This window comes from Falco peregrinus, chromosome 13 (assembly GCF_023634155.1).
Source record: "Falco peregrinus isolate bFalPer1 chromosome 13, bFalPer1.pri, whole genome shotgun sequence".
Classification (NCBI taxonomy): Eukaryota; Metazoa; Chordata; class Aves; order Falconiformes; family Falconidae; genus Falco; species Falco peregrinus.
In genome coordinates, this window is record NC_073733.1 from 9624519 (window position 1) to 9685466 (window position 60948).

General features: G+C 51.0%; 1 protein-coding gene and 1 long non-coding RNA gene across 8 annotated transcripts; one reads left to right on the forward strand and one right to left on the reverse strand.

Moving 5' to 3' along the window:
- Positions 1-7888: 7888 nt before the first annotated feature.
- LOC114012430 (uncharacterized) lies at positions 7889-11813 on the reverse strand. Its single transcript, XR_003554859.2, has 2 exons — positions 11702-11813; positions 7889-11072 (listed from the first exon to the last, which is right to left on the reverse strand). It is a non-coding gene; the product is annotated as an uncharacterized LOC114012430 (long non-coding RNA).
- A 15094-nt stretch (positions 11814-26907) lies between these two features.
- CD99L2 (CD99 molecule like 2) lies at positions 26908-59743 on the forward strand. 7 transcript variants are annotated; one of them, XM_055818218.1, is made up of 11 exons: positions 26908-27020; positions 44111-44176; positions 46474-46512; positions 47903-47998; positions 48866-48946; positions 49187-49279; positions 51470-51532; positions 52621-52656; positions 52754-52873; positions 55403-55468; positions 55903-59743. In XM_055818218.1, exons 1-11 carry the CDS (start codon positions 26963-26965, stop codon positions 55965-55967), a joined length of 783 nt encoding a protein of 260 aa, XP_055674193.1. In that variant the 5' UTR covers positions 26908-26962; the 3' UTR covers positions 55968-59743. The 7 variants fall into 7 exon arrangements, with proteins under 7 accessions (XP_055674193.1, XP_055674194.1, XP_055674195.1 ...); XM_055818219.1 differs by having other exon boundaries at positions 55915-59743; XM_055818220.1 differs by having other exon boundaries at positions 55933-59743.
- Positions 59744-60948: the final 1205 nt, after the last annotated feature.

Sequence of the window (60948 nt, forward strand, 5' to 3'; positions counted from 1 at the left end):
AATAAAAAAACGTCGAGGGCTGTGCGTTGGCCCCTGGTCTGTCAGCTCTCTGTGCAGGAAGGGGATCCAGGCTCCCTTTCCCAGGCACGCATAAAATGCCGGGTGATATACGGCTCTGCTCCATGCGGAGCGCGGCTGCAGCGAGAGCCAGAGGAACTCGGGCTGCTGGTCCTAAGGAAACCTTCTCCGCAAGCCCGGGCTGGGAGGGCCGAGGCAGAAATCACCCGTGTTCTCTGGCAGCCTGCTTTCCCAGGGACACTTCGGCATCTTTTCCAGGTTTGGCACTGCACCGCGTCCCAGGTATAAGGCAGCATGGAGTTGAATCCCTGATTAATTCGGTGCACGGTGCCCCTACCATATTGAACAAAGGCTGGCAACTGTCAGATGTGGCGAGTATCGTCTGAATTATTTTTTCCATGAGGAGCACAGACCTTGAGAAGGTTTTTAAACTATCTCCAGAGACTAAAGGCGGCTGTGCTGTTCTGATTTAGACTGCAGGGAAGACAGGTCTTCACTTGTGAGATTTTAATTTCAGTAGCTGCATGAGTAACTTTAGAAAATACACCTTGGGTCTGATCCTGACTCTTGCTGAAGTTAAAGGCCAAGATCCTGTGCAAGTGAACAAGAAAGAAAGGTGTCATTCCACGACACAAAGCCAAGCGTCTGGGGGATGCTCAGCCCCATCCTGCTGCGAAGTTCATCGCTCCTGGGTGCAAACACCAAGGTGCCTGCTCCTCCGTGCCGCTCCCTGCTGAAGCCACCCTGGCTGGCTGCAGGCCCCCTTCTGCCCCTCTCCATGAGACCCCACACCACAGCCTCAGAGGGAAGAACAGCCAGTACAAGTCACACTGTCCCCAAGCCACTGCATAGGTGGAAGGCTTTGGAAGCACTGATCAGTGAGAACCACCCACGGCTGCTCCCCTTGGACCAGATCCGAGAAGGGTCTTGCAGCTGAGTCAATGAGCACAGGCACCAGAGGGGTCTACATCACCTTTACACTCCCGACATCGCCTTCACTTTGCCTGCACTTTTATGCTACCCACACCTTCCTCCCTTGCCACACACCTGCCATCTCCGCTCCTGGGGAGGAAGGCACATCCTACAGCTTCTCACACCTTCGTCAAGCTGTTTCTCCAATGGCACTCAACACACTGCCACCGTGTCTTGGCCAAGGGCACTTCCCAACGGGCTCCACCTCCTGAACTGGTCACAGCTGCTGGGTGGGATGTCTCAGAAACTGTCCCTACATGGTCCCCAGCCACGGGGATGCACTCAGCAGAGCCCCCAGCCCACATGGGAGCTCAGGAGCAGGTCAGCAAATAGTGGGATCAGCCAAGGAGAACTTGCTTGTTGTCATCAGGGAAGGCAATTCTCCCCCGCAAGACATCCCATGCGATCACAGAGTGGCACGTGGGCCTACAAGGGCTGGCTCGGCAACAAGGAGCCAGAGGTGGGTCAAGGATTCCACAAGCACTGGCTGGGAGAGAGAACTGGCATGTCTGGCCCCAGGAAGCTGCTTTTCCACTAGTTTAGTGACTGCAATAGGTCCCAAACCCCTTGCTTTTGTCAGAAGCTGCTCCTGACCACGGCAGATCAGGGGAGATGCCAAGCTCTCCTTCCTCCCTTCACCATATCTCTGAGATGGTGCAACCAAGAGGACTAAGGGCTATCACCCACCGCAGGGTGCTCACCACAGGGCTGGGGTTACCCCAGGCTCTGCTGCAGCCCTCCCGGGATGGCCTGCACCAGGAGTACACACCACTGGATGCCACCGCATTGCTGTGGCACAAGTCATTCCATCCAACAGTACACAAACTAATGAAGAGGAAAGAGTCTCCCCATCCGTTTCCTCCTTAAAACAAATAAAGGAACAGATGCACTGCTGGCTGAGCCTCGACCCTACACAGCCCATATTGCTCACAGGCCCCTCTCCCCCGGAGCTGTCAGACACAGCCCACGCTGACCTGCCTCCCTAACCCTGGTGCAGCCTTTGTCCTCGCACACCCACACAAGGGGACGTTGCCTGTCCCCTAATTTGCTGGGATTTCACAGCAAGAAATGAATGCCAGTGTTTCTATGAAAGGGAGAGAGAGTCACCAGCCGTGCAACATCCAGTGACAGATCCCAGCTCCTGGCGTAGCCAGCCGTGGCTGGCGTCTGCCTGACAATCACTTTGTTAACGCATTTCAAGACTCACCCCATACTTTGAGAAATCCTCCCCTCCCTACAAGAGGACACAAAGCAGAACCAGCCAGTTTGCATCTCCCAAGGCGTACCAGGGGGTCACTGGTGAATCCGAGCGCAGGAAGGGGTCTGCAAAACTGCAATTTGTAAATGCCTCAGTGGGAGAAGTTTCAGTCCCCCCTCCCCCTGCTTAGAGGATCTGTAGCGTCAGGGGCTTTGCACTCCAGTGGCCTGCTCCCAGTGTGCCTTGCACATCTGCTGAACTAAGGTAAAACCGGTCACTGCAGAGCTGTGATTTATATCACCAGGGTAAGGCGCTGCCGGAGAGGTCCCTCCCTGCTGCAGGAGGAACACGCGCTCACTCCTCTCTCCTCATGCATCCTGCCCTTGCAATCACTGCACGGTTGCAGAGGGGAAGCCTGTTGTGAGATTGCCACAGCTCCTCCTCCTCTTGCAGCATCCAGACACCCCAAGGCGTGCAGCTACTGTGCTACCCTGCAAAGGTGCTGGGCAGAATGGGCCAGGCATCTCTGCTGCAGTCCCTGCCACACGGTACCCCCTGACCTCAGTGCTCTGGAGCATCATAGGCAGCTTCACCTCGCACACATGCTAGCTGGGTGCTTGGGGTGCTCCACCAGAGCTGGCCAGCTAGCTGGGCTGCAAGAAGAGTTAACTTGGTTGAAGGCAGCAGAGGAATAAAAGGCCTTCCTTTCTCTGTTTGTCAGGCAACAGGTCACACGTGCTTGCAGACAGATCCCGAAGCCTGTCTCTGCTCTCACATTTCCTTTCTTCCTTTCCCTGACGCTTTTCTGACACATCTTCTTGTGCTCTTTGCTCAGCTTTCAAAGTAACACTCCTCCCCGCTTGTTCTCCTTCCCACTCCTTGTCACTGGAGTCCTGCTGCTGTCATCACACTCCCATCAGACTTCTCCTTTCAACTGTGCGTTTCCACGCTGTCTCTCCCAACTGTCACATACGCTTCTGGTTCAAACATCTGTTCCTCCCCCTCCCTGGGAAGTTACTCCAAAACATGCTGCGTTCTGTCTGAATGGCAGGAAGGATAGATTTGGTTGTACACGTGGTTGTACACAACCATCCACGCTGCCAAGTGAACGGTTCCTCTTCTGCGATTTGGTCTCAACAATTCCCAGGGCTACAGGCTCCGTCCCTCCTTATTCTGCCAGGATGAAGAGCAAGAAGCCCGTTTCTCACATCCTACAGCCCGGTTGCTCACGGCTAACAGCCTCTGCTGCGCAGGGAAGCAAAGGAGAGGGACCGTCGCTACCCCACACAGAAGGGAGGTCTGCACGATCATTTTCTGTAACAGGGTAAATAGATGGCCCTGCAAGAACTACTCAGCCCTGTGGTGGTACGGGGAGTCCACGTGCTTCGCAGCACCAGCAAGGGACTGCCTATTTACAGGAGCACTGCGGCTACCCAGTGCCTAATAGCTAGTGTTGGCCAATGGTCTCAAAGGGCTCACGCCGCTGCATGACGAGACCCAGACCAGTGCTGAAGAGCTGCAGGGGTTGACCCAGGCAGTATGCCCAGCAAGATGTCACGCACAGTCTGTGAGCATCTTGGGGCTCGGTGGTGGGAGACATTTCTGGGTCTCTGCAGCTGGCCACAGGAGTCCTGCTGCCTGCACACCCAGCTCTGCTGGCAGCCCTCGAACCGCCCAGCCTCACTGACACCACGGGGAGGCACGGAGCGATCGTGGGGGGACAAACAGCTGGTCTCTGGCCTCCTCCTTGCTCTGTTCCCAGGCAGCGGCTGGTGGCAAGGTTGTGGTGCAGAAGCAGCACGCCTCAGCAGTATTACTGTCTCCATGCTTGGACAGACAGAAACCCAAAATCTAGCTCTGTGCAAAACCTCAGGGTAAAAAATTATATTCCAGTCCTTTGGTCCTTCCATCTTTCTCCAAAGCATTTGGTGTCACTTAGCAGAGACAGTGACTGGAGCTGCGTGGGGTCTCTGGTCACACTTCACCTGGTCATCTTCTGCTTCTAGGCAGAGGGAGGGCTGCAAGCCCACACCATACCTCCACCATCACACCAGCAGCAGCTCCTTCGACACCTCAGCTCAGCCATCCCCGCTGGCTGGGTACTGGTGGCCAGCATGCTCTCATTCACCAGGCACACCACATGCAAGCACCCGAGTCTGCTCCATACCCACAGCAAACCTCTTAACAAATGGTGCAGCTGGTCACAGACCACCTGAGTTAACACAGGTGAAGTTGTCGGTTCCTTTATTAGTGCAGTCACTGAGCGTCCCTCCTTTCATAGGGAAAATTGGTCTTTCATGGGCTTCGGGCATATCCCCAAACCAGGTGTCAGAACTTAGAGAAGAAGGTTCAGAGGGTTTTTGTTGCTGGTGGTAAGTTCTGCCCATAGCTGCAACCCCAGTAAAGAAACTAAAATGTAGTTTTTATTCTATTCCCTTTTCAGCTGCTTCTAAGTTTCTCAAACAGATTCCTATTCAGGGTGAAATGTTCAGTGCTTGGTCTCAGCTCAGAGATGATTTCTTTTATTTCCCCCTGCAGGAACTGTGAGCAAAATACTAAATGCAGTAGATTTGGAGTTTGGGGAGTGCAAGCAATCAGATATTTCCCCCTCGTTCCCTCTGATACCATATGTTCCAATTGGAAATTTTACACTTGCATACTGGTAACTCGTAAATGGTGGAGATGATAGACTTCAAATGTTCTCATTGAGAGGCAGAAAACAAACCCAGATTTAACCAAATAATTGGTTCAATACTGTTAAGATGAGTTTAAAGAATTCTGATAATGCTTTTCCCTTCCCTGCTGTCCCAGGAGGGACAAGTACACAAGTTTTATTTTAATCTATGTGTTATAATTTTAAGGATAGCTGACACAAGGTGGTCTTTGTTAAGATGTATCTATTTGCTTTGAAATCCAAAGAAGTTCAGCGCTTACTGGCTGCCAGAAATCACAGACCTATTATTCAAGGAACTTTTGAGCTCTGCTGTCAAAACCGTCAGAAGCCTGTAAGCTGAACAGCTCCCATTCAATGCATTTTTGTGCTCATTTGCAAACTGCAGTGGGATTGCTTGCAGCTTGATTCCCTTCAGCCCCAAACTCACTTAAAACTAAAGGCAGAGAACCCCAGTGTTCTTGTAACAGTGTGTTTGGGATCCCAGACTCCCAGAAGCAATGGCACCCTCATGGCATCCTCACCCACAATGTCAGCTAGGTCACCTTACATGTCACACACTTGGGTTTTTTTTACTTCAAAGTCACTCCTGCAAACTCCGTGCAAGCTTTGTGTAACCTGTTCATACTCCACATGTTGGTACAAATACAAAAGTTATAAGACACAGTCAAGGAACTTCAAGCACAGGACTTCCCAATCACGAGTGCTCAATCATTGTCAAGTCCCTGTACACACATGGATGGTTATACACATGACCTTTTCCAGGGGCAGGTTTACTAAGGGGATGTAGGGAGGCAATATCCCTCCATCCCTTCTCCCATTACCACTGCACAGCACAGAAGTCCTGCACGTGGCTGAGGAGCTACTGAGCAGCTGCCCAGCCCACCTTGCTCCCCCTGCTCCATCCATGGTCCTGTTTACAGCCAGGAGAGTCGCTACTGACAGCTCGCGTGCATTTAGCAACTCGGGCAGCGGATCACTACCAAAACAGACTAGCACATCGTAGCACAAAAAAAACCCCCAGCATACAAAATTACCCTGTTTGGACAAGGAAGTCTCATGACCTGAAGCTCACCAAACACAAGGGCTGGCAGACCGTTAAGGAAGCAGATGATGGCTCTCTTCCAATCCCGCTGACCAAAGTGACCCAGCAGCCACCTGGAACACAGCAAGAGATGAAACCTCTTTGGCAAGCAGCTCCCAGCCTGTCCTCTGCCTCCACAGCATCTGGCACAAGCTAGTTTCACATCTAGAGCTCTTGATCGCTTTCATCTCCCCGATAGTTATGTACCTTAATGATTCATGATTGTTACTCAAGTCCCACCTGCAAGCAATGAAGCCTCCACACCAGCCTGCTAACATTATGGGATAGCTGTGGGTTCACCTCCCCAGCCTCCTGGGAGCTACTTCGTGATGCCAGCCCCAGAGCACGGTGATTCTATTAAGTGCTATGGAATTAATATTGATTTATGCCAGTGGGAGGGAGAGAATAATCAAGTCCTGTGTCCTCACCTTCTGAGCTACTGGTGCTGCTCTGATGTTCTTCATACTTTGAAGTGCTTTATTCTGGTCAGGTTGGTAGAACTACTTTGCTTCTGTATCCTCAAGCTTCGGTCATTCTTTGCTGTAATTCCTTGCAGTGGCTTCTGGAAAGGTGTTTTTCTCCCTCCACTCCCCACAATAAATGAGTTTGTCACTTGAAATATACTGCCAATGTGTTACATGTCCCACAGTGTTTGTGGTTATATCAGAAGTGTTTGTTTATAGCACCATAATTCAGCAATATCTTGATTACAGGGGAGATGGTGTTGTAACTCACTGTGGCTAGAGAGAATATTATTTTTCTTTTCCTTTAATATAAAATGTTGATTTTCAGTCAATACACTGAAAGAAAAAAATGCAGTTGTTGCCCTAGTAACCAGCTGCCTTGTAAACCATAAGATGTTAGGAGCACAAGGTGTTAATTGTTCCAAGTGCTGCTTGTGGTCAGGGATAAAAGCTAGAATGGAAAGGATCATAAGAAACATCTGGGAAGATAACGACAGCTGGTCTCTGCTTGGAGAAAGCCTAGGCAACAGCAAGTAGAGAGGCAAGGTGAGGAGAAGTAACTGCCACCAGAAGAGCAGAATGAGCTGAACTGGGGCCACGGGTGAAAGCATCCCTGAGTGAAGCCTCCAAGAGCAGAATGCTTTGGGAACCTGGCAGGTTTGTGCCAGGTGTGCTCAGAGTTCAGCACCTCCACACCAGGCATAGCAGCTTCTCCTGTCACTGCTTGTTCCCTCCTGCAGACCAGACCCACCTTTGCTTCCCCTTCTGCTCCGTGCCATGGGGCTTCCATGCACTGTGCTCCAAGAGGCTCCTTCCCATGTGTTATTCAGCATGAATCGAGGCCTGTCCTGCAGAAGGTGACTCTCTGCAGAGCATTTCCCCCACTGCAGCAAGCCAGGACAGAGACCCTCCCTGTCACATTACCACCCGTGTTGCAAGGCAGCTTCTTGCCCTGCTGAGCAGCTCTTGCTTTCAGGCTCCCGGCACAGCACCCAACACCCCCCTGGCCGCTCCTACCACGAGCGCCCTGGCCACGCTGCCTGCTGGCAGGTGGGAGCAGTGGATTGCCCAGAGGGCAGGCAGAACTCCACAAGGCATCTGTGTTGCTGCCCCAGCCTCATAGGAGAGGGAGCCCCTCAGCTCCAGCATGCTGGGGCTGGGAAAGCAGCAGCAGAAGGGCTCCTTCTGCAGGAGGCCTTTAAGGGAGAAAAGGCTGCATGAGGGCTTCTCCCCCATGTCTCTCCTTTCTCTAAGATGAAAGCAAGCTGGCAAGACAGCAGCCTCATGCTCTGCAGCATCTGCCACCTCTCCCTTCCCTCCCCCCCCCCGCTCCCAGCCCCTGCAAACCAGAGAGCAAACATGCATACTGCCAGATCTGGAGAAAAGTTTTCTACTTCAGTCCTCTTTAGCCATTTACCTGCTCTGGATGCCCACTGAACCTGCCAGTATCTCATTCCCGTAGGAAATAGAGGCAAGGAGCATAGAAAAAGCAGCATATTTATAAGCTAAGCCCCTCCCAGGGGCAGGGTTATGCTAATCAGGGAGCATCTGTCCCAGCATGGTACATGGATTACATATACACTACAGCAACATACGGAGAGGAGGGCTGACATCCAGCATGCCCTGCCCTCACCGGCACGCATGGCTGGGGGCGTCCCACCACAGGTTGGCCACGGGCATTCGAGGGCAGAGGGGTAAGGCCAAGCTTCTGCTTTCTCCTGAAGAGTTTAAAAGGATGGAACACCAGGACTGGTGCCTCCTTGGGCTCCAGTGTCCACATTCCTGATGTCTCCTTAACTTCTGGGGGGAGCTTTTTCCCCCCGTTGTTTTTATTTACTCTTGATGTTTATCCTTGGTGACAAAGCCATATATCTCGGTGAGCCACACCACAAAGCTCTGTATGCAATCTGATGGTGTGTCATGCTGGTGATGAAGACTACATCGGGCTACACAGCCTTCATATAAAATTAGAGGGTTTTTTCTCTTGCTTCCCCTGCCACAGTTGCCTGTGATAATGCAGCCATGTCCATCTCAGCACAGCCTAACATAGACCTCTGCCACTGACCAGGGCTGGGATTTCTGCCATGCGTCCTTTACACTAAGAAAACACAGTCTGAGCAAATAAAGCTGAGAAATTGTGAGTTTTTCCAAGTGGAGAGTGCCTGGGCAGCACTTCACATAGCAGAGCTGCATTTAAACTGGGGTCTGTGGGTAAGACTGGAACATAAAGATGAATGACTTCGGTTGGGTAATTAGATAATAAAATTGAAGGCTCTGGAGTTTAGCCCAGGAATATAATCTAGTATACGTGGCTGCCTAGCCTTCTCTGTCTCCTGCTGCTAGCAGCACCACCTTAACCTGGCAAGGAGATCTACCCTTCGCATGGAGTCCAAAGACAGAAATGTGTTTGGGTAGCACAGCCTGTGTACTAGCACAAGATCGGAGGCACAGGACTGACCCTGCCCTCTGGCAGCCTCTCAGCAGCTCCAGGAGGGTTTGCAGGAGGTTCTGTGTTTGGTAGGAGCACAGGGCAGGTGTTTAGGGGCCGGCAACCCCGCTGGCAGCTCAGCTGAACACAGTGCAAGTCATCCCATGGACGGGTGCAAGGGGGAACCTCTGCGCAGGGGCCACCAGGCTCATGGTGGCTCAGAGATTCGTTTGGGCAGAGCCAGAGCTAACCCTCATGCATGCCTTGTTGTGCCAGTAAATATTAATGTGGCTGTGTAGGGGGTAGTGTTTAAGGATGGAAAGGGCATCACAGCCAACCTGAAAGCAAAACTGAGGTTTTTTTTCTGGAGCGACTGCTTTCCTACATTCAGCTTTCAAGTTGTTGCAGAACTGAAAAGGAAAGCAGAGGCCAGTTCTCTCTGACTTGGGAAATCCTTCAAAAATAAAGCAAACCCATTTTGAAAGGCAGACTTTGTCAGCTGCCCTATTTTTAGGATTGACTCCTACAGGTCCTTCCTTCAATGATAGCAGTTTTGCCTGAGCAATGACTAGGGACTGCAGGATTTAGGCTTTTAATAAAGCAATTGTGTAATTAAAAATAAATGGGTCTCTAGTGTCACTATTTAAAAGAAAAGAAAACTTAGATCAAATAAGGCATTTCTTTCTTTTTGGTTTAGTCTGCTTGGATCATGCAGAGCTTTAATGACGCAGTCACAAATGTTGTATTTAAAAGGCCTCTTAGTTGCTGAGAGGAGCCCCAGGAGAGGGCTATTAACTGGCCAAATTAGGCTATTTATTTTTGTGAGTTTTGCAAGTTTGAAAAAGAGAGGCACATTTTCACTTAGGAGAGTGATATTTCAAATAGGTCACAGGAAACTCTGGCAGGCGGGGAGCAAAGCAGAGCGTCAGTAGGAAAACATTAACCAGAGACATTTTGCAAGTGCAAGTCGACATTTGGGTTCCTAATGGCTTCTGAAGTCCATTCAAAAATCTTTCAGTGGATGTAAAATAGGGGCAAGGCACCGCAGCTGTGCAGGAGCCCTGGCCTAATCCCGAAAGCCTTTAAAACGGCAGAGCTGTGCCTGCGGGTGCTGCTGCAAGAGAACCCAGCGCTGTCAGCACAGCCGACAAGCTTGGCAGAAAGCGTTTGAAGGAGATGGACTCTGCCTGTTGGTTAGGAGGTAGCTGATGCTTGCACAGATGGCTGGTCAGTCTTGAAATTTCACTGCACCTTTCCTTCCTCCAGCTTTGATTTTGATTCTTCAGACAATCGATGGGCTTCGTTTTCCTCTCACATAATCACCGCCAGAGCAAATTGGGAACGACTTCGGTTAATCCCACGGTGCAAGCTGCACTCACACCTTAAGAATCAGGCCCAATACTTCTGCATGCCCGACGCTGGTTGGCAAAGGTCCCTCTGCACCACCTCAGTGGGCATGGCACGTGCTCAACAATGACGCACCATTTCCTCCCTTTCACATTTGCAAACAGAATCAATTAATTTAAAGTCTGCTCAGGAATGATTCGTGTGAAGTTACTCTGAAGGACTGGCTCACCTCCCATTGACTTCAGCAGCTCAGGACGATGCTGCTCAGGAGCCAGAGAAGCCCCTGGGGCAACGCTGGGCTGCCACTGGGTCCTGTCCTTGCTCCAGCAGGGCTGGGGTCCCTTGAGCTGCTGCCACACAAGCCACAGGAGCACCACTGCATCTACACGTGATGGAAAGGCTTTACAGGATCAGGATCAAGATGAGAAAATAAATGATATAATAAAATAATAAAAAGCAGCGTTCCTAGAAAGTGATGTCCGATGGGTTCCTCTGGATGGATTGTAAATCCACCAGTCATAAGAGTCATGAAACAAAAACAAAATTAAGGAAAAGATAACCACACACCTATTAGAGCGAACTTTCTCTTCCTCAAGGTTTTTTTTCCTATATAAACTGGCTAATTGAGGACTCAGAGGACCAGTAAGTCTGAGGCTATGACTGTTTGTCACATCAGTGTTTTGGGCAGTGACTAACACCTCTACCATAACTCCTTTCCTTGGCTGCGGCGGGCTGAGCTCTCAGTACCACGTTCTCCTCCTCTGAGTGACCGTGTGGAGTTGCAGGTGCTTTGTGCCCAGCATTTCCACGGGACTGCAAGTTTTTATGGCACAGACAAACCAGCATTTTATTGGACCAGAATGAAGGAGCTGGCACTGGAGTGAAGGGAGCTGAAAGGGAAATATGGAGCATGCAACTTTACCGAAAACCTTGTCAGCCAATACACAAAACATCCAACGGACTCGACCTGCTTTACTCTTCCTGTAATTGCTGTACTCTGTCCTACTGAGATAAACCAACCCATCCCACCCCACACAAACCCCAACCAAAACCAGGAGGGATTTCTGGCGTGGTGAGGCCATGGGGCGGACTGGGAACACCACTGCAGGCTCAGCCAGAGAAAACTGGGATAGAGTCAGTCCCGCCGGCTGTGCCACAGAGGAAACCCCTGCTCCGACCCATGTCACCGGTGGCATGTGACAGGGCAGGCATTAAAGCACACACTGTTTTGCAGAGGTGAGGAGGGAATTTATAGGGACAGGGAAAGGACAAACGTGTCACTTGTCCATTTAGCATGAAAGGAGCTATAAATATTGTGATAATTGTCTCCAGGAACCCAGGACAACCTCTGCCCTGACTCGCAACCACACACTGTCCCTTTGGACTTTACTGAAGCTATTCAGGTTGCAAGTCACCATCTCAGATGGCTCAACTGGCTTGTTATTCCCATTAAAAATATCCTAGCAAAGGCAGCCCTTTCCAAGGAGGTACAGAAGCTGGCTCTCTGTCTCAGACAAACCTGCTGAAGCTCCAGTTTCACTTGTCACCCAGTTGTACAGCGCTGTTCTCCAGCTGGACCTTGTGTCTGCTCCAGTGTGGTAATGCCTCCAGATCTACTCTGTGTATTCGCTTAGCCTGGCAATATTTATTTAGCAGATAAAACTCCGAAGCTGCTCCTGTAGAGATAGTTTGCAATATATTAACAAGGCCATAATATTAGTTAAAAGCATTCCTTATGTGCCCCCAAATTTTTGGTGTAAAAGAAGCAGCAGATGCCAAAGGTCACAAGGCAAATCGAGTCCTTATGAGAAGTTAACCATTAGATAAAGAAAAAGGATGAGGGTGATCTGAGGGCACTGTAAACCACTCTTTCCCCCAGGACCTTGCAGCTCACAGCATGCTGTGTATAATAACGCTTAAAACAACTAAATAGGGGTCCAAGTCTGTCAAGACACAAAGAAATTATTCACCCTTTTCCCACAGATGGGCGCAAAGCAAACATCATAGTGCAGCCCCAGGACAAACAAACGTTTCTCGATCGATGCACTGTATAAATGCTTGGCCCAGACGGGGCTCTCTGGAAGACCTGCAGGGATTTTGGGTCACTCTTGCTTTACCTGAAGCACCGGGTCCCCACCAAGGCACCTTGTCCTGCCGCTCCCCTCCTGGGCACAGCGCCGGGCAGCATCCTCCTCCCACAGCATCCCCCCAATGGCACCTCCTGGCCCCGCCGAGCCATGGGGCGAGGGGGGATGCCCATGGCCGCCGGGCTGCCTTCCCCAGGGAAGGGCAAAGACGTTCCCTGTGGCGGTGGGGGGCTGGCAATGCCCACTGCAGGAACCTCTCCTTGGCCTGTTTTCTTTTTGTCTCTGTTTCCCCATTCAGGAAAAAGCTTCTGTCACAACAGCTGCTGATTCATTTTCTGACTTGGTGCCGAGCATGCCAGACATAACATTCGTTTGCTGCCAAAGTGGTAAAAACAATGACTTACCAGCTCATTTTTCTTCAGTTGATTATGTTGGGGTGGGGGGGAGGGGAGAAAGAAGCTTTAATTAAAATTAGATAAGAAGGAGAATAAATCCACTAAGATGCAAAGAGCAATGCTCTGCAAGGCAGGAAAGGGGAGAGCATCCGAGGCTGTGTGGGCATACCCATCACCAAACAAAGAAAACCAGAGGGGTCCACGGTCAGTGGCGAGGGACTCTGTGGTCACTTGCTGCCCTTCACTGACTTCTCCTCCTTTCTATGCTTTCCACCTTTTAGGCGTCAACAGCTCCCCAGACCAGTAACTCTCAGATCTGACGGATGCCTTCGGAATGAGAGGAGAGAAGCTACCTGAAGATGTCTCCCATGAGGGCAGACAAGTATACTGGTCTTTGATCCTTCCCATCTTTCTTTCCTGACTTCTTCCTAGGATGAAGGAGTCCCACCATCAACATTTATTTGCTTCCTAAAACACTGACTAACAATTTGCCCAGTAGACAGAATCCACATCCAACCCATGTTTTGGAGGTCCTGAGAAAGCCTGAGATTTTGGCTTGCCCGTTAGACATTAGAGTCAAAAGAGCCAAGTCTGGACCTGATGAGTGAATCCTGACCTGTTAGACTCTCCCGTCTTTTTTTCCTCAGTATTTGACAGGGTGCTTTGGACACATGGGAATTAAGCTGATCCATATTTCCTGACCTCAGTCATACACCACAGGTCATATTTGGAAATAGCTCACCGGGTCGCTAACTCTCATGGCAAACATCCAAGTGAAGCTTAGATGCTAAGAAAACAATGACACACTTATCCTGACCACAGTACCGTCCTACCAATGTTTAGCAACAAATGAATTTCCTAACAGGCTGGCACATCTGCAAGCTACAGAGAAGAAACAGCACCCTGGCCCAGTTCTGCTGGCCAAAATGGATGCAGAACCATACTAACTCCTGCATTTAAGTTCTCTAATCTTTCCATGATGAGCTAGTGTAGAACACAGCACAGAGAAGTGCTGATCCCCCACCTGAAGGCTTTGGCTCCACTGTCTTCAAATAACAGCCAAACCAAACTTCTGTCCTCCTCCAAGTGATTCATTCCCATGGGGCTTTTTCAGTTCTTATTTGGAGAGGAATGGGAATCAATCAGCTATGGTAGAACCATTGAAAGCCATTATCCCAACACTACCATTATCATCGAGTCCGATGATAAAGAAGAGACTAAGGCATTCAGAGCACCAGAGGCTACAAAAGAGATTTTTTAAAGCAGCTGAAAAACAGTCATTCCGCAGGTCTCTGGCTAACTGTGTGGTGAGATAATATGATTCAAACCAAGGACTCATCAAGGACTACTTATCTAATGCCTGGTAACCACTCCAAACACATGAGGAGGAAAAGTCTTACTTTTATACTTAGGAAGCTCTTGCATTCTTTTCTTTAAATGGTTATTTGCTCTCTTTACTTGAGGGCAATACAAAGAATGGCTATTTGGGAATGCAAAACCCAAGATCAAGAAGTCACTCTTGTTCACCAGAGAAAATGAAATAGACACTACAGAGCTTCTTAAGCGGGAATGAAGGATTTTCAAGAATATCAAATGAGGCACCTAGTCACCACCAAGAAGTCACCGAGAAAGCTGTCTACCTTCTTGGAATATTTTTGGAAATCCGCCTCATTATGTCAACCTCTACTCAGAACCAGAAGGGAATATTTTCACCACCGTCCTCTCACAGAATGGTGAAGAAGGAATCTAAGAGATCTCCTACGTGCTCCACTCTTCTCTCTGCTACACAACTAAACTACTTTTTGCTTAACTTGATCTACCCACATCATTTCACAAGGGCTTGTACACACTGTCCCTTGGATGACATTGCTAAATTACTTCACTATAGCAAAATATAAGTATTTAAGAAAATCTCTAACTCAACCAACCATGTTATGAGAACACCCACCATGAAAGATTTCTCCCTCCCATTACCTTTTGCTGATTCAGGTGCTACAGAATGCAATGCTGCACTGCAGAGCAATGCTCGTGTTGTGGATCAACATATCCGACCGTCCAGAGACAGCCTGCTCTTCTTGGCTTCAGCTGGACCTGTAGTTTCTCCGCACCTTTGCAAATTAAGCCTAGAAACTAACACATTAAATTGTATTGCTGCATAAGGACCTTCATTTCCAGGCTTTTATCTGCAGGAATGATATTGCCATTCTATACACTAGACCTGTTTTTGTAATACTATGGTTCATCAGAACTTTTTATGTTAATACCAAATCAGAAATAATACACATGTGATTCATAATAATCTAACTGAATGGTTGCACTGAATATATTGTAAGAAATTCTGGTTAGGAAAGAAACTCATTAAAGAAATAGTGACTACTATTATCCCACTGCATATATTGTTCTACTGGAAAGTTTCCTTGAGAAGTTTCTTTAATTAGCAATTTGATATTTTGAAATAGTGTGGTCTCCACCACACACAATTTGTAGAACAGACTTGGCTGGCAATACAGAGGAAAACAAGCAATCTTTTCAGAGTTTGCATCTCTAGGGCATATCTTGTCATTTTCTAGCTATTCAGCTGCTGTATATATGTGTATAACACGGTGACACTGTTCTTGTGGGATTTTGATTCTTAAAAGTTACATAGATAAAGAGCTTTTTATTGGAACAGAATATATTGTCTTTTTTTTTTTTTTTTTTTTTTTTTTGCAAATCCACATAAAAATATTTGCATAACTTTGGGCTATTCAAATAGAAGGTGTTGACCCCAGCTGTGTTCTATTGAATGAATCATTTGTGCAGGAGCTCATTGCACAGAACGTATGGTATTTTATCTTTGTTGGTTTTCTGCCAAATACAGTCTGCAACAATTTTTCCCCTTTGCCACATTTGCCGCTTGATATCCTTTAAAATATACCAGCTCCAAGTGTGAGAAAGCAAAACAGATTCTGGGCCCGCTCTGGCTGAGAGCTCTTTGCATGGATACTCCTGCGCTGGCACCAGGGCACCCTTCCTTTTGGAGAACATCCATTCCCCAGATCTGGACTCTTCTTGTGCTGAATACTCTTAATCAGTGATGATTTAAAGTTAATTTAAAACTGCAGGGAACTGCAAAAGCTTGGGAGCAAGCACAGGAACAGGGATCCTCTTCATATACAAAACCAGGAGCTGGCCTGAAGCAGAGCAACAAACTTACAAGACTTCGAACATCCTAAGCTTGGCACCTGCAGGGAAGGCCTGGAGGAAGGGAGGGATGCTTCTGCCATAGCTCTGCTCCGACTGTCCTCCGGGTATCACTTAAGTGGTGTGTTGGCAAGACACATTTCTGCCCACAAGGGCAGGAAACAAGATTATTTCATTAAGTGACGGAGGCATTGCGTGGCCAAAGCCACTGTTACACAAGGTTTGATTTGAAACAGTAAGCAAGAGGTCAAACTCTCTCAACACTGATCTCCCGAGGGAGAAGAGATAAGGAGGAGTGCTAAGATTTCCATGCTCCCACATGAGTAGATAAGGTCTGAATGAGCAGCCTCATCCATAGGCTGCTTCCCTAGGCATATTTTATAGCTTACACTGGAAACCCTCATACTTCTCTACACTGAATCACTTAATTATGGTTTCCACAAGAAATTCAGAGCAGGATCTCTTCCCACAAAATTTCCTCTCACCTGCACTCCTTTTATCACTGAAGATGACTGTTTGTCAGCACTACCTCTACCGATGAGAGAGTTCACATGCAGCTCAATTTAGCAGCCGATGAAGGCAAGACTATTCTCCTATGTGCAAGCTTCCAAAATGCTCGCCTGTGACTGTGTGGGGCATAAACATCTCCAGGAGGAACCATTCATTCAGGACATGCTTGTGGCCTTGGTACGTCCTTTCTGCTAGGCAAGGAACCGCTTTTACAACAGCCAGCCTCCATCATTGGGGGCCACCTTCCAGTTTCCCAGGAAAGCCTTGCTCAGGTGGAGATATTGCAGATGGGATGCAGCCCCATTAATCTCTGCCATCCCGGCTTCCTCATGCCTGAGCTGTTCTCCATCATAGGAGGCTCCCTCTTTACTACGCCCTTCCTCCCATGTGCAACAGAAACGTAACAGCCCAGCTAAGCCTGACCCTGGGCAAACACTGAACACAGACAAGACGCTGTTTTGAAAGCCACCAGTTAATTCATCTTGCAGAAGCAGGTTATTTCTGATGTGAAACGCTTGCTCCCATCCCCTCAAATCAGCAAGCTGGCGTTCACATGCAGCTCTGTGAGAAGGCTCTTCCTCAGTCACCCAAGGACTTACATTGACACATGTGCCAATATTATAGGCAGAGTTGAAAGCATCACTGTAATTACAGTTCACTATTGTATAACTCCAGTTTTGGTTGCTCATAACTTCATCTATAATTAATTGTTTGGGCCGAAAATTTCCCCACTTGGGTTTGGCCTCAGGCTAAACTTCTTCATTTCAGCTGAAAAGGCTCAAGACTTTCCCAAGAATATGTTTAAGGAAAAAGACTCCGTTTTGCCCCTGTTGAAAGGGTCTTTTTGTCATTTACTGAAATGCTCTCATATCTCCATGTTTCTAAAAGCAGTACCTTGAAATACTGGCAGACTACTGCTGTGAACTACGTCTCTTTTTGCGTTCTCAGGGGGAAAAAGGGATCATAATTTGGCTGTTTTCAGCCTCTGAATTAATATATACATATATTTGCTGTTTACACATGTGCAGCAGAGATCCAGTGGCTACTTTGCCTGTGCTCAGTGCTGAGCAAGCTCGCTGCCCGGCTGTGCCAGACACACCGGTGAGGCAACACATGCAGCCTCCAGCTGTGACCAGGGACGCTCCTGCAGCTGCAGGTTTGGTAGGGCTTTCATTGCAAATGTGCCTTTGGTCGCAGAGAGCTGGGAGACAGCTCAAGCGGAGCGAGGAGATGGACATTACACCTCAGTCAACACTGGGGAAACAGCTACTAAAAAGAACCTGTGGTCAGCCTATTTCCAGAGGAATGTCTGACCTGCAGACAACAAAGATGACCCTGGGTGTACATGGAGCGGTGAAGACAAGCCAAAATACTCAAGAGTTGTTCAGTAAACAGCTGCTGTCTACTCTGGTTACCCAAAGAGACAGAGGTGGAGAAAATGTGTATGTGATTCCCCATTAAAAAGAGCACAGCACAGCTCCACACGCCTGAACGCAATCTGCATGAGCAACCTTCACCTAGCATTTCTGCAATATCTGAATTTGGAATCTTACGACAAACTAAAGATGTTACACCCACTTTCAGAGGGGGGACACACTCAGTGACTTCTGGTCATGCAGAAAACAGAAAGCACATCTCACTAGAGAGAAGAAACCCCGCAAAGGAAGGGAAGTCTTGAAAAATTCGAACGAAGAAATGCAAACTACTTCATTAAATTCTATACCAACCCAACAGAGTTCAGAAATGTCATTAAGAAAAAAAGAAAACCCAGCACTCAACCACCTAGAAGCTAACTAGAAAAGCAAAATGGGCCCACTCTAACATAGGAATTAAAACACTTAGAGACAGTTCTTACTACTCTGTGAACATGAGTCAGTACAAGTGAAAATGGTGCACAGATGGGCCAGCACAGAAGCAACAGAAGTGCCGTGATATTTACAAGGGGGAAAAAAAAAGATCTTCCCTTACAAGTGTAAATATACCAGAGAAATCATCCGCTCGCAGCACAAACCAGGGCTTTGATGTAGCAAACACTCCCACCAGGGACAGCACTGGCTCCGCCGGGAGGAGTCGGGCTGGTAGACGTTGCATCTGGAAGGCAGTAGGCTCACAGCGCTGAGCTTTCCCAAGGAGTCACAACATGCACAAACACGCCAGATGACACGGACCATTTTATAACCTTGATGCAACCGGCAGCAAGGGGCCAAGCACCATCCCAGGCCACAGAGAGATGCTAAGAAGGGAAGAACCATCATGAGCACTGGCTCTACCACCTGGCAGGCAGGAGAGCCCCACCAGCCCGGGCTCCAGCCGCACGCAGCCTGCGCGCCTCAGCTCTGGGCAACCCGCAGCCACCCCTGCCACCAGCGATACAGCAGCTTAAAGACATGGGAAGCAAAGCTGGTGGTGCTCTGCACAGAGCCAAGCATGTCGGGGTTCCCCAGCCCCTCCTGGAGCAGGGATAATGCAGGGGGCTCTCCCTCCAGCCTCTCCCAGGTCACCCCGCTCGGTTCACAGCGCGGCCACCGGGCTGAGCTCTCCAGGCAAATCACATTTCTCCCCACCCGTCTTCCCCTCACCTGTAAAACAGCAGTAACAATATTTACACTTCTGCAGTTGGCTCAAGATGGGGGAATAAAAACTTAATGATCACCAGCGCTATTCGCCAAGCGACAGCTGAGGGCTTGACTGTGGCAGGAGCGGCACCGGAGTCCAAAGAGCAGGCTGAGCTCTCAGAGCAGGGCTGCAGGAGATAGCACAAACCTCACCGCAGCGGTAAAAACGTCTTGACAGCCTAAACCGGGAAGGGAACAGCTTCCCCATCGCTTACGAACTTGTTTGCAGTGAATTATCACAACATTTTATAATGGGTTTCCAAGTAGGTCAACCCAACTCCCCCTTCGGCTACTCTGACCACTGACTGCAGTGACACACGCACTTGTGTTCTACAGGAAAAACATTTTTAAACAATAAAACCAGATTTCAGAACCTCTCACCTCCCTCAGGGACCCTCTAACAACTTTTGCGGGTTCGTGCTACATTGTCTCACTTGCAAAGACTTTTTTTTTCTTCCCGGTGTTGTGCGAAAGACCGGAGCACAGCAGGAGACATTAATTTACGGAGCAGACAGCAATTCTGCCATCAAATGAACAAAATGAAAGAGTAACAGAGACTTACACTTAGAGTCACCCCTAAGTGTTTCACATGACAACAGCAGGGAAAACACAGTCCAGACTGTTGTTTTAATGTTGATAATATTCCAAAATCTGCAGCGCTTGCTAATTTCTCAGAGGAAATAAAATCTTTGACATCAGTGGGAATTCTGTCTGGGCATGGAAGTTGGTGGTTACATTAAGGTCTAGCTGTAAGAGTCTGTTTGGATGGCAAGATCTTTAGCACAAAGTTCCTTTCCATGCCTGCCCAGAGCACCTGGACTGCCAAGCAGAGGGCAAAACTTCAGTCGAATTGCGCTAGACCTGAATACCTCCGTGCATGCACCGTGCTTTCTGCCAACGCCCGTGCTAGAGGAAAAGCTGTTCTGGTCTTTGCTACAGGCAGGGCTGACCCTTCGCCACCCCCTGCCAGCAGCCGGAGGGCTGCCCGGCGTGCCAGCCTGCTCTGCCGGAGCGCGGTTGCTCCTTGCATCTCAGTGGGCTGGTTATCGCTGTGCGCATCCCGCTCCAACGTGGGCCATGGCTGGAAAAAACAAGGCTGTTAAATTTCCCCCAAAATCAGGAAGATGGGAAAAAATACAGGAGGGGAGGGGGGAGGGAAGAGGGGAAGAAAAGCGTTATGATCACGGCAGCAGGGAGAAGGAAAGAAAAAGAGTTAAGACAGGAAAAAAATTCAATGTAGTACGAGCATAAATCAGGATCACTTCAGGCATATGTCAAAATAGTGTCAGATCTTTTTCTGTTCATTAAGTCAGCAGTTAAACACCCACCAGCTCCACTTCTTGCTAGCCCTGGAGTTTTGCTACACCTGGAGATCCACACTATGGCATCAGCAGTAGAAAAAACTGGATTTGTAGGCAAATGACCTCATTTAAGAGCACTTTGGGTGAACTCCTGTACCCTGACCCGTGTTACCACGAGGTCCACCAGCAGGGCTCAGGTCACATACTCCCTACGGTGGCGACCAGCCCAAGAGCCAGGACCAGAGCACAACAAAACAACATGGAAAAAGGACCTGAATTTTGCAGACCAAGACCTGAATTTTGCAGAACAAGACCAAGATCAGAGCACAACAAAACAACATGGAAAACGGGCCTGAATTTTGCATATTTTTTCCCCCTATTTTTAAGTCACATGTAACAGCACTTAACATATGTCCTTAGGGTCTGATAAAAAGGAAATTACCCCCATCATACCAAGTTAAAAAGATCAAATTCATATCTATCCAGCTAATGTGGCAGAGATTACCAGCCTGAACAGTCCCAACAAGGGAACAACTGTGCTTCAGTCTGAGAAGAACTTATCCATCTCTGCCACTTCGAGTTTTTAACTCTCTCTCACGTTTACAGAAGAGTCACAGAGAAAATACCAGACACATGAGCATTTTTCAATATGGTTTTGAACATGCAACAAAATGTAATATAAAATCACTGCCCAATTACAAAATTTTATAGCATGGTTTTAAAAAAAAATAAACTCAAAACCCAACCCACACACAGTAACTTAAGAACAACCCCAAACTTTCTGGGTTTTATAAACGTTAGTTTCCTTTTTCGTACATAACTTCTGTTACACTTGACGGAACTTTTCCATTACAGGTAGAACGATGAGTAAACAAGCAAACCCCCACTTACAACAGAGGGATAACACAAGACAGAGTGCATATTAGATTGAGACCACGGTAATTTCCTAGGACTGTATTTAGATGAAAGAGTCTGGATTTTTTAGTGGTTTTGGCCTTAAAACCCTTCCCAAGGGACATGTACAATTTAGCTGTGCTAAAAGTCTCCTTTAGGTTCAACAGCCAAGAAGATAGTGTCATCTCGCTTCTCCAACAGCCAGCATCCAGGATTTGGCAACAAAACTGCTTTCCCCCCAAGCAGTATCAGCCCTGAGCCGTAGCTCCTCTTTACCGGTGCCCACCTCACCATTAGATTAACCCAGCCACACTGATCACGCCTGTCCGGTGCAAGGTAAAGCAAACCAAGCAGACACCTTGATCGCCTGACACTACCTGCTCTGCACTCAAATTTCCACCATTCTCAGCCTGAATAAGGCTGCTTTATGCAACATTTTATTACTGCAGGTAATACTGCACACTCTCAGCAACAGGAACAAAGATTTTGGTGAAAGCCAGTTTGTTTGTTTGAGGGTTTGGGGTTTTTTTTCCCCCCTTAAAAAAAAAAATAAATCTCCCCGTTTGTAACTATGAACATTCCCCGCCAGTCCTCAGTCAGCCAAAAAACACATGAGGTCTTTCTGAAAAACCAAGTTCTGTGCAACGAAGTTATTAACTGCTGGGAAAGGCAGGAAAGCTCTTTTACAGCTGTTCATTGATCCACTGAACGTCACCTTACACTCTGTAGCCCCTTTTGGATTCTGCAGACTTCTGGAGTAGGCTGAGAAGAAAATAAAAAACTTGGCCAGGGCAGTTATGCTCCTTCTTGAGACATGTTTTTTTTGGGTTCAGGCCTCAGATTCTCAGCCAACGACTTCTGTCCCTGGTGGAAAATCTAAAAAAAAACCAAAAAAAACCCCAAAACAACAAAAAAAAAACCCACGCCATTTTTTTCTGCTTTTCAGGAATCTAGAGAACAAACATGAGATTCTAATGTGTTTGTGAAAGATGGGAATTGACCCCAATGCCCCGGTGTCCTTTCATTTGAGGTAATTTCTCAGTTATTCTGAGAAAATAAAGTCCGGAACATCTCTGCCCACAAGTCCTGCTGTCAAAAGAGCAGTGCAGCATGCAGTGCTGGACCCGTGTGCTGCCGGCAGCCTCATGCTGGGAAGCAGGAGAGGAGGCAGCCTGGCCGCACCGGCTGCCGCTCAGCACCAGGCACCTCCAGGCACCCTGCAAGGCACAGTGCTGCGCACACTCTGGTCCTGCTCCCACGGAAGGGGACAGCCTGGTCTACCCAATGCCGAAGTCACCATCACCAACGCTCCAGCATATCCACACGGTGACTTTAATGACTCTCGGAAACCCTTTACATCGGTACCATGGCTTGTGTCAGTTACTCTGGTTTCAAACAGGTGCATGTAAGCCTTGTTTTAAGCAATTGGCTATCGTCCCGGCGTAGACGAGGCCAGAATTAATTTTCTCTATTTAATTTACGATTCAACATTTTTATTCTAAAACTGTACGCTGATACTTGGGGACCAGCAGGTGCATTTAATCAGTACATAAACCATACTGAAGCAGTCCTGCTTCTTCTCATTCCTGTGCTCTCTAGCACGAGCACACCATTCCTCACACCCAGCCTGCTGCTTAGCTTTCTCTCCTCTTTCCCTTTTAAATGGCACAGACAGCTGATGAAGAGCCAGGCACTCACCTTGACCCAGACTCGAAGCTCCATCACACTTTCTCAGCAGGAACAGCCAGGCTTGAAATGAGAGGTAATGCTTGGCAGGTGCTCCCAGGGGACTGGCCAAAAATAAATGCACTCTCCAGTTAATTTCCATCCTCGTACTACCAACGTTTCTCCTTTAAAAGAGCAGCTAAAGCATTTGATTTACACAAGGCAAGGAGGTTCTGCACGTGTTTGCACTAGCAGTGGCAGACCCAGCACACAATGAGGAACATTCAGACCCATTTTAAGCACCTACGTAAGGTGCCCATGTTCCCCATATGGACAAGAGATCTTTTAGGGTTTGATTCAGAGGACTGTAATTAGGAACCTGCCTCTCACCTTTGATTACAGCAGGAGTCTAGACATCCAATGTAGGCAGAGAAATGGCATGCTTAAAATTAGCTTGTGCAAATATGCCCCAATGCATGCGTTGTGCAAGGCAGCAGCCTGGATGCTCTTTGGGAAGATGGTTACGGCGAGTAGTACCCGGCACTTGGCACGCGGTGAGAAGTGGAGGAAGTCTGTTTGCAGGGAGCTCTACTCAGCCGTGACTTCCACCACAAGCCACTGCAGCCAGCCACAGAATGCCACAGGCTGGGGGGGGGAACTGAGCCCCAAAGACCCCCAGCTGCTTCCCTCAGCTCAGCTGCTGGCATTGAAGGAGGAAAGTCTGCTGGATCCCAGCTCTGGCACAGGACCAGAGCCAGCAGCACAGCAACTGGCCAGCCCATTGCCCAGGGAAACCTACTCCTTCCTTCTCCACGTGATGTAGCTGTGACAGAAGAGACTGGGAATATCCCTGAGCCTTTTAACCGCAGGGCTGCTGGGGTGGTGCAGGCTAGGGGCCGTTTGTAGGGTTGCCATCTCATACTACTGCTTGCCTTTTTTTTTTTTGCCTTTTGTTTTTTTTAAAGGAACCACTTAGATCATATCTTTAATCAAGGCTTTAGAAAACAAGGCATGTAGCAAATCTGAACAGACAATAAAATAGTAATATTAATTAATAATAATAAAAATAAGAAAAACAATACCTCAGGCAGGAGACTGACACAGGTGGAAATGTACTTCGGCCTCTGAAATTGCTCATTTTCAACTGTGTATTTTCATTTTCCATCAGAGATAACTGTGTGGTAAGGCTATGTGTTGCTACATGACAGCTCACTCTGCTTTTAAAACAGCAGCACTTCAGTAGCAGCTAAATAGATGCTTTTTATGTGTCCATCACTTATCAAGGGTAATTGATTAGTGCCTGCGAGGGACTCTGAGATCTAACGGATTATGTATTCTGAGCCTGCTAAATTATTTGAATAGGTTTAGGAAGAAAAAGGTTCTAAATCAGATTTTCGTGTGACCCAGCATTACCTTTCCTGATCAGCGTTTCCCCTGCCCTTCAAACATATTTTTGCTCGGATAGACAAACACATGCTAAGCCAGGCAGCAGGTTTTCAAAGGCAGCAAGAAAGAGTTAAGCGTTATACCTGGTAAAACATAACGGGAAGCATGTATCTTTTCCCACTGAAAGTTTCTCCGATGGCTGTTTATTCTGCTGTTTAAAGATTACAGCTTTAACCTAGCTCAAGAGAAGAAAATGAAAAGGTCGTAGCTCCCCTGAGCTCAGAGGAAAGCAATCCAACGGGAAGACGGCACTGCAGCCCTGGACAACATAACGTGTGTGAGGCTCGGCATGGACACGGACATGGACACATCCTCGGCGGAGCAACTGGAAGTGTTTAAGCCTCGGCTGCCTGCCTTAAACACACCCCGAACCAAGAATAGCCTGGACTCCTGGGCACAGGTCAGGCGATGCTGAGTCACTTGCTGGCCGATCCCCAGGCTTTCCAGCTGCCTCGGGCTCGGCCTCCCTTAAAGACACAACTTGCACCCATCACACACAACCCCGGCTCTGGCTGGCCATGCCAGGCCAAGGACGGCACCCTCGGGTGTCAGGGGGTTTAGCCAGATGGGTGGCTCCAACATGAACTCCCCGTTCCCCTCCAGCTCTGGAGCGCAGCGCTGCTGCTGCCTTCCTGCCAATTAAACGCTACATTCATACATTTCTTTGTAATTATGAATCAACTCACAAGCATCGGTGCGCACCCCAGGCTCACACAGAACAGCAAACAATATACTGTCACGGGTTGCATCAGCTGCTGCGATGCTCTCTCATGCCTTCAGGCTTGCTAAAGCTGATCTAACTCTAATATAATAGCCTTTTTACCCGCCTCCTCCCTCAACAATTACCAGAGGCTTGGAAAGGCATTGAAATGCAAATAGCTGATGGAGAGGTTATTGGAGAACCAGACTGGGAAGGTACAAACATGGTCCTGCTAGTTCCCTTCAGTTTGATTCTAACAGGACCGTAACCCTGAATTTATTTTTGTATAAATAGGAAGACAGGCATTATTGTCAACGCGACAGGCATTATTGTCAATGCACGGACTGCCCTGTATAGCAGCTGAGCTGCATCTTCTCCAGCTCAGCTCCTCTGTAATCTGGGACCCCTGTTACTCCCGCTAGCAGCTGCAGCAGCAGAGAGGATTGCACAGTACAGAAGCTTCTGCAACTCCGATGGCATGATATGAGCACACTGAACCATGCTAACCTACCAAAACCCGCTCCGGTGCAGGCTTCAGAGCTCTTTCCCCCTGAAGCTTACTGGAAGGCAAGGCACTGGGTGCCACACAGCCTGCGATCTTCTGTGTGGCCACAGATGAAAATCAACAACAGAGCATCCCTCACTCTGCTATCCCAACACATCCTTCACCCCAGGCACTGCTAAAGAAGGTTATAACTCCCCCACGGTCTGTTTACACACTATCTGTTCCAGTTATGTTCCCAGCAAGGACAAAAAGCACTGTTTGGACCCAAGGCAGTCCCGACAGCCGGCTGGAACAGCCAGGGTCAGCATTATCTCCCAGCTGCTAGGAGGTGGGGGGGACAAGGACAACCCCGACACTTCTTCAGCCTTTCAGTCCCCGCTAAGGCTTTAGGAATTCCTCCTAAATATAGGCTGCATCCTCACCCCCATTTCTGTAGTGAAACAACCTACAAATACCAACGCAGAAGATACTGCAGCATTAACAATTCCCTCCCCCGGTTTAAAAAGGGATGTAGGGTCCGGCACACGAGCTACAGGGGGCCAGCTCCTCTGCTTTGGCAAGGACGTGGCCTGAGGGCAGATCTAATCGCGGTTTACAGCTACTTAAGGGCAGTTATTAAGGTTACAGACCCAAACGCTTCTTGGCAAAGCCAGGCAACGCAACAGGGGGCAACGGCCAAAGAAGCGGCCAGGGGCGGGGCGGGGGGTCAGACTGGACCCAGTAGAGTCTCCGTCACTGGGCAGTGGGGCAGCACTGCCCTGGGTCATCCCGGAGGTGGGGGAAGCTCCATCCCAGGAGCTTTCCAGCGCCCCACCAAAGCCACGCCGATGTGACCGGCTGCCCGTGTGTCCCGCTCCGAGGGGGCGTTCGGGCTAGAGACCTCCAGAGGTCGCTTCCAGCCAACGTTTCCACGGCTCCGCACCCTCCACGTCAAAAACCGTGGCACTAAAGGGGGAAATCGCAGCAGCTCCCTGCCCTTCTGCCGAGCCCCTCCCGGGAGCGGGGCTGAGCACCCCCGCGCCACCCGGCACCGCGGCCCCCGCAGCCCCAGCCCCCCCCCCCGCCGCATCCGCCCCCGGCAGCGGCGACCCCGGCCCCGCACAGGCCTCCCGCCAGCTCCCGGCCCTGCCGCCAGCACGGGTTCCCCCCGCTTCGGCGAGCAGCGGCGGGGGGCTGCGCCCGGCGGCCCCCGCCGCACAGGCCGGGAGGGGCGCACCGCGGCCGGGCCGCAGCAACGCGCCTTCTCGGCGCCGGCAAGAGGCGGGCAGGGCACGGAGCCGTCGGGACCCCGCCAGCCCCGCGGCTGCCGCCGGGGCTCCGCCGCCCCCCGGGCGCGCCCCCCTCCCCGCCGGGGCCTCGGGGCCGGGCGGCGGCACCAACGGGGGCCGGCAGCGCCGTGAGCCCGCCCCGCCCCGCCCCGTCCCGCCCCGGCGGAGGCAGGCGGCCGTGCCCGCGGCAGACGCGCAGCCCCGCCGCGACATGGCCGGCCGCCGCCTCCTGGGGCTCCTCCTCGCCTTCGCCGCGCTGCTGGGCGCAGGTAGGGCGGCCTGGCCGCTGGCGGCGCGGGGCGGCGGCGGGAGGGGGCGGCCCGGGGGGGTCCCGTTGGGCGGCGGCGGGAGGGGGCGGCCCGCGGACCGGGGAAGGGGGGGGGGGGGTCCCGCGGGGCGCGGCGCGGCGCCGTTTGCGCATGATCGCGGCGCCGGGCCCGGCCCAGGCACGGAGGAAACCCCCTCCCGACCGGCCGGGGTCGCCCCGCAGGGTGCACCCCCGGGGGGACACCGTGCAGCGGCTGCAGCCCCCCGCCCCCGCCGCGGGTTGGATGCATCCCCCCAGCAGCGCGCAGCCCGGCCCGAGGGGTGGGTGTGGGGGAGGCTCACGGGGCCGCGGAGATGCACCCCGGGGAGGGTCCCTAGGAGGGTGCATCGCCCGGGGGATCGTCACTGGGGGGGTTGCACCCCCGGGGCCCCACCCAGCGCAGAGCACCCTTGTACCGCAGCGGGTGGCGGGACGCCAGGCTGTGCACCAGGGCCGGGCCCCGCCAGAGCCCTTCCCGGGGCGCCCCCTCTGCCCCCCGCCCCTGTCTGGGCTCTTCTCGTCCCCCGACAGCGCCTGTCCCTTGTGGGTCCGTTCCCGTCCCCCGTCCGTCCCCCCCAGCAGCTGCTCCTGCACAGGTGCCGGACAGATAGGATGCGCCAGCCCGTCGGTGGGTGACAATACTGGCCATTACAGCAGCTCGGAGGGCAGCCTCTGCCTCTGCCTGAGAAAGTGGTGCACCGAGGTTTGCACAAAATGTGCGATGCTGCAGGTATGAGGCTCTGTAGCAGCCTGTGTCGTGGGTAATCCCAGACCGAGAGAGTCACAGAGCTGTCAGGGACGGAGTTTGGGTTTTGGATCTCTGCTGACAGAGCTACGGGATTAGCAGATTCTCCGGGTGACCCAAATTTCTCAGGCTGCTGGCTATATTCTCAATCTTTTTCAGTCCCACCGCTGTTTCTGCAGATTGGAATAGTCTAACCCAGAAACCAGTCCCAGCTGGACAGTAACTGGGAAGATAGAGGGGGAAAAAGCACACTGGGTTGTTTTGGGGGGTGAGGGTAGGTAATTAAAATCAGGGCAAAGCTTACCACAGCTCTTTGTTAGTTTCCTTTAAAAAAACAGCTGTTTGCTTATTTGAATAGGAAAAAAGTCCCCTGAAAGGTTGGACAGAGGAAACAGACGGCAATTATGTAAAAGGCCTTGGGAAAGTTTTTCTAAAAAAAAATCTATTAGCAAGGAGGCACGTATCAAACACCGGTTGGTTAGACGATATTAGCATCAAAATGAAGAGTGAACTGGGCCAGGACCAGCTTTTGCTGTTGGAAGAGATGAGGTTTCCCATTGAGTCAGCCTGGAATTAGTCTCCGTTTGCATGAGGTGCGTACATGCTGGTGCACCTCGAAGGGTAGCACCATGGTCCAGAGTTGCTTATGCTCACCAATTTAGCAGCTACATTTTTAATTTAGATATCTGTTTGATAGGCTGAGCCAAGAGACTATGCATAAAGTTTTAGATTAACATTTTAAAAAAATCTGTTTAGTCGGCAGTAAAGCTATTTGCATTCTGCGCTTGCAACGTGGGCAAAGAAACATGCAGTTCTGTTTCATTTTGGAGCTCTGGGCTGCAGACTCCAGCTCTTAAATATCCTTGGCTGTGTTTGTATCAAAATGAATTTCACTGAAACGTTCATAAATCATTCCCGCCAGCGCAAGGTTTCACAGGTAATTGAACAACATTAAGTTCAGCTCCTGTCTGAGCTGCTTTAAATGGCCTCTCCGTGGAAGTAACTGTATAAAGGTAGGCAGGGTCTGCACTTGCAAGCTCTCCTGCACAGCGTCCTGGTCCTGCTGACACTGGGCACGTAAGGTGCCGGTGCTCCAGCCTTCCCAGGTGGCCTCCGGTTCCTCCCCTGAGGGGTGGTGGCTCTCCCAGCCCATGGCTGGGTGCCTGCTCCTCCATCTGTCTCTCTCCCAAACTCTTGGGAGCAGCTTTGCAGCACCCTGACAGAGGCGCGGAGAGCCCTTCCCCACCTGAGCGCTCAGCTGGCCTTCTGGGCAGCGAGGTGGCCTCCCCACCACCATCCCGTGCCCACAGGAGAACATCAGGGGGTGGTAAGCAAACGGGTTTGCAAGGCAGGGCGTTCCACCCCCCCTCCTCAGGACAGCGGCAGCAGAAATCAGATTTCTTCATTGCCTCTGTTTGCTGGCTCCTTTTTTAGCTTTTTGTTCTGAAACGGTCTTTCCAGTGCTGCCAACAGTGGGTCACAGGCAGCCCAGTCTGTTGCAGGCTGGGAGGTTTACAAATGGCCAAGGATAGCAAACTAGACAACAAAACCGGTACTTAGCATGACTCCTGCAGCTCATGTCTGGATCCACCGTTGACACAAGAATAATGTGCCTCTTGGCTGTGGCTGTCCATTAAAGCAGGAATGAAATCCTGCTTATTAATTGAAAAAATATGGTAGGTTTTGGGTTTCTTTTTGGTCAAATTCCACTGTGTTTTCCTCTGTATGTGACTGTGCACTCCAGTGTCTGGTGGGCTGTCGGACACAGCCGTGCCACATCCCTCCGCACCTCTGAGCTGCTGTGCTCCCTCCGCCCTCACCAGTCTGGCTGTGGGTGCAGGGCTGGAAACAGGAATCACTCACAGGGCTTCAAGCCTTTTTCCAGTGCTGCTAAACTCCAGCATATTCCCGCAGCGCGGTGAGGGGCAGAAGCATTAAAGTATTTTGAGGCAGTGGAGGAACCCAAATGCCGTGCAAAGCCTTCTTGCTGAGAGCCAGAGGCCAGTGTTCCCTATGCTAGCATGTTGCACGATGTTTTAAATGCATAGATCCATGGCTTTTCCAGAAAGTAGTTATGTTTGAGTAACTCCAGGTTAGCCACATGTTTGTGCAAAATGATAAGGGAAACAGCCAAACAAGAAACTTTCCAGTCATTTTTTTCCCCTCTCGTGGTAAGCCAGTACAGAAACGCACTGATGTGCGTTCATGGAAAGGTGGTGTATTTGGCTCCCGAGGTCAGTGTTCTTGCAGGGAGCGCAAGTTTACCTCTTACAGGCCTGGCAGGAAGGGCACGTCCAGATTTTATGCTACACTTTGTCTAAGAAAAGCTTGACGAAAAACTTAGTGACCACAACCCAGCGATAAGAATAGTTGTGCGTGTCCTCCAGAGTCGCAGTATCAGCAGTGACGGGCGACTCTTTGTGTTGACATCCCGTGTCTTAATAAACAGTGTTGCACAGATCACCTCTCCTCTCGAGTGTGACTACAATATCCCACCAGCAATTACAATAATTACTTAAATGTGAAAGTAATATTAGACAGTATAATTAGCTATTTATAACTGTTGCACAGATGGTTGCAGCCACTGCAGGCAGCTCCTTGGCACAGTCTCTGCACAACGGTGCCCAGCCGAGAGCGCAGAGGAAGCAGAGAGGAGCCAGCTCTTTTCCAGATGTTTTGCCAGGTGTCCGGGCTGTGCTTTGCGGTGGGCAGCGGTGGGCGCAGCTGGCAGAGAAGGGGCTGCCAGTGCCAGGTGACCCACCAGCTCCGTGCCGGTTGCTTGCCCGGGTTGCTCGCCATGGCTGTGCTGGGAGTTTTGCAGGGAGGAATCGTTTGGAGGAGAAGCAAAAGCCGTGGCTTGGCTTTGCTGTCAAAGCTGGAGATAGCGGTGCTGTGTAAGGTGTTTACCTGCGCTAAAAATCTTTGTTATAATACATTATTATGTTATTAAATTTATAATTACTAGGTATCAGCAGTGAGCTAAAGTAATACATTTAAAGAATAATTTTTACTTTGATAGAGTCTTTAGTACATATGACAAAGCAAGAGAAGCTAAATTAGTTTTCTTACAAATTATCTCTGATCTTTGAACAAATATGCATTAATTAAATGTGCTATGCCCAGATATTTATGTACGTAGCTTTGGAAATAATTAATTTCCATACTTCTGCTTATATTTTGGAACTTTTTCTTCTACCAGCCCAGTGAAATCTATGCTTGGAAATGGCCATTTAACTCTTTGGGGTTTTTTTTCCCCTGTTACAAAAATGCAATTTTTTCCTTAACATCTGTTGCAACTGTTTCAGCCCTTAAAGCACATAAACCAGAAGAGTCTATTGATCTCCAGTGCTGGCTAGAATAAACTTTTAGGACTGCTTGCTTTAAAAATAAATTTGTTTTCCCTTCGAAAAATATCTCTTGGAGTTTTAAGGCATTGACTTTACAATTAACTAAAGGAAAAACTGGGGTTTTATTACACAGTGCTTCTGAAGCCACTCATAACAAAATGTATGTTTAATAAACTACATAACTGATGGCAAAGAGAAAACCTTTGCAATAATTCCTTTGTAATCTGGTTGATATAATTCACTGTTGCTGGAAGAACTTGAATATAGGGCAACGGAAGATGAACATGGCATATCAAAACGCAGAACATAAAAGGGCTTTTTTTGAAAAGGAAACTTCAAAGTTGGGGATCCAGATGCTGGAGTCACTAGCTGTGATTTGGGATGTGAGCACAAGAACACATTCGCTGAGCAAAGGATGCTTTTGTGAAGAAAACAGAGAGCCCCCGTACAAGCCCGTTAGTTGTCGCAAAGCGAGGGGTGAACGCGTTCTGTGCACGTGAAGGGCTTTCGGTGGAGCTGCATAGGGTCAGGTTTGGCTTTGATCCTCTGAAAGCTCAGCCTGCTGGTGCCATGCGGATAGAGTTAATGATAATACATATTTACCAAACTGTCCTGTAGTCACTCCAAAAATCCTTGTCCATTGCCTTCCAACCTTGTCTAGGAAACAGACGATTACTGCAGTGGGAATGCTGGGGCCACAGGTGGAAAGCTGGTGCCGAGTACAAGCTCCTCTTCCCCCGAACACCCAAGCACACGAGCAGCAGCAGCAGGGAGGGAGCGGGCCAGCTCTGCTGTAGGGACTCAGTGCTGGTATGGCATATACACCTATAAAAGCCAGTGAAAGCAAAACCAGAGGCATTGGTAAGATCTTGGAGGTGGCAGCTGAGGCAGGGAGGAGGGATGCTGCACACAGCATCATTCTGCTGTTGGAAGGCTCTGCAGGCTGGCACAGGGTTGTCTCCAGCAAAGAAGGTGCTGGGAAAAGAGAATTGCTCAGCATTCTCCTTTCATTGCCCCATGAAATGCTTTTTTTCCCCATGCACAAAGAAATGCGGATGGAAAGAACCGGTCACGGTTGGAAGAACCTTACTGAAATCCTGCTTCAGACGGAGGCGCTCCTGGCCGGGTGTTCAGGGGTAGCTGCAGCGCCGGCTCCTGGAGCATGGGAGGCAAAGGTTGAACGAGCAGAAGAGGTTTCCAGCCCCAGCCATGGGTGACAGAGGGGGTGCTTGTGCTGCCGAAGGCACGTTAGATCTGTGGTAAGATTTTGAACAGCACATTAATCTGTGACCATAAAGCGTTAACTGCTGACAAACACGTCCTTTTAGGGGTAGGAGCTTAGTGAAAAGACTCACTCTCTGTATCAGAGCTGCGTATAACCTATCTGGGAATAAAGCAAGCAGTTTGGTGGAGCAAGCATCTCTGTGATGACCAGCCACCTCCATTCAGGTATCTCCTGCTGCTGCAAGACCTGGGTCATTTTTCCAGATGATATGATCTGAGCAGAGCTAATGCCAGACCCCATCTACCTTATCTGGAGCAAAAACATGCCCAGGTCCCATCCTGCCATCTGGTATATAGCGTTCCCCTTGGAGATCTGCATAATTTCTACTGCAGGGCCTGAGCGTACCCTGGGGTATGCTCTCACGCTGTGAAGAGGTAGAAGGACCAAGAACTGGAAAAGCTTCCCCCTTGCCCAACACATTTTCCCACCCTGGAGGCTCTTTTGGCCAGAGAAATCCCCATACAACCTGATGCCAATGCAACACCACGCTGAAGAGGTTGCAGCCCCCCAAAGCCAAACCATCCGGGGCGATGCTTCGCGATGGTGCAAGCCTGCCCTGAGCATCCCCCTTACCCCCAGGCAAACCCCTGCTTTCTGACCCAGGGACAGGCAGGTTTCTAACCCGGGTGCTTCAGCTGGGGTGGGCGTTCAGCCTCGCCTCACTAGCCGGGCATCAGCTACTGCTGCTGGTGACAGACTGTCTCACGCACTGTCAGGAGACACTGAGCGAATGCCACACAGTTTGTGTGTGTAATTATTTGCCAGGAAACCAGAATCTGTTATTTCCAAAAATCCATAGGACAGCATTAGGCTTTGAGCCTGCGTGTACTTCTAAAAACGCACGCAGATCCCAATAAGTCTTTGGCCTCATGCAGAAACTAGAGCATTTAAGTGAGGTTAACTATATGTTTGAGGGGAAAAAATAATAATAAAAGAATGGTATATTCCTCCTTTTTCTTTTGTAATGATTTAGATACATTTGCAGAGGAAATCTCAGAGCCGTAACACTTGAGTTCAAAGTAACAGTTTATAAACAGTTGGGTTTTTTTAAATGTTGGTGCTATTCCCTCCACAAGTAGGGTCAGAGGGAGCAAGAGACCTGTTAGATTTCTCTTTGAACACAGCGAGCTTCCATTTTTGTTTAAATTATTTCACGCACAGTGCTCTGGTAATAAGGTGACTGTTCCCCTGGTCATGGGAGGCAAGACCATGTAGCTGTGCACCTCCTTCATCTAGAAAAGTGTTTTATCTCAGGATTAAGTAGCTGTCTTTCATGAATAATCATAGTCATGACATAATTTTAAAAAAAAAAATCACGATATCCTGTAACAGAAACTTTTAGAATTTGCTGTGATAAGTTGCCGTTGACTTAAACACTTTTTTCCCCCTGGCAGAAGTATTTCAGCAGAGCTTTCTTACCTGCTTGACGGGGGACCCTGCTTCTGCCCCCTGGCACCCGCGGGTGTGGGAGGCAGGCTCTGGGTGCACACCCCCAGCCCTGCTTCCCAGGGTCTGCCCTCAGCTCCTCTGTCAAAGCAAGCAGCCAAACACCTTCCTGAAAACCAGCCGGTGCAAAAGGCTGAGGGATGTGGCCCAGCTTCCCTTGCTGTGGGCAAGCCAAGAGGGGTGGTCTTGCAGCTGCCGGGTCGGGTGGGGGTGGCTGGCCCAGCTGGCCATGGCCGGTGGTTAAAAATCACTGCCAGGTCCTGCACCACCTGCTCAACATTGCCTCCAGCAGATCTCTGCTGCTGCCTCCTGCTTGGGGCGGGGTGGGGGGAGCACAGCCCCCTGCCCTGCTGTCCCTCCCTGCTGGAAGCCCCTTCCCGTGGCAGGTGGGGGGGTCTTGTCTGAAGCCAAAGCAGCAGGAGCGTGGTCAGGCGAGAGCCACGCGTCCCAGCGTGCCCGATGCCGGGAGGGCGCAGGCAGCGAGCAGCACAGGCTGGATCCCCACCCGATCCAGATCCCCGGCGTTTGCAGGGTGAGGTGTGATGGAGAGGCGAGCAGGCGGCTGCAGGCGTGTGCCGCAGCAGCGGGCAGGCTGGAGCCCTGCATTGCAGCTGCGGTGACAGGGGACAGACAAATGCCTTCAGCCCGAGCAGAGGGCTGTAACCCCCACGTCTCCCAGAGCCTCCCTCCATCTGTCAGCATCGCCCCAGTCTTCGTTGCCCCTACCACTCCGCTTCCGACTTTAAATAGCACAGTATGACAGGAGCAGCACATCCCCAGTGATGAGCCAGCATTTTTACCGTGTAATTCCCTATTTACCTACTTTTAACTACAGCATCTTCTCTTGATCTTTATCTGATGAGAGCAATCTCTTCCCATTGGGAATTGGATGATAAGCATTTAATCTCCTGCTTCAGTTTTCTTTGGGCTCCTGCTTCTTGGGCTTTGTCATAAGTTGTTCCACGCTGGGTTATGAACAACATATTTTCATGCCACAATTTGTTGCCTGGTTGATAGGCAGGCACCTTTGGCCCTAGGCAAATTCAGTCATTACTTAGCGCATAAGCAGAAATCAGAGGGCTGATGTGAACATACCTGGTGACGTTTCTGGATGGACGGCATGCAGGAAGGTGAAAACACCCCAGTTTTCAGCCCTACACCCACCACAGTCATAGGGGGAAAAGGAACTTGCTGTGTTTTCTGACCTTCACTAGGGATCACAGACGGAGTGAGCTGCGGTCCGTGTTTCCCACACAGTGCCTGGTGGGCCAGGGGCAGCACACCGGGGTACAGCTGGTGCCAAGGCTGCCCCCAAAGTGGCTCCAGCTCTAATCCTGCCTCCTGCTCCCAGCCTGCCTTTCCCTGGCACGGCTGGCTGTTGTCACTGCCGCACAAGGCTGTGGCCACCTGCCCCTGGCTACAGGGAAACCAGGCTGGTGCCTGCTGGGGAGCAGGGTCACAGCACCCCCACACCGCCCCTTCCTTTGCTGCACAAGCAGTAATCCAGTCCTCGGGCAGACCCCTGCACATGGAGGGGGGCAAACCCGAGTCCTGGATGACACTGTTGGTTCTGCTGTGCCCTGAGAAAGCCACCTTTAACCATTCCCTAACCTGCACAGGGCAGTCAGTGCTCATTTCCCCTCTGCTGCTAGCAGGGTAGGTGGGGTCTGGGAATAAGAAATATGCCATCCGCATCCTTCCCCCTTCAGGTATAAGAAATTGCTTTTCCTTAAAAACACCAAAACCAATGAACAGTGAAAGAGTGAGAAGAAGAAACACTCCCCTTTCCCATCAAATGCACCTTTGGGTTATTGAGGATTACCTGGAGCATTTTCCTAGGGAGGGTCAAAGAGCTGCTCTCTAGGCTCAGCAGCAGACATCCCAGGAGGGCTGGAACAGGCTGAGGTCCCTCTGCCTTTGGCCACAACAGCCCTGTACCCAGCCCAGGCACAGAATGCTGGGTATCATCCCATCCTCATCTCAGACACAGCTGTGCTCAGGCTTTCTCTACAGAAGGAGAAACCTTAAATACTTGTGCTCAAAACCTTCCAGCCTTGTGCTCCTGATGCAGTTAATCTGGGGCTAATTGGAAGTAGGTTTTGGCAATGCTGTGGCCAAGACCTCTTTGACACAAGCCTCAAATAACGATTATCTTATTAAAGTTGCTTAGGAAACATCACCTGGTTTATGTGCAGAGATGTCAGAAACCTTGAAAGCTGTGAGTGCTGATACCAAAGAAAACCATTTCGATTGGCTTCTTGTATTGCCCGAACAGGGCTACCTGCTTTCTGACCATGCTGGGGTGGAAGATCCAGTGAAATGTTTGTTTTTCTGCTCATGGAATCAGAGAGAGGATGATGCTGGAGCCAGGCTTAGGGCAGACCCCATCAGCAGCTGCTGGTCCAAGGCATCCCATGGAAACCCTGATGCGAAGCTTTTCCTAGCTGTGGTAGTGCTGCCCTTGGTGGGCTTTGCTTTTCCCTCCGAGCTGTAGAGGGTTCCTGCTGGCACCTGGAGGCGTCTGTCTGTCTGTGGTGGGGGGTACTGCTCTGGCTGGTGCTTCTGGGGAGCCTGGGGTGCATGAGCGGGTCAGGGAGCTGCTGGGCTCCTGGAGCTGAGGGCTCCAGCCCAGCCTGAGGCGGTGGACGGATGCTTCATCCAGCAGATCAAGCCCTTGGCAGTCCCTGCACACAGCTTGCCGCTGCTGAGGACGTAGCTCATAGCACTGTGCAGCCGTACTCCTGGGGTGGGAATCACACCATAGGGGATGCAAGGGCCCCTCGCCATGCTGCGAGCACCGGGGCTGCGGCCGGTGCCCTGCCAGCCTGCAGGTACAGGACGGTCCCCAGGGCACTGGGGCTCCTCCGTGGCCTCGCTGCTGTTAGACCGACTTCTGTCGCATTGCATGGCAATGGTTGATGCGATGTGACGCATGGCCCTGGGCTGGGCACCCCCCCGAAACAGATATTGTGTGGCTGCCTCTCAGCACGTCACCCCCAGGATTAGGCCGTCTTTGGCAGAGCTGCGGTGTCTCGAGGCCGGCTGGCGCTGGCAGCCCCCTCCCGCTCACAGCATCACGGCGATACGCCGACACTGGCAGAGCAGTGAAACTGGTGGAAACGCTTCGTGAATTTGCTTCTTCCCATCTCGGTCTCCAAGCATATGGAGAAAGACCCTTTTGCCATGCTCCTGCAGCCTCCAAGCTGGTGGCTCTGCACTGGTTTGAAAAGCAAAACCAACTGGCAGTAACAGAACCATTCCACTAATAGCCCTTCTCATCTCATTTTTTTAATAAAACATGGAAATAGAGTAATCACCAGCAGTCTGAGTCGGTGAGCCTGAGAGCAGATAAAAGAGAAATGTTGGCAAGAAGGAGAGGAAGTTGGCACAAGAGCTTAGCACGAAGAAACTCCTCTGGATTCAAGGGTGATTTCTGCCCCTCTGGGAGCTGGCTAGGTGGTCGTAGAGGTTGGTGGCTTTGGCGATGGAGGCTGGGTGGTCGTGGAGGCTGGTGGCTTTGGTGGTGGGAGCTGCCATTACTCCAAGGACAGCACAGGGGGAAGCAGGGCCTCTTCTCACATACCAAAATTCAGGAGGAAGAGGCCAGCACCTGTCCTTAGCTCTCAGCTTCCAAGGTTTCCTTGCAGCCTCCGTGCAGGCACACCTGGTGAACACTGCGGGATCTCTGCAAGCCGGTTACCAGATGCAACTGCTGGGAAAGGGGAGATGAGGGCACTTCCCTCTGGAGTTTTAAATCTTGCTGCAGAGGAGTGAGAAAGGCTGTACGAGGTGGCAGCGGATGAGAAACTCTTCCCTGATGTGTTTTTTGTCTGGTCTCTGCAGTGAACTGCTGGCAGGTGCTGGTGTGGCACTGGAGGCTGAGCCACCAGCTGCGCCCGGGGGCTGTGGGACACCACAGGGTGTGAGGGGCAGCGCTGCTGCTTCCAGTGCTTTGGGACCAGCTTGCGGGTCTGTCCTTCCACCCGCAGTGGGGAGGAGATGTGTTCACACCATCGGGCAGCCCTCGGCATGGCACAGGGCAGGTGGGCACCACCGTCCCTTGAGCATTCATCGCCTGGCGGGGCGGCTCCCATCGAGGGCTCACCTTGTCCTGCTCACCAGGACGGTGGCCTTTCTGACCCAGCCCCACATAGGGGTGCTGACGGTGTCTGCTGAGGAGCCTGGAGGCCACCAGATGCAGGCTGGTTTTGCCGGTCAGATTTTCCTTGCCACCTCCACCACTCCTGCAGGGTGCCGAGTCTATCAGGTGCTGCCGCCAAATAATTTAAATTGACATAAATTTGCAACTGACACCTGCTTCTTGTCTGCCTGCCCTGGTGCACAGCAACACGGAATTAACCTGTGGCTTAAAACCCCCAGCGAGATCCGCTGCGCTGAGCTGCAGGGCAATGCTGCCCCATCCAGCATGCCGGCCCGGCTCATCCCACCGCTCCGGTGGCCCAAGGAGAGGGCAAAGCGCGGTGGCGTGGAACCCAGGTTCCTGGCGGGGACCCGGCAGTGCTGGCACTGGGGGCGATGGAGCCTGCGAGGGTCACGGTGGCAGCACGCTGGCTTTAGCGGAGGCTTTTAGGCATTTCCATTAATAGGTTTCAAACATAACCACCATTAGTCCCTCCACAAAGAGAAAGTCTTCATTATGCAAATTCTCATCTTAAAGCTTTATTCATGTGCTTCCTGGCAGGCTTTCCTTTAATCTCAAGAGCAAGATTGCTTGGAATTACCATATACCCTTGTTAATTGCATTAAAAAAAAAAATTCAGCAGAGGTTGTTTTCACCATAATCAAGAGTGATTTTGATTAGTACTTCTGGAAATCAAAACGTTTCGCTGGTAATGGAGAACAAGGATGGCAGTGTTACCTCGTCACCTGTGAGGAGCAGGGGCCACCCCAGCTGGGGGGCTGTGTCCCCCTGCTCTCGCCTGGCCGTGCCACAAACTGGGGCCATGTACCCCTGGTGTCAGCCAGCGGTCCCGCTGCCACGGTGGGTACTGGGGGCTGCACTTCTGCCCCACTTGGCTTCCTGGCTGAGCCCTGGCACCCGGGCTGCCGGCAAGGGTGTTTGTGCAGGGGCACGTCCCTGGGCAGTCTGTCTTCCCTGGCAGCGGCTGAGGAGCTGGGGGAAGTTTAGAGCCTGCTTTTCAAGGCAGAGCTAACTTCAGGAGGAGGCCTGTGCTCTGGAGACAGCCTGGGCATGTCTCGAGAGAAGCACAGCTGCCATGAAGCTGTACTGACCTGCCTGGCCCGCCAGCGCTGCCCCCACAGACTGCCCACAACGTCCCAGCGCCGAGGGGCTCTGCTCTCCCTGCGCACACGGAACGCTGCTTTGGTCTTGGCGGTCAGCGAGAACTCGAGGTTTACAAGCAACCTGGCATTAGCAAGTCAGTGTCCCGTGTGTTTGACTTGGTGGCTGGGGCTGTGCCCAGGCAGTGATGGTAGCGAGTTCAAAGCTCTGCTCTGTGCTGCCCAGCATCGCTGCACTGGCCGGCAGCAGCACACTGTCCTCTGCTCCAGCAGCGGTCCCTGGGGACCCCCGGTACGGCCAAAGATGCCCCAGCTGCTGCAGAGCAGACCCGCGCCCGCGGAGGAGCAGCCATGGGCTCCCCGCAGACCTTTGGGGCTGTATTTTTGCTGAGACAGCGGGAAACGCCACTGCAAGGATGTGGTCGGGCACCAGCAGCGTGACACGGCTCCACACCCAAAGGACCTCCCAGCCCCAGCCCCCTGCCCAGAGGTGCCGGCGCAGCTGTGGGTGCCCTGCACAGGGAACCACCTGCGTTTGCCAACACCGACACCTTAATTCAGAGCCAAAATGATGAGGTTTGGTCACTGGGGAGGACCCTGGTGATTTCAGTTACCTTGGCATATGCTTTCCTCCTGCTCTCCCACCCGCTGCCCACCGCGTCGCTCCTAAGGTAGATGCATAAAAGTCAGGCAGTTTGAATTACTTTCCATTGCCCTTGTACCTGCTTTGCATTCTCCCGTAATCTCCCGGGCTGTCAATCTCGTACCGTTGCGGGCTCTCAATTCCCAGGGAAGCTAAACACATATATATTGCACAAAGAGATCCGTGGGCTGGCACTAAAAATGGAATACACCTTGCTCTGAGTGCTGCAGACAGGGTGCAATATAGCAATATACTGGGTGTGAATTACGATACTGTAATTCAAGCTTTGTCAAACAGTGGGGCTTAATTAGAATATATATATAATTGTAAAAACTAAAAAGCTGACGAGTACAATTGTGCATTTGAGCTGCCTGCTACAGAAAATAATGAGGAGAGAATACATTAAGGCACAAAACCCTTCTACCTTCAAAGAGCAGCTAGCTCTGATTAAAAATACCCCCGGCAAGGCGAAGGGAGTTGGCGAGAGGCGGAGGAGCCTGCGGCGCCAGCTCGGCCATAACTCTAACCTCTGTTTCACAGCCTCCACCCGGCACAGCTGCAGCCTTGGGGTCCCCCCACCTCCCCCGCTGGTGCTGGGGGTTTCGTATTAGGTACTGTGACATGTCCCACCTTGGTTTCTTTTGATTGTCATACTAAAGAAAAATAAGGAGAACATGTCTTGTTTGCCCATCCCCCCCTGCCCTGGACCTGCAGTGGATGCTTCAGTGCCCTTGGCCAGCCGGCATGACACGCAGGGCTTGAACCACCTCCCAGCTGCCTCTAGGGATGCACGTTTTCTCCCAGCAGCCAGAGACAAGATCTCTTCCAAGGACCCAGTGCAAGGGTGGTCAACATCCCCCCCAGCCCTCAAACTAGCCTGCTAACCCCAGCGAAGCTCCCATACTCCTCCCCAGCACCGAGCAACCAGCGGAGGATGATTTTGCATGCCGGTGGTTTTGTATTCTTGTAACAGGTTGCAGGCGGCGTGGGTGCGTCCTTCAGGGGAGGTGAACGCCAGGGCACGCATGACCCTGGCCACATCACAGACAAACACCTCTGCAACTCAGCAGCGGGCTGCCTATGAACTCTTGTATGTAGGAATGTGCCTCAGCTTCTTCCGGAATGTATAAACCCCTAATATTAAAGATACTCCATGCTGCGCGTGGGTTCCTGTCAGAGGATGGGCTTTGGGAGCCTGGGAGACCCGATTCTCCAGTGGTTGCAGAGCGGGACTGGGGCCCCAGGAGCAAAGGGATTTGCATGAGACGATGCAGGGAGCAGCAGTGCTGCCTCCTGAAAAACTGCGTTTGTAAGGTAAACATGCGTACCGAGAGCCGGTTGGGTTTTAAGCATCTGGCTGTGAAGTGCTGCATTTGTTACTGCTTAATAACGGAATAAAAGAATAAGGCGGAGAGCGTTCAGCTCTTATCTGTTGGAGTGAGCAGGCAAGTTTGCATGCCTTTGACGGCAGCGCTCAGTTGTTGATCCATAAAAGGTGTAATACGTCTCCATAACACCCTTTGCATGAAATAAAGATGTTGTCAGCTTCAATTAACTGGCAATCTATTATTAGTCCCTGCCAACACCTAAGGGATTCCTGGGTTTAAATTGCCCTGGAAAAGGATATCGGTTTGCCATGGGCAGTGGTGGGAAAGCCCTGGGAAACAGGCTGTGCCAAGCGCTGCAGCTACTAGAGAAGATTTTAGTGGGTGATTCAGTGCGTTGACAGGTTTCCTAAGTTTCACGCGGGCTGCCTGCACGCCTCTCCCCGCCGGTGGGGATTCCCCTTGGGTGCAGCTGTAGCCCAGGCACGTTAGTGGGTTTACATCAGCCCTGTGAGGGCAGGGGGCTCTGAGCACCTTTCACCCCCCTGGCCCCACTCGTGTGCCAGCCAGCGTTTTGATTTTGGAAGCGGCACCCTCTTCTTGCCCTGTGGGCAGAGATGCTGGGGGAGCTGTCACCAAACCCAGGGTGGTGTAGGTGCTGCTCAGCCAGTGGGTCTGGTGAGCCCCCTGAAGCCAGGCAGGGGGGACCCCGTTCTTCAGGGCACTCATTCCCTGCAGGGCCTGTGGCCCCACTGGTGGGGCATCTCCATGCAGCCCCCCCACACTCGCAGCCCTTCAGCAGAAGAACGGGCGAGCTGCACTCACCCCCACGGCCGCCTGCTCCCCCTTGCTTGGTATTTGGGCTCCTGCACCACAGGTGAAGCGCAGGGAGGATGCACTAACAGCAGGGCTCGGCACGCAGCAGATCGGCGCCCTTAACATTTACTTAATCACAGAGAGCAGGAGTAGAGCCGGGGGAGGGGGGGAGAGGCCGAAGGGATGGCTCCTAGCATACCAATGCGAGTCTTGGTGCTGCCACTATAACCCTCCTGCCAGCTCGCCCTGCCTGCTGCGGAGCCAGGGGGAACTGAAATGAAACACGGTGACAGCGCATTTCCCCCAGCCGGGTTTGTAATGCTTCTCATCCCGCCAGATGTGCTGCCGTTTCCCCTGTCCAACTTGGTTTAAAGACAGTTTAAAATGGACGATAATGACAGAGCCCTGCTGGTTCCTGAAAATCCAGTAAAGGTTGTGGAAAAAGCCACACTGGGAAAGGGAGCCTGCATGAAATTGCTGGAGAAGCAGGCTGGCCACAGCAGTAATGAGCTTGTGGGATCTCAACAGGGACATGCTGGTGGTTCAGCAGCAACCCATGCAAGTGCTAGAGCTGGGCACGTGTTTCTTCGGCACCATGGATGGTCTTGCATGTTCCTTACTTGCTCCTTTGTCGTGACACACCGCTTGAAAACCCCGCAGCTTCGTCCGGGCTGTTGGAGCGGGAGACCATCGCCAGTCTCACGGTGCCAAAATTCCCCCAGCAATAAGGCCCAAGAGGCAAATATTTTGGCAAAGGGTCGGAGGGGTGTGCGGGGAGGCAGAGGGTGCCGAGCAAGCCAGGGGCTCGTCCGCACGCCTCACACCGCACATTTCACCCGGTGACTGGGCTCCAGCTGCAATGGGGCATCACCCTCTGCCAGCCGTTCCTCTGTGCTCCCAGGGGAAGTGGCATCCTTCATCTCCATGGGGAACGCAGCCGTGGGCTGGGCCCTGTGTTACTTACACACACACACCCAGCAGTAGCTTAACGCCGAGCGCCTTGCCAGGGGGGAGAAGCCCATGGCACCTTCCCAGCCACAGAGCCTGCATTTAAATCACCCTCAGGTTTGCCGAGTGTACATTTAAACAGACGGCAAATAAAACGAGATGTGATGTGTGAGTAAGTGAAACCGGAGCTGGAGGTGTTGCAGTACTTAGTGACCACTCTCGGTAGAAGTTTTTCACCGAAATGCTGATACCTGCTTTCTGATGGACTGGTGCCTTCCCATTGTTATTGTCCTTGTCAGTAAAGCTTTAAATTTATTCATGAAGCACACTGGAGCTCAGGTGGCAATAGCTAAATCCATTTAGCAGTAGGAATAAGAGGAAAGCCATTTTAATGTTCTCTTGCAGTGCTGCAGTACTTAGCAAACCCAAAGGATATTAATTACTCAGCATGCTCTGAGATGTAAAAGCATGAATTTATCAAGACAAATACATTCAGAACTAGGGTAAGTCAACAGTAATTAACGCGATGCAAAAAAAAAAAAAAAAAAAAAAAAGACAGAGAAGGGAAGGATTAGCTGGCCCTATCGCAGGAGAGCACGGCATAGCGCCGAGTTATCCCCAGGATATTATAAAGTGACTGGAGTTGTGGCGAGGCATCTCTAACGTAAAAACCTGCCTGTGTCTGCCAGGTGTGTCCCTGGGATGGGGTTTGGTCCTGGGTTGCGTTACCAGGGCAGTGATGCAGGCGGTCTCTGAAATGCCAAGCTGCGCATGGCAGCCAGCAGCAGCGGTTTCATACGAAGCCTTTGATGTTGGAAGGTGCTTGTGAAGAAGAGGTGCATAGCTTTTTCTGTTTTTCACTGAATTTGTCTGCGCTGTCCCAATGTTTTCGTGGTGTTTAGCAAATGTGTAATCGTGAGCACAGCCACAGATGAGTGGCAGCTCAAGAGATGAATTGGTAGGCTCTCCTTGACAAATTTAAGCATAGCATGTGTTTTTATACCACATCCATTAGGGCAGACAAATGGAAAATCCAGAGATGACTGCTCTGCAATTTAACAGTCACAGCATTCGGAGAAGGCTGATGTCTTCCTCATCACCGGTGATGGGTTAGGTTTGGGAAAAAACAGCAAAAAACTGAAGCAATTTGAGCAAACAAGTCTAGCCACGCCGTATTTAAAGGTGTTTTACATTGTGTGGAGCGAGTACAACCAGTGCTGGTTCTTTGTCTCCAGGTCATGGGGATGACCCAGGTGACTTCAACCTAGAAGATGCCCTGTTTGGCCCCAGCACCAAGCGACGTAAGTCACATTTATTTGTTCTTTTAAAGAGGAGGAAACATACAGACGTTAATAGCTGCAGTTTGTTCTTTGGGATCTGATGCTGGCGGGAGGGTGGTGGATATGGGCTGCCTCTTCCCTGGGGAGACGCAGTGGCTGGGCTTGCCAACAGGTGGGATGGGGGATAGTCCTGGAGAAGCTGGTTGCCGACCGTGTGCGCTTCGCTTTCCGATTCCCGTGAGCAAACCACAGAGGCACACTGGTGCTTTCACAGAGCAACGACACGGAATGAATGCATCTTTTTGGCTATTTTGCATTCGTTAATAACACCATCAGACACGACCCCGTTTGCTTGGAAGCTAACGCAGTACCGCTCTCCTTCTGCAGCCGGTGAGGGCAACCCGCCGACCTTGCGGGGCTGGGGCAGTGCCGGGTCCATCCCTAGTCCCGCTGAAACGTGGCACCCACGGAAGGCAGACGGCATGTTGGCTGGCTGCTTCGCTTAATTTCAAGTGTAACCCATCAGCCAAAGGAAGCTCATTTCTGAAGGGGGTGCCATGCTGAGGGCGTGCTGGGATTTAATATTTGGCTTTGAAATAAATCATTTTTATGTAGGTTAGGGCCGGGCTGTGCCGCTGAGGGGACAGCAGTGCCTGGCAGAGCTCAGCCTCAGGCCTGGCAGAAACAGGGGTGAGGGCAGGGGGCTGGCACCACCCTGGGGGGGGGGGGCATTCAGTGGAGCAGCTCTCAGTTGGCACCCAAAGGAGACCACTGAACTGCCCGCTGTGCAGCCGATGGGAAGGGGCTCGTCTCGCACCCCAGGGCATGTAGCACAGCTCTCGCCTGCACCAAGGGCTGAGCCGGGTGGTCTGCACCCAGACACCCCCTTTGCTGCGGAGACACGGGGGAGGCGTTGCAAACACCAGTGCCCAGGACCCCTCGCTGCCTGCCCCCCACCCCGTGCACCCAGGGTGACCATCCCCAGACCCAGCGCCCAGCTGGGCAGCAGCGGGGAGCGCTCTGCAAGTGACACCGGCCTCTGCCATCACACAAAATACACCTGCGAGTATTTAAGCGAAAGCTAGAACAGGGTTTGAAACCGTTACTTTGCAGTCTAACAACACACAGACACTTGTGCTGTGTTGTGTTGGAGTTTACAAGGAATAAAGAGCCAGGATGCTCCGTGCATCTCTCCTGTGGCGTGCGGGGTTCAGCGGGAGGGGGATGGGAGACTGTGGGGTATCAGACTCGGTCACAGCTCCGAGGGATCGTATCTAGGATTTTGCAAGCCCTTTACTACAGTATGTGGAGAGACTTGGTTAGAAGTGTCTAACAGCCACCTCACGCAGAGGGAAAGCGGCATTTCCCCAGGCCGGAGCCCCAGCTGTGAGCCAGGGGAAGAGGCAGCGCTGTCCTCCCAGCCCCCCCAGCTGCTGCATCCCGCTCGGATCTTCATCGCATCAGCCCCGGAATAAAAGCAAGCAAAGGGTCTGGAGTCGGGTCACATCAAACCGTACCGGCACACTGGAAATGAAGCCCAGCAGAAGCACTCCAGTATTCAGAGGCGCAAATGGAAATTAATGGGAAGAGAGCAGCCATAACTCTTGCTCATAATTTATTCATATACTTGGTAATTCTAGCCACTATTAATAGGTAGTGTTTTACAGGGGGTGAAAAAAATTAAAAATCAACCCCTCTGAAAGCTGACTGTAGCTTTTTTTAGCCCAGGAGCATCCAGGGGGGCTGGGATCTGAGTATTGGGGCGTCACCAAAATTCCTCCAGCTGATGGAGAACCTCCCACACATAATGCAGTACTGGAAATTACCTGTCATTTGACTGACCAGCCGGGCAGGGGACAACAAAACACAGGCAGCTTACTCTTGTTTTCCATGCTGTTCTGTATGGTGTCTGACCTTACTTTCTTTGCTGCTGTCTCCAGGAGTCTTAATGTGGAGCAATTTCTTACAGCTCTCCTTTCCACTTGGTGGGATGCTGGCCCACTGGGATGCTGGCCCACTGGGATGCTGTCCTGCCAGGATGCTGGCCCACCGGCCCCAGCTGCGCCCTGCAGAGCACCGGGCTCAGCCCTGCACAGTGCCACGGCTGCTCGCCCCGGCGCACAGGGGGTCCTGCTCCCTGTGGCCACACATCCTGGGGGGGAGGGGGTTGTAGCTCTGAGCTTACAAATGCAGAGCAGCGATGGTCAGCTGGAAAGCTCGTGGTGAAACCTTTGCTATTTATTCTCAAACCAGAAGTGAAACATTTTCGGAGATGCCCATGACCACTAACATTTTCTTCCCTGTCTGTTTTGTCACAGCCACTCCCAAGGGTCCCAGAAAGCCGGCAGGTGGGGCAGGTGAGACCTTGAGTGCATATCGCTTAAGCACAGCGCGGGGTTTGCTTCCCACAGGGGTTCGAACCGTGCAAGCCCCCCACAGGCTGTGCCTGCACAGCTGGGTGCTGCTGCCTTAGCAGAGGCTTTGGGACACTGCCACTTGCCCGTGAGCAAGCTGGTGCCAGCACGCAGATGTGCACTTCTCCCGCACGACCAAAGTAAATGCAATATTGATATTTCTGTCCGTGCTGAAGGCGAATGGCAGTGGAGCATTTATGACCAAGGCTAAATTTCGCACACTTTGCAGTATCCTAATGGAAAAGACACAAATCATTGCTCAGCTATACAAGGGCTTTTTTTTCCTGGCTGCATGGCACCTGCTAGCTTTCCTTCCAGGAGAGAGCCCACAGGATATTTTCCTTCCCTTTTTTACTCCGGGATAACCCTGACCTCCGCAGGAAGGCCCAGACTGGTGACATTTCCCCATCCAGGGAAGAATGTCTCTCCGACTCTTTGTGCCTGTCAGATGTGCTGGCTGGCCGGCTGCACAGCATCTGCCCTGGCTGAGGAAGCTCCCTTAAATACACCCGGGTTTCATTACTGGCAGCTCCTCTGGCTCAGTTCTGGCCAAACATACTTAAATATAGTGCGGTCACAAGAGCTGAGGGTTGCTCAACCCTGCCAGAGGAGCCTGAAACAAACTGCGGTGGGGAAGTGCTCAGAAGTGAATCCACGTGCCCCTGCATGAGGGTCTTGGCACAGATTTAAGCAAACCCGGCTGTCCACCTCCTTGGCCTTGGTGGTCTTTGCTGGGGACAAGAAAAGCCAAGTGCCAGAAGCACGTGCAGGGCTTCACCGTTTGGATTGCAGCCCGAACAAGAGGCCATTTGATCCAATAAACTCTCCCCGGGAAATGGACATGTGCCGAGGCCAAGGCTTTGTCTCGGCAAGTTTCTGCTGTCCCGGGGAGCGCTTTTTGGATGAGCGATGGCACCGAGGGGCTCCTGCAGCGGGTTCCTGTCTCCTGGCCCCTCTCCCATGCGTGGTCTGCTCAGCCCAGGGTCACTCACAGGCAGCCCTGCAGGGAGCAGAGCGGGTCCCAGCCACCGGCTCGATCCCCACAGCACCTTCTCATCTGCACCATCTCTCAGGTCTCCCCCCAAATGCATTATTTGGGGCTGCTCGGGCCAGGGGTGGGCTGAAGGCTCTGCAGCAGCTTGTGGCTCAGCAGCAGAGTTGGTTGGACACTCTTTTCAGCTCCACGCTGACGTGGGTGCTGGTGGGCTCCGGCACAGTGCAGCATCGCTTGCACGGCACCTGCAGAGCTGCCGCGCAGGGGATGCGTGCCGAGAGCCTCACACTGTCCTCACAAATGGTGGGGATGTTAACAATCCCTTCTCCTCTGCAACAGACTTTGATTTGGCTGATTACTTTGACACCACTCTGGAGACTACCACCAAACCAGCCAAGCCAACTCCAAAGCCCTTTCCCAGACCGGGGAAGCCAGGTACTGCGGAGCTCCCTGCGCCGGGGGAGGGTAAATACGTGCTCGCCTGTGGGGCTCCGGATGTGGGAAGTTGCTCCCCGAGGTAACCAGGAGCCATCCCGGTAGCTGGGAGGGGGATCAGGCGTTGACAGATGAGCTCCAGCAAGTTTTGGCTACCACCAACAGGTGACTTTTAAAGGTGACCATCTCCGCCTGCTCTGCTATCATAGCAGGGTCAGCAGAGATGCTCCAGGGTCTCACTGACATGCCAGGATAGTTGGCACCAGCATTTCACCTTCCTCCCTCCCTTGCTGCCCACACACCCCTGCCTGAGCCGTATTGAGGGCTTTGTCGAGCAGCATTTGTAAAAATTTTTAACCAGGATGGAGCTGTTTGCTGTTGCTAGGTGGGAGATTCCATTGCTGAAGTAGCACATCCTTAAGTATCTTTCCGGCAGTGCCTGGTCCTGCTCCTGCGTGCCGCAGGCAGCCGGCAGGGATGGCACGGAGCTGCCCTCGCGGAGGCAGAGCTCTCACAAGGGGGATGCAGCCTGTGTCCCACCGGCAGCGTGTTTGCAAGGATTTTCCTGGCAGCCTTGCTTGTCCCCTTCTGAAATTCAAGCCCCGCTGACACGTGCCCTGGCGCAGGGGATCTCTGCGAAGACACCTGCTACCCACACCGAGGGCTGGAGCATCCCTGGGGCACCGCGGGCAGGGGCTGCCCCTGGTGTCAGAGGCAGCTGAAGCTGTGGAGGAACCAGAGCACTGAACCACCCCAGCACAGCCCCAGCATCCCTGCAGGAGGGGGTTCCCCTCCCAGCGCTTGTCCAAATACACGTTTCGAAGGGTGACATCATTTTGGTCTCCTTTTTTTCCCCGCTCCCTTCAGATAACAGCTTTTGGGATGTCATCCGCACCACCACAACCAAACAGCCAAAAACTACGAGGGCCCCCCCCAAGCCTAACCCAGGTGAGCACAATCTGCTGAGCCCCCTTGGCTTTGCCCTGGCTCTGCTGCCGGCGCAGGCAGAGGCTTCAGGACGTGCTGTGACGGTGGCACTGCCCTTCCTCCCACCATTTCCAGCCTCTAGACTGTTAGTAAGACACCTTGAAAAAAAGCCCAAACCAACCACATGGCAGACATTATTTTATAATTAATCGCAGAGCTCTCCGGCCGGTGGCCAGCACTAACGCCCGCGTTGTTTTCTAGCAAAGGATCCTTTGGATTTTGACTTGGCTGATGCCCTTGATGATAAGAATGATGGGAAAGATGCTGGGAGGCCGGACGTAAGGCCAGGTGAAGGTATGTTGACTTCCCCTCTCCATCCTGCTGGCCACCCGCCGTGCTGTGCCCGGGGACCTGCCGGAGCTGCCGGGGGAGCAGGCTCTCCCTGCCAGGCAGGAGCAAGCAGGAACGGAGGCGCTGCCACCAGCACCTGCTGCCTGTGCCCTGCCTGCACAGGGAGAGGGATTTTCCGCAGGCAGGTCGGTCCCTTCTACCCGGGCTGCGGGGAGGGAAGGAGCCCCTGCCTCGGCGGTCCTTGGCGGAGAGGGGCTCTGCCTAACGACCTGTTGCCTGTCTGCAGGTTTCTTTCCCGGGGTCTCTTCTGACCCATTAAATTGTGGTGATAGTGTTAAGTTCCCCCTCGTCCCCATACCTGACAGCTATTTAACCGAGGGCATGTGCTGTTGGGGTTCGCAGCCATTGCCAAGACATAAATCTAGAGCAGACTTAAGTCCTGGCATAACATACGCTATGGGCTGGGAGATTTTTTTTTCCATCTCTAAAATACTCCAGTGAATGAATCATTTGTCTATGAGCATTGTTCCCTTGAGCACTTGAGCTAGAAAACAGACTTTGCACGGCTAGTTTATTGATGTCGAGATGGCCGTATACCCTGCTCACACGTGTAATTAATAGTCACATATTTTATTAGATTGTATTAACTAGGTGACTTGTCTGCACTTTGATATTCTGGGCTTGTTGAGGTTTCAGACTCCTGCAGGAAAGGTTGAGGTGTTGAACCGCTGGAACGTGGCACCAGTCACAAACCAGCACACGTGTTCCCCCGGCATTGCTGTACCCTGGACTGCCTGGGACTTCTCCAGGTTCTGGCATAGTCAGGGTTTATTTTTCTTTTTCAACTCATTACTAAGCCCATAAATCTGTTTTTTTGTGGTAAGCTGGTGAATAAGAGCGTCTTTTCCAGGCTGTTAAGGCAAAGGTAACCCTTCCCAAGGCGCAGCATCGGAGAGGGAGCCTTTTGCTGGCTCGGCTTTGGGTGCCCTCTCCCATCACACGCCTTAGTGCACCCCGAGGGTCCCTCTGGGACCAGAGCCAAGGGGTTCAACAGCTCCGCTCATGCAGCTACTGATTCCCAGACCGTGTTTCTCAATGTCCCTCCTGCACGAATTAAACATTCCCACTACAACCACGTCCAAGATAACTTTTTCACCTGTACTGAGATGTGCTGGCGCTCAGTTCTTCCACTGGAGCTGCTCTGTCCCTCCAGGGAGGAGGCGATTTGGGTCCCTGCCTGTGGGACCCTGCTGCCTGCGGGACCCCGGGCCAGGCTGTGCTGCCAGGGTCTCGCCGGAGGCAGGGCAAGGGCACCCCAGTCCCCGGCACCACAGCCACCATGTGCACAAACCGCATCCTTCTCCCTCCTCCGCTGCCAGCCAGGGCCGAGCAGCTAAAACACCTAATGAACTTGTAAATACGTCTGTCCAAAACACCTAATGAACTTGTAAATACGTCCATCATCTCAGTTAAAAAAAACAACCACAAAACTAGTAGTATTTAAACTTTGAGAGGTATTTATTTCAAACTAGACTCAAAGTCAATTATGACTTCTTTTATGAGCTTAAAATAATTTGGGGTTAAACATTTTGTTAACATTTGATATTTGTGAGAGAAGCAGAGCTGCTTATTGACCAGTCCCTGTTCTCGCAGGGGACAGAATAGCTGGGAGCTGCTGGTTTAAATGGGTGTGCAGACCCCTGCTCTGGGCCCTGCTGTACAGAAAGCCCCTCACAGCTCTTTAAAACAGCTGGGGAGTTTTAGAGAAAATAATCAGATGAATAGAGCAGCCTCCATCAGCCCAGCAGAGAAACGTTTCCCTGGGAGCAGGGGCTTGCAGGGGGCCACCCCCACCCCAGGTGCGTGATGCTCGCACGTGACCCCCACCCAGAGTACCCCAAAAGTCCTGTTCCCAGCCCTGCCCATCCAAAGGCACTCGGTTTTGGGGATCCCTCTCATCCCAAGCAAGCCACGCGCTATTTTTCCTTCCTGCTACGTTGTTTCCTAGGCAGCTCTGGCTGCATTCGCTGCGTCAGGAAGGCGGCTCCAGTGTTTTGCTGGGCAAACTGGGCTTTACACAGGTGGAAGGGGTGAGCTCCCCCACCTCTGCAGAGCACACGTGGAGCCTGTGGCAGGGGGCTGCGTGCCCCTTCGGGTGCCAACCACCATTTGTTCTTGCTGTTATTTTTAAAGGATTTTCAGACGACGACCTGGCCAGCATTGTGGACGGCGGGTACAGCCCGGACAAGAAGAAAGGTAAGCAGTGACCTATACCCCTTCGTCTGCTGTAGCTGCTGCAGCTTGAGCAATAATCGCCGTATCAGCAGACTCCTAGGGACCACTCGTGCGGGGCTCGCCTGCTCGACGGGGCGCATGCGCGAGGAAAGGGGGTCTCAGCCGTAGAGCCAGGGAAACACACAGGTTTTGGCCTCCATGGTCACACCTTGTGCCAGCAGTTGGAGGCACTTCTGATTCCGCAAAGGCTCTGCAGCTCCATCTGCCACCAGGGCAGATGGGACCTGCATCTCCCCTGCCACCTCAAAAGCCTGCCCCTGTACCGCCAGAGGACAGAAGCCTTCAGTTACTGTCCACCATAGGACCACTGATGGTTGAAACGGGGAGGAAAATGAGCCATCGGATAAGCCTGCGCATTTGCGAGGATCCACAGCGTTAAATATTAAAAGCAGTCGAGTAAAGAGACGAACACCACAAGTTCAATCAACATTTAATGAATCCCCATGCCAAGGACAAACCACATCGGAGGCATTAATACAACGCTGACCTGCTTCCATAAATTCAGGATGTGACTGGGTAAGGACTGCAGCTTCCAGCAGCTTCTCCTCCCAGCCCAGTTTCTCCAGGGAAGGTCATGTTAAAACAGACTCCAAGCCAAGCGAGGATTCCCTGAGATTACGGAGCTTAGCCAGTTGCCTCCCCGTGATGGTACAAGTACGCCGTGTATCTGTCTGACAGCGTTTCATGTGTTTGTTCTTCATGCCAAGAGCAGCGGAGGTGTGAGGGGGCAGAGGTGAGGTTAACTGGTGTGCAGGCAGAGGGGTCCCCTGCAGGGGCTCCCCCCAAAGCGCCCCCCAGCCACGCACGATGGGAGAGAAGAGCAACTTCAGACCCCTCAGAGAAGTAACGACGACGACGAGCTGCCCGGGCAGGCAGCGGAGGTGTGGGGCAGCAGGGGCACCCTGCCCCGTGGGGCACAGGCTCACCCAGCCTGGGGGTGCCCTGGGGGGCCACGCTGCCGGCCCCCACAAGTGCGCGCCCCCTCCCTCCCGGACGGCCAGCCTGGCAGCAGCGGGCACGGGGCACTGACGGGCTCCTGTCTCTTGCAGGTGCCGGGGGCAGCACCGACAGCGACTATGACGGAGGTGGGTAGCACTGTGGCCGCAGGGTCAGCAGTGGGATGGTGGGATGGGTGGTGCCTGTGCCCCTGCCGCACAGCATCCCGCTCTCTGCGCCCCACAGGCAGAGTGGCAGAGACTGGGACGATTGCCGGCATCGCCAGCGCCCTGGCCATGGCACTCATCGGGGCCGTCTCCAGCTACATCTCCTACCAGCAGAAGAAGTTCTGCTTCAGCATCCAGCGTAAGTCCCCCCCGAGCGCCTCCTGAGGGGCACCGAGCAAACACCCCCCTGCCTGTCCCCCTGAACCCCGCTGCCGTGTTCCAGCCTGGAGACGGGAGGGGGTGTCGGGCACGCAGTAACCCAGAGCTGGCAGAGCAGAGCCCCAGCCGTGGGTTATTGACACCCCCCAGCCCTGCTGGCCATTGCACAGGCAGGAACCCACCACCAGCAACAGCCCTGGGACCCCCTGCAAACCACCAACCGAACAGGGTAAATATGGAACAAAACACCCCACCCCCCCCCCACCCCCCCAAAGCCCCCAAACCTCAGCACGAGGTAAAAACTCACCAAGCAGCAGCATAGGAAGCACGGTGAGCATCTGCAGGCAGCCGTGGGTGGCAGCCCACCCCAGCCCACCCCACCTTCCTGCAGGTGTGCAGCAATCACTGCAATTAAGTGCAAATTAAGCGGCAAAGCTGCCTATTCCCAGAAAGCACCTTTTGCATCAGCTGCCCCCTAAAGTGGCTGGGTGTCAGCATTGCAGGAGGTGTCCCCATAGCCTCACCCCATGGCACCAGCCTGGCCATGGTGATCTCCTGCAACCCATTATGGGCTGGCTGCAAGCAGCTGGAAGAGGCTCTTTTTAAATTAATCAAATGAAATCTCCTGTGAGTCTTCTTTGCTCTGGGGGAAGGGTGTTCAGCGTTGGAAATTTCTGCTGGAATTGTGCTATTTCCCCAGTTGTGCCTGAAACAAACAGGAACATTTTGGTAAATTAGATCAGCAGGAAAAGTCAAATGAATGTGATGGAATGAAACACCCTTGTATATTCCCCCCACTTAAATGATATTTTGGCAAGAATAAATAATTTAAATAAAAAAAAAGTAAAGGCTTTGATGAGGGGGAAGCTGAGAGACACAAAGCCCCAGAAAGGCGGCAGGAAATTAAAGTTAATTATAAAGGAGGATTAATTTAAGCCATCAGACATGGCATGCTGGGCTAATGTCAGGCCTTAGATGCATTGCAATGCATGACAGAAATCTAAGAGCCGTCAGCCACTGCAAAAGTGGCTTTTTATTGAAAAACATAAATTGCATTTGGTGTTATCCCAGCAAAACACATGTCTTGGAGGAGGCAGCGGTGATGTATAATGACCACTCACTTGAAGCACGGAGGAACAGGCTCAGCTTTTTTCCTTGCCCAGCCATCCTGCGGTGGTGAGCTTGTGGCTCCATTTCTCATTTTTGAGTCTCCTCTGATGAGCATTTGCCAATTTGTCTAAAGGATGTGCACAATGCTGCTGCATATTCTTTGTCACTCTTTCTTTCCTTACATCACACCTCCTGCTCGCTGGCCGTGCCCTGGGCTGCGGCTCAGCCTCCTGCTGTCCCTCTGCCGCTCGCCATGCCGGCAGGACAGGAGCCACCAGGCTGCTCCAACAGCTCCGCTCCCACCTCCACGGCTTGGCCAGCCATGGACTGTAGTGTCTGTCCTGGCATGGGGTTTTATGGGATTCTTTTAGCCTGTTGCAGAAACTTTTCTTCTCTCCTGCATGCCTCGGATGCAGCAGCTGCCCCATTGCTGCATGAGGGCTCCCATCACGCTGCTTTGACTGGGTGCCAGCACCGTTCCCCGCCTCCCTCCTTCCCTGTGAGATACAAATGAGCCCCATCAAAACCTGGTGGTGAGGCATAGTGGGTCCCTGCCACGCTTCTCGCTGCACTTAGATGTGTAAACAAGTTTAGATGCTTAAAGAGCGTGTGTTGCATGGCAGCACGGACTGCCTCGGCCTTCCTGCACCGGGGTCCCTCCCTAAGGATGCAGCAGGTAGCCCAGCACTCCCTTTGCCTCTCTCCAAAGAGGTCCTTTAGAGGAGCTGGAGAGGATGGCTGGGGTCCATGGCACATGCCAGACAGTCTTAACCTTCTGCAGCCCTGAGTGGGACCCCGGTGAGCAGTGGCACCCCCGTCCCCTCGCACACCCTGCCCAGCAGCACCTAGCCTTGCCTTTGGGCTGGGCTGCACTTGTTACAAACATTGCAGACTTCTTTGCATTGCGATAAGGGACTTATTCGGGACTGGGCACCCCACTGGCATCCTGCTTCATCACCACAGCCCTGCTCGAAACTGCTTCTTGCAGCTCTGCATAACTTCGCTTTTAGTGAGAATGATGCCGTCTGTCTACGCTCAGGTGCAGCCCCGTCCGGGGGACGTACCCACCCCATGCACTTCTAGCTGCGCGTGTTAGCACAGCGATTAGCCTTGCTGCCTCGCATGAGAAAGACGAAGCAAGAAACTTAGAATAAAAGGGCTGCTGCTAGAAGCTGTGCCTTGTAGGAAAGTCTCTGTGGTCACTTTAAAATCCAGCAATGCTTTCTCTGTCTGTGGTTTACTGATGTTCCTATAGCGCTGTTAATGCAGAGGAGGTTGCAAAAAGGCATCTTAGCTTTTACAGAAGATAGGCCCATTACCAGAGTTTTTAAGGCATCAAAGCAAATAAATCATTTTGACTTTCTACCTTCCCATCTCGCTCTCTATTGTTGCTTCTCAGAGGGACTTAATGCGGAATATGTGAAAGGAGAAAACATGGAAGCTGTTGTAAGCGAGGAACCCCAAGGTGAGAACCTTGCATGCCTTACCCTGTCTGCATCTGGCCACAAAAGCAGCTTTACTGAGGGACTTTATCCTAAAGTCCCTTGTGCTGTACTGAGCTGCTCTGTCTCTTTGATGAAGGCACCACTTAGGTGATGCTGCGGCTTTTTGTTACACACCGACCACAGTGGTTTTCCCCCTTTTTTGCAAACAGAAGAAAGCTGTGGTAAGAGACCAAGGAGCTCACGCTGCAAACAGCGGCCGCTAATATTTAGCTTTCATGTCTTCAGCCATCGAGAGTGTCTTTTACAAGAAAAGCATGATCCTTCTTGCAGTGCCAGATAATCAAGGCTGCTGCAAAAGCTTTTCCAGCCAACCAGTACTGGGAACCTGTTGCTTGTGCTCTGCTTCTATCGTGTGCTATTGTACTGATGATTTGTTTTTTTTCTTTCTCCCTAGTTAAATCTTCAGTACTGGAAACACAATCAGCAGAACCACCAAAACAAGACAGCGCGAAGATGTAAAGCATGACCCGGGGCTAGAAAAGAATCAGCAGCAAAGATCTTACATGCTTGTAATTTAGCTTTTTATTTAATTTGACTCCAAAGCTATTTAATGTGTATTTAAGCTTGAACTGGCTTCTTACTGCTCTAGGCTTTAGGGTTAGAGTGGCACTATGTGTTTTACTTTTTGTAAACAGGTATATGTTTACATTGAATTAATATCGTAGGTTTGATGTCCAGTTGTATGCAAACCAACAGAAGGTACTTCAGTAGCAGACGGTTTTCAGTTAAGGGACAAGGTCTTTTTCAAGGAGCAGAAGAGCTTACAGGTGTGAGGACAGTGAAGTGCCTGTAAATAGCAATCCAAAGCAAACATTCAAAGCCCTTTGTAAAGCACCTCCAGCCAACCTCTGCCATCAGCTATGGGCACGTCACTTGCAGCGGTGATGAAAAGTGCCCGTTTCCTGAGGGCAGACTGCAGTCCTTAGTGTAGCTACACCTAAAAATGAAGTGCCTATGGGGGGGTCCTTCGGTGGGGCCTGGGGCTGAGGTGGGTGACTCCCTGCTCCGAAGCCAGGAGTTGAGGATGCTTCACCACCACGCAGCGCCAGGCTTCTAACCAAATAAAAGGACCCAGTTTTCATGCCCACTCATAAATACAGGTGATAGCAGTGGGTGCAGCGTTCACTTTTAACAAATACTATTTGAATCCTTGGCTATGCTGGAGATCAGAATGGAGCTGATGGTGCCAGGCGATACAGTTCGTGTGATGCAAGATACCTGCACTGTCACTGAAAGGAAGACTGTGTGTTGGGATGCTTTCAAGGACAGGTTCCAATCTCATTCATGCTAGAACCAATTACAGATTTAACCCAAAAGAAAATAAAGTAGGTATCTGTTAAGACCTGTAACACTCACTACGAGAGAAGTCAAGCTTAGCCAGACGCAGTCCCCACCTTCTTTTACCAGCAGCTATTGAGAGCACTCCCTAGCACCTGAGGCAGAAACCCCCCAATACAAAGGTTCATCCATTGTGTCACCGACTAACCTTTAAAAGAAGCAGAATCTCCTGAGAGGATGGGTCCTCCATCACCGCCCTGCGTGGGGTTCCTGCAGCTTTCTGGGAAGCATCGGGCTGCAAGCGGTGCTCAGCAGGACACGGGGCTACCACCACGGAGGCACACGATCCCACCCAAGGGCTCACACAACCCTCTTCAACGCTGCAGAACCAGTATGGAGACCTGCCCTTCGCTATCTTGCAAGAATTTGTGTTTACGTTCCTAATCCCTCCCCAACCCTTTTTTATTGATGCTAAAATGTGGATGCTGCCGCTTTCTGATACATCTATCAAAATCGATGATTGCTTAACAAGCATGCTCTCAAACTAAGGAAAACTCCCTTCACGTGGTGTAAGAGGTACTCACTATTTATCTATCAGCCTGAAGCACGTGCATTTTGTACTGTTTTGCAAGTCCCGTATTTTGTGAGTGTGTAATAACAAAAAGCCTTTCGGTTTGATGTACAAATTCACAGCTTTCAGGTAGACATGACTTACAGAAGGCCTTGCTGGGAGGTGAGCCAGGCTAGGAGCATTGCTGCCTCACAGCTCCATTCGAAAGGAAATTGCCTAGTAACATAGTTAAGTGTTTTGCAATAGCTGCACAATTCTTTATGTTCTTTTTAACACTTGCATTTTTAAAGCCTTACACTAGCGGAACAGCTACAGTGTTTTATAAGGGAGATGAGCTGTAGGGATATGTGGTCCCTCACGTGCACTCAGAACACTTAACGCTACAACAATACCGCTACGAACTACTGCTGCTTTGTTTTATGAACGCGTTTGGATTAGAAAACAAAAATAATTATTGGCTGCTCAGAGAGTGGAAGCAGAGGCAACAGAGGTGGGGTGCAGTCTGTGTTTGCTTGCTGCCAGGGCAGGCTTTTCATGGAGGAAGCGTGGTCTGCAGGGTTCGGATCCTGGCGCACGGCAGCTCCGACGCCGGCGAAGCCACGCAGCCGAGCGTGTGGATCGCCGTTTCCAAGCGCCGCCGCCTGTCTTAGCCAAACACATGTGAAAGCTGTAGCATAGGAAAATGTTTTTATAAAGTTACTGTAGGCGACATGTTAGAACATGGCATTGATGATCACCAGAGGCAGTTTTCCTAGCTTAGACCGAGTGACCATAATCCCGTTTCTCCTTTTGCCCATCGCCGGTTTTATTGCACTATGTACCTGTGCCCCCCACCGTTCGTCTAGTGGGCAGTGCTGGAGCATCCAGCATCGCTTAAAGACCAGAGCACCTACTCCTCCTTTGGGGAGCTCTTACACTAGAACATAGGAGAAACACATGTCTAATACACAAAGACTACTTTAAAAAAAAAAAAAAAAGAAAAAAAAGGGCAAAAAGCTGTTTCATTGAAAAAAACCCACTCAGTTTTTAGAACTCAGAAGTTGCTCGTTCCCCCAAGGCCTTTTCTACGACTTTGGTGAATACTTATGCTTTAGTGTAATTTCCAGGTATGTGGAAAATCATAAATGCACAGTGAAAAGGAGCACTTTTCAAAAATATACAGTAACAGAATTCAAGATCTCTTTCATTATGATTTCCAATAGGAAAATATTGACAAATACCGCAGTAAAGAAATTAAACTTGGTCTTCTCTTCAAAACTGGACAAAAGTCAAAGTCTGATTATGCTATATGTCATTAAAGGCTTAAATTGCTTTTTATTGCGGTCAGTCTCCTTCTCCATCTAACTGTCAGACCAGTCTTTGAGAAATAGTTTTTTTTTTTACATCATCTGTATTTCAGGCATTATAGCAGCTGAGAGGATTCCTGTGTGTTTTCCTAGTTGTGATCCAAGTTCTGAAACAACTGACCCAGCACTGACCTCTCTTAACTACTTTCATTTAATTAGTATCTATTCTCTAAATCTAGCTAGGTAATTGTAAAAGATCTTGCACTTAGGTTCTGTATACATGGTACGAACTTTCATACTTTATTAAAAAAGGCCATAAACCACTGGAAAACAGGGATTTTTTTTTTTTTCCATGAGTCCAAACCTATATATACAGCTGTCCTGAGAGTTTATGTACTGCCTGTGCTGTGAGCTCTTTTTCTTACCGCACCTCACTTCAGCTTAACTAACGCTATTTTTAAATAGCAATAAAATTATTCAGAAAAGGTTTCTCAATTACAGAGAACTGACAAGAATTTAACTAGCTCTTTTCCTGTTGTTTATTTTATCAATTACTTGCATTTTCCTTTGGCGATACTGTAGTAGTTCCTTAATTTGAGATTTGGCAATAGTGAGTAGTTTCTTCATGTGAGAACACTCTGACATGAATTTCAGATTATTTTGGCGCTATAAACTCCGTCTTTTTCATGCAACCCCACTAATGAACCCTTATAACTGCTATTATTGTCATTCTTAACTACTCATTTGTTGTGATAAAAGCAGAATTAAGTCCATAATACCATTTCAAATTCTGAAAAAGTAAGATGACAGGCTAAGGCTTTAAAAATCTGCTTCGGCAACAAAGCAGGTTCAGGAACAAATGAAGTTCAGAAACAACGGTGGTGTGAAATTAGAGAATCCTTTCTTTTGACTGAAGTACTTATTACTTAAAAGGAAGGCATATTTGCTGATGCAGAAGCGATCTATACCAAATGAAGGTTGAATGTTATATTGTAAGAAAACAAGATTCATTTTGCTAACATGCATGTAAGGATCATGGGGGTAAAAACCAGAATTTGACTACCGCTGGAAAACACCGAATAAAATAAGTTGACTAGTAAGACAGCATAGACCTCATTTTTTGGGTTTTTTTTTCCACATTGGAGGTCAACTGCAAGTGGTGGGCTGTATCCTTACTGTGCATCACCTCTTCTATAATGACACTAAAGACTTTATTTAAAAAAAGAAACCAAACTGGACTTTGTGAGAAAACAATTATCATTACGAAAACTTTAATTCACTGGTAAAGGTGATGTATTTACACAAACACACACGCATGCACACACGCTCGCTCTCCTCGGGTCAATCAGCAGCTGACTCTAGGCAGTGCCCCACGTCCCTGGCTGCGCTCAGCCATGTGGTTTTTGGTCCTTTTCGCTGCCTTAGGTTTCCTGCAGTTTTCTTTGGATTTTCACATCCAAGATTAATCTCTCACGCAGTGCAAGCTAAGCTTTTGGCCTTTGTATAATGAGGCGGTGCTTAGTCTCACATTCAAAAAAGGTGGTTTGTATTTTAAACTAGCTGCTTCTGACTCGTATCTCTTGTAGCAATAAAATTCTTTCTTCCCAACTGCATAAACCTGGCAGTTAAAAGATCTCCAATATGATACCCACTTAGTTCAGCAGACGTGATTTCTCAGCAAATAGACATTTTCTTGCTTTTTAACACAAATGCTTCACCTGGGGAATACTCTGAATCACCTGTTGTACTTTGTCCTCTGCTGTGGGCTTGATGCACGTGCATGGGAGCTGTTATTCCTTATTTTGGAGAATCAGCCATTCCCAGTGTTACTACATACAGCATATGAACCGATACAGCTTTTCTTGGAAAACAAGAAAAACAAAACACTTCTTGTTTAAAGCTTTAACCCCTTGAGAAGAAGGCTGCCCATGCAGGGAACAAAACCAGGCAGACAGGAGTGTCTACCAGCTTTAACTTCCATTTTAATGAAACAACAAAAAATTACTTTTATCTACCAGGGAGGAAAAAGTGTAATTCAGTTCTGAAACAGGACTAAAATGGCAAAGTGTCTGATGCTGATGATTTACTTGACTGACTTTACAGGCAAAAAAAGATCTCGGTTTGTTACCAAAGCTTCATCACATTCTGGGACACCAGATCCAAGTTGTTCCCCCTCTCACATGTCATCGATAACAGGGAAATCCTACAGGCCAAATTTAACTGCTTGCTGTCTTTGCAGATTCCCTTTATACTCAACAGAGTCAAAACAAACAAACAAAAATACCCACAAGCAAAAGAAGATCCA

Coding starts and splice junctions, on each gene's coding strand:
- CD99L2 (XM_055818218.1), top strand. CDS start 26,963: ATGGCCGGCCGCCGCCTCCTGGGGCTCCTCCTCGCCTTCGCCGCGCTG. Junction 27,021..44,110: donor CGCCGCGCTGCTGGGCGCAG/GTAGGGCGGCCT, acceptor CTTTGTCTCCAG/GTCATGGGGATGACCCAGGT. Junction 49,280..51,469: donor GGACGTAAGGCCAGGTGAAG/GTATGTTGACTT, acceptor TTATTTTTAAAG/GATTTTCAGACGACGACCTG.